We start from the raw sequence: 59,734 nt of genomic DNA on the forward strand, positions 1-59,734 counted from the left end.
TCAAAATTTGCCTGACACTAAAAATCTGACTTCAAGATCTCTTCAGTATTTCTGGTTTTCTGCACCCACCACAATCACTGAGGACTTGGCTCCAAATGTAGGAGAGCAGATAAATGAAGTATCAGCCAGCAATGCTTCACATCAGGTGTGTCAGGTAAGGAAGAACAAAAGGGAGGAAATCAGAATTTTTTCATACATGTTACAAGGTGCTTTTCAAGCTAATTCTAAAGGGAAAAAGTGTCAGTAAAAAAGACAGCAGATTTTCCTACAGATGTACACATTTGTATTTACTTGATAAGCTAGGTAGGGTCTTTCTAAAACATTAAAGACATTTTTTGCTCTCAGTGTTCGCATAATGATGTAGAAACATATGCCAGGAATAGTCTCAAGGGAGGAAAAAGAAACAGTGAACTAGGAAACCAGGCTCCTGTTAGGGCAGATAATTAGAATATCTGAAGAGTGACAAAATTCCAGCACCAAAACAGCTTCAGTTCACATCATGAAGGAGGTTCCAGGGAGATGGAATATAACAAAGACCTAATAAAATTTCTACTAGTTTCTGTCAAAATTTTTGCAAAGAGCCATGCACTATGAACTTTGCTTCACAACCATAATCCCTACCTTTCTAGTCTACCCCACTTATTTAGTTTGTGCCTCCACTACTTTATTATCTTTGCTTCAGAATTTACAAGTAGCCATTGTCTGCCACCAGGAGCACATGAAGTTTTAGGTGCAGCAGAACTAAACCACACACAAGAACCAGATCCAGATCAGGATCAGAGCTGGCTCTAGATGGGTGGAGGGGTGTGTGTGTCAACACTGCAGCCTGAGACCACTCATTCAAGTCTCCTGTATTTTGCACGTGAAGATCTCTGGGTACAATAACCATCAGGACTTATTCTCCCTTCAGGACAGGAGAAGCCTGCTACTGCAGATCTCTTTTTTACACTTGATTTTGTAAGGGAAGGGGGAGGAGGAGGCATCTGGCAGCAAGGAGCAGAAAAGCAGGAAAGAACAGGGTATGTGTTTTGCTCTGCTCCATCAAGTAGCCCTGCCCTGGTCCATTTGTTGTGCAATTTAAAATTGCCTGTCAGCAACATTATTTATGGCACAGGCTGAGTCTCAGAATCAGGAAGCCAAATCCAGCTTCCCTGATGTCATTCTCCACCCAGGCTACTAGATTTTTAGCCTTATTTCTTAAGAGACTTATTTCTACATGACTTTTGCAGCCTATCTGTACAGGAATCTGTGTCTCTTCTTTTCTCAAGAACTTTGCAATGCAATTCTCCCATTTCAATCAGATTTAGCGGAAACGCACGGGGCTCAAAATTGTTCAGTTCCCAAACATTTGATTGAACCATTTGTCCACACAGAAAAACAAGAGCCAGAGTAGCATCTGTTCCTCAAGGGAATGCAGACAGACCTCAGCCTTTGGTCAGTCTGGAAGTGGCCATCTGACCCATCCCCACGTGCACATTAGCTGGCTGGCTGGCATGCAGCACATGCCAGCCAGACACAGCTTGTGCTGCCCAGAACAGTGGAGAGGGGTGTCCATATTGTAGTGGTGGGAAGCATGGGGGATGTGAGAGGAACTGAAGGCATGGGGCAGAAGGCATGTTCATGAAGACACAAAGAAGAATTGGGATGATTCACCAAGAGGCATAGAGCCTAGGGGGAGCAAATCTGTGGTGAGACACCTCCATCCCTCAGAGAGCACAATAGCCATTGCAGGTCTCCTGGGCTCCGCACGACCTTGCTCACATCTGGCTGAAGTATGAGACAAGTGGCAATACCTCGAGGGCAGAACTGAGCAGGCTTCATGACATTTTTTGTGTTTCAAGCACCGGAGATAAACCAGATGATGTATGAATTCAGAGATCATAGTTTAAGAAGATTTAGGAAACAGAACTTTTGACTTCATAAAAAAAAGACATAGAATAGAAAGGCTCCAGGGATATGTTAATAGCAGTGATGATTGCATTCTTAATAATAAAGCAAGGGGCTCTGATTTAATCTATGGAATGACCAGACACAGAAGGAATTCAAGTGGAATTTTCTGCTTGCAGAGCAGTGGAGAGAGCATGCAGGAAAAACAGTAAAGGAAGAAAAAAGTGTGGTATGCAAAAGGTACTGTAGAATTTACTTAGAGAGTCAGAGAGGGGCACACTTAATTAGAAAGGACTCCTAGCTTACTTCTGTCCCAAAATGTCTCTCATTTGCTATTAGCAGCTCAGCAGGCTTGGTATGATACAATTACTCATTAGGTAAAGGAATTTCAAACCTTTCCCCTAAGAGAAAGCTAAGCTTGTCACTCAAACTCAATCCTGCAACTTTTGATGAGTCTGAGCAATAATTAAACAAGGATCACAGAGCTGGGCTTTATTTTTGTTTTGTTGTGAGTGCTCAGGGTTTGAAATGGAGAGTTTGCTCCTGGTCATACGTGCTGTATTACACTGTAGCTATCCTGCACACACCAACCTCTTGTCTGCTCCATTGGGCTGAAACAGGCTAGTCTTATCTGCCTAAACTTATTTCCCTCATGAAATGCATCAAGTAGAGCCTCTCCTTTTCTAACAAAATCATTAGCTGAGAGTGAAATAACCATATTTTATAATTCTGGACAGAGGGGAAGATGAGGACAATGAGTTTACATAGGTTTGTGGTCATGTCTGCATGAAAGATTAATCTTTTTTATCATCATATTGGTTTTGCTGTAGCTTTTGTGGTTTAAGGGTACTATTTTTTTATTAAACTGAAGGACTTAATTAGAAAAATGGGCAAAGTTTTAGCTTTGTGTCTTTTTTTTTCAACTATGGCAGCTAGGCTAATAAAAGATATTTCCTCCCTCTACAAACCTTACCTTTCGATTAAATCTCCACAAAATAAATACCGCACTGATTTACGGCACATTCAACGTTATCCCTGTGTGCCACTCTTTTCAATAACTAATGAATAAAAATATCAAGTTAATGTACATCAAAGGCATTTAGAATAAAATCTTCAAATTAAACAGGAACATATGTAGCTCACATATCTTTATTTGAATAAAGTATATGGAAAAACTAACAAAGCTTACTGTTTCAGCTGATCTGTTTTCCTCAGAAAACTTTGCTGAGTAAGACACTGAAATGTTAAACTTTGTTTCTCTTTCCATTTCTGTTGCTTAAGGAATTTTCTACAATACTGTGGAGTGTGTGTGTTGGGAAAATAAAACCACTTTAACATTTTTTTGTAAGTCACTTTGATTCTCTTTTGTTATGCCAGAGATTTACTGTTTCTTTTGACATCATAGCAGCTGGTTTTGCAAGGACTGCTTGGGACTGCAGCAAAGGAATCTTACTTGCTTCCATCTGCCTGTATAGAATAAAAAGCTGACAGACACCAAGTATTTTGATGATTGTTTGGTGGATAACAAGGAACTAGCAAAATCTTACAAAATTCTCGTGAAGAGACTGAACAAATAAAAAAGAAGCAGAAAAGTTATCCAGAAAAAACACCACTTAGTTTGTGACCAAACCAAAGACCAGCATCTCAGGTTTTGTTGGGAGGCCACCGTCTGGGATCAGGTGCTCCTATGGGATATAGTCTGCACGCCAAATTTTCCCCCCAAGACTTGTCTGTGGGACTGTCTTTGCTTTCCTCGCTGGAAATACCACTCAACCCATCCAAGGACTGAACTTACCACAGCTGCTTTTTTCAAAGATCCTTTAGAGTGCAGGAGGACTATTTCCCCTAAGAAAGCAGGTTATTTGTCAGCAGGCAAGTCACTCCTCTGCAAACACCTGCCCTTTTACAGCAGGGCTACTTTTGTGCAACTCTGTGTTTTCAGATGATTTCCACAGAAATTTCCATCAAGAGATTCCCCAGACACTGGACTAATAATGTCCTTTGCTCAGCATAATGAAATCCAAGCCCGAGCCAGGAGAACAGGTACTTTCAATCTCTAAATGCTCCTTTTTGTACAACTACTTATAGAGGCATTAGATTAAAGTTCCTTGGACTTCCCTGCAAGGTTGCTCTAGCTAAAGAGACACACTAAAAAAAAAAAAAGAAAAAGCAGATCCTAGTTTTTAGAAAACCAGCTCAAAAGCTTTCAGAAAAAATGTATTACCTCCATGATCTAAACAGACAGAAAGCAAGCACATTCAGAAAATATGATGAGGGAAGCACTGAAGCAGGTGGTCTTAAACTTGGAGATACAGAAAATGTGACAATGAGCAGAAATACCTTTATTTCTGGCACATTAGGCAATGTGAATTTTCCTGTATTGACTAACCAGAAAGGAGCTAAAATTAAGTACGAGCTGGGTTTACTAAGCAGTTATTGCTGTATTACAGCCAATAATCCAGGGAAAGTAGAGCAGGCCACGTCTCTGCAAATACTCTGGGTTACTTGAAGAAGAAACTAGACAGTGAATGTCTCTGTTCTTCTCCAATTTAGATTTGAATCACAGAATCAACTAGATTGGAAAAGACCTCTGAGATCACCGAGTCCAGCCTATGACCTAACACTACCTTGTCAACTAGACCATGGCACTAAGTACTTGTTACATTATCAGATAGGAGAAGGTGTTTACTTTGAATAGGCACTTGACGGTGGGGTAAATTCCTCTAGTCCTTCCTCAGATTTGTTGTGCTTGGTGTTTTGCCTGTGTAGGATTAAATAAAATTTAAAAAAGCAACATAATGCACCATATACCAAGTGCTTTCAAGGAATAAAAAGCATCTACCTTATTGTGATCATATTGGCCATATGCAGGCACTGCAGTGTGTTATCATCATCGGGAAAGCATTTAGAAGCAGGATGGTGAACAAAACACATTGTTTTATGAAAGAAACCAGAAGGCCTAGACGAGGCTGAGAGGTGCTGGCCTGTATAATGGCATTGGGTCAAAACTCCTCAATCCTTGTCAAGACAGACTGCTCCTTCACAGGTGGGAGCATAGCACCGTCTCTCACCAGTGGGTAATATCACTATTGCAGCCCAATACTGTTCAGTTCCATGCTGCCACCTTGACTCAAAGCATTTTATAAGGGCTAGAAAAGGTAGGGGATCTCATGAACACTTCTCCCAGTCCCAGGATTTTCAGAGTAGTCTCTCTCCATAGGCTGCCCCATCTTTGCCATACCAACATGACCAGCACAGCTTGCTTTGGCTTGTACAGGTTAGCTGCAGCTCGTGATATGAATAATCCTGCCAGTGAAACTACAAGATGATTTATAAAGAACATTCAAGAGAAACTCTTGATTTTGTGGGGACATCTTGCAAAATCTACAGTGACAAACAGAGCCACATAACTAGTTTCCTAATAGAATTGCTTCTGGTTTCATATGCAAATAGGATTTTCATATAAGTACAAAATGGGAGCTGTCTGGCAATAAATTTCTTTCATTTTACCTTCAGTTTCTTGGCCACTTGGAACACAATGAATAAGAAATGTAAGAGTAAGACCTTAGAGAAAAAGTTGACATGTAAGAAATAGAAAAATTATGTGCTAAGGATATAGACTTGGTATTTCTGGCAAATGTCCACATTTAAGTGGGCTTTTCACATGATATGGATAAATGTTGTGAGTTGTTGACAAAATTCAATTTTTCTGTTTTGTCCACAACATGAAAAATCCCTTTCCTATTTCTACAGTAAATCCAAACACCAAGGCTTGCAAATGCTATTTAACTGCAATCAAACATAAGTTGAGTAAAGGTTACTGGTTTGTTTTTCTTTTTTTGTGCAAAAAGTAACTGCTTTAAGTGTGCATAACACAGTGAATACAACTTCTTGGCTGCTTCCACATGTAAGACTCTTGCTATACATTTCTGTTTAATATTGACCAGTGTTGAAACAAGTAGATTATAAACCTTTATTCTCTCAACTGCTTCCTGCTCTTACAACAGTTATAAGTCAAGATGCATAAGAGATAAGAGAGCATTTCATATGACTATTTCAGTCTTAGATAATGTTTGCTGGATTGCCAGAAGAGGATCTTTCTGATGAGGTTACACATGTGAAGATTTTTCTGCTACAGAAAATCAACACGTACTGGTTGCTCACAGCTTTTGGGCAGAAGTAAAAGCATTTTGTTGAAGAAGTTTCTGTCAAAATGTCTCTATACTTATTTCTCTAAACAAAAAAAAAGGAAATTTCATCTATTAACTCTGAAGCTAAAACAGGAAGGAAGCTCTTCCTTCAGCTGAAAGGAAGGGAGAGAGAACTTCCCCATATAAAATTAAAAGCAGGAATGAATAAAGACAGTAGCTATCAGCAAAATTCGGCATGTATCTTTCATGTCTAAAACCACTTCCGTTCCTCAAGAAAACTGGAAGTGAATTTTGGACACAATCTGACAATTAAAGCAACTATTTTCTAATGCTTCTATGTCACAGGGCAGGAGTTTTTATTATAATTTCTTTGGCAGTTGTTCCATTCTCAATTACATGGGAGTGTGTACACTTCTTCAGTGACAAAAGACCGTGTATCTGTTTGCATATGTGAGAACTGAAGCCTGACTTAGACCCCACAATACTTGTCATGTGTAGCAAGAACAGAGATTAGCTGTGATTTCTATAGAGTAAATCTGTTGTTAACACAATGACCTGCAAGAAAAGTAGGGAGCCTCTGCAACTTACTTACATAATAGCATCTCTCTTATTAATCCACTGTGCCCTTTCATATGCAGCTCTTTTAACATAAACATTTCAGGTAGATGGGGAATTGTGGTCTATTTTTTTTGTCATTAATGTTACCATAAATTATGGAATGGATTTGATCTTATCAAGGTCTCAAGTCATGGAAATTTACACCTGCAAGAAACCATTGCAATAAATGATTAAACTACTAATAGGAAATCATAGATACCATGAGATGGCAACAAAGGACTGTGGCAAAGTTTATTAAATGATTTTATTGAAACAGTGAGATCTGAGTGCCCTATAGTTCCACAGTACTATGACAGCTATAGGGATCACTTGTCCATTTGAAGCTTCCAAATTTCTAACATGAGAAAACATTTCAGTGATATTGTTAATATTTTGGAGATATGCAGGCTAAAAGAAAGGGTTTTCTCTTATACCCTTGTACTCTGGGTGACTTACGCAGCTCTTACCTAAACCCCAGATACTTGGTACCTTGGGGATGCTTGTCCTAGTTGCTTATCTGTATGGTTCCAGTAGGATATAGATAACAGCTTTCAGTTGCAGTGTATTGCCTCTGCTGGTGGCTAGAAGCAATGCCTAAACATTATAGTCTCAGGCCCTTTTCCTTAACTAAGGGTTTTGCTTCATTTTTGTTTGATGTGCTAAAGATTCTTAGATGGAAATATCTTCCTAGGAGATCTCAGAGCGACAAATTTCTGCTGGGAAAGTTTTCATTAATAAGTGCCTGGGTTTTCAGTACTACCAATGATCACTTAGAGAAATCATGCATAGAAATATCTAAACTTTTACTCCCTCTTGGAGCCATTGACACTTAGCGCAGTTAGAGCTGGAGAGGAATCTATAACAAAAAAAATTATATGCAAATGCTGTCAATGACTGCCTTAAATGTACTTAGCTGTTGGGTTAGGTGACTCATGTTATGACTGAAGGAAATGGTGGATAATGGCACAATGTAAGCTCCCATCAACCATAGTTTGGATGAGGCTGAAAAATTTGTATTTACTTAATCTGAAAACACAAAATGTTTTTACCTCTCTTTCAGTTTTATATCCTTCTACCATAGGACTGACAAAAATCAGAAACGCATCTTTGTTTCCCAGTTATCTTAATTGCATCAGATTGCATTTAATGTCCCAATTAATGTCCCAATGAGACACAATTTGTCTGAGAAATACTTTATATAGGATGAACAAGGCACATAGTCTGACCACAGTTACGACTATATTCCATGAGAATGACAACATCACTTCAGACCTAATCAAGCCATAACAAAGCAACTGTCCTCTTGCAGAACACAAAACAACAAAGTTTTCGGAAAAAGTCTCAATTTCATGTGTCCTTATCTGTTCAGCCAGGCACAATACTCCTTCCCAGACTGAAGAAATAGATAGTAAATGGCAATTATTGTATTTTCATTTTGGAAAAATTCATCTGGTTTAATCTCTTATGTATGGATATATGTACCTGCCCCCAATATTCCAGACAAAGCTTAATGGAATAATGATGCCACCTTAGCTATTAATAGAATGACTTCAGCTGATAAGTCAAGCTTAACCTACTTTTTTCTGACAAGGTCTTCAAGTTTACTTCTGTTTAAACAAGGATAGAAAGCTTCTCACTGATGTTTATTAAGTATAAACCCTTATTTTTCTGTAATGACAGTGAAAAGAAATAAATAGTTCAGAGGTGATAAATGAACATTTTAAAGTGTCCTTTGCAGAATAAGTGACCCCTGTCTGGTTTGTTTCCTCAGATGTAGTGAAAATATCCAATGCACTTAATAACAGGAAGCAATCCAGCATCAAATTTCTTGGTCGCGAGTGAGCAAGAAATATTATTTTATGCATTTATAGGTAAAAGATTGGGTATTATTCAGTCTTGAAGATGTAATAATGGAAGGATCTGCATTACTATCAGGAAGCTATGGGTTGCAATTCTATATAGTAAACTTAATTAAATTGATCCTGAAGAAACCTAAACTCTAAATGTTAGTCGAGGTCAGATGCACACAAGGCTTGTAAGAAAGCAACCCTGTTTTACTTACTAAATTAAATGTACTGTCCAGACACTTTGTTTTCTACCAGCTTTTCTAAGACTCTTTCTCAGCTATATCCTTCTCCCTCAGACAGTGACAGCTAAGGAGACAATTAAGCCCTTAATGGAGGAATGTCACCGAGGCACGAGAGGACAGGAGCCCTTTCATTTGGTAATGCATAACAGTGGCCGGCAGAACACAGTTCCCCTGGAGCTATGGCTCTTAAAAAACTGCAGATGAGTTCCTGTGCAGCTCCTACAGCTGTTCCTCATCTCTCTTGGTCTCATCACCCAATTAGTGAGAGATTTTGTGGTGAGTATCATGATGTGCTACATCACTCCATGCTTCACCATGTGTGTTTTAGCTTGCACCCATGCACATATCCTCAGTGCCAGTCCCCTGGTTGTGTGGGCTGTGTAGGTTGTGCAGGCATGTCAGGGTTGGGTGGATAGGGCAGATAGCTGGCTGATGCACATCAGTGCCTAACATCAGTGTGGAAACAGAGCACATCCTGGACCCAGGGACTGGAAGGGAAAATATCTCTGATAACTTACATATTGTCTGAGCATCCTTGACTGCAATGAAAGCATTACTTATCAATCTGAAAAGACTCCATAATGACCCAGTTCTCTTTCAGCCACAGCTCTGAACTGTCAGACTGATGCTTATCTGTCCTGACTTGTAATAGCAACCAGCCTGGTGGGGTGGCATTGAGGAGCATGGGGGACCAGCTTTCAGCTCTGGTGGTATGGGGAGGAGGGCAGAGGAGGAGATGTCTGTGCAATCAACCACAGGCGACTCAGCTCCTGGGAGAAGCTTGCTGGAGGCAGTTTCTAACATCTGGTTTAAGAAACAGCTGTGATTTGCTGATCCACATAATTGAGATGCTTCCCTGGAATTAACTGTCTCCAGAGGAAACTCAGCATCTGAGCAAATAAGATAAGCAGGAAGGATGTGGTATTGAGATACATGGAAGTCGGGTCTCCCATTTCTTTGTCTGTGTGCTAAACATCTTTCTTGGGTACCTTGCTTCTTCACAGGGGATTTATAACAGGCAATGTCAGTGCTGCAGCCTCCTCGGATCACCATGTGGAAGTCAGTAGCTCCTGACTAATCCTGTGTCTCTGGTTATGGTATTCGAGCTGACAGACATGCATCCATCTCTCTGTCAGTGCAGAGTTCTTGCCCAGGAAGCATTTGAAATCCTGTCCTGTTTCTGTCTTCGAAACCCAAGATCTCCTTTTGTACTCTATTCCAGTCCAACAGTGCCAGGATATTATATTTAGGCTAATTTTTTGTTACTTTGACCTCTTTGCACTACCCCTCACTATTCTGTTCTCTCCTCAGTTGTCAGCCCTTATGGTGCCAGCCCAGCATTTCTCTCCACATTCCTATATCAAATGCTCAACTTCTCTTGGTAAACCTGTTCTTGAAAAAGCCTGTTCATCCTGTCCACTAATCAATATCTATTTTCTATGAAACTCCATGAGAAAGATTTTTATATGTATTCCTAATAAATGGCTCTCCCATCCCAAATGTTGCTTTGAGTAGAGAGGTGGAAAGGAGAGACAAAGGAGGCAGAAATCAGGAGAAAAGCAAGAAATTATAATGGAAATATTTTACATTCCACCAACTGCATGAAACTGTGCCTATCATTTCACAATTAAGAATGGGATTCAGTTGCTTTTCTCCAGAGTGTTGTGAAATGACTGGCATAGTTCTTGCAGTTTAGAGAAAGCTAAGACATTTCTAAAATATATCATATAGCAAAGGCAGCTAAATTTTTTGCCAAGATAATTTCCTGTGGCAGTTAATTTCTTGTTAAAAAGCAAACACATCCCTTCTAATTGTCTTGAGTCCATGCCTCTCACATAGATGAAAACTGTTTTTTAACTGTATGTGCCAAAGTTATAACTTTTCAGAAAAATTCAACCATTAAAAATAATATAATTGAAAACAAATGCAAACAAAGCACAACTCACAAACAAGCAGAGGAGAAAAGTGCCTGTTTTATGAAAACAGGTTATTATCTCAGCCAGAAGCAAATTTTCCAGGTTGTCTCTCTCAAACACACCCAGTTTTGCTATCTGACTAGCTACCACATTTTACGCTCACATGGACATACTTAGTGCTTCATGTTTTCTACTGCTTTCTTCCTCAGTCACACGCGATGTTTATGAACGTGGTCTCCTCTTCTTGCCAGTGCACGAGGCTGAGCCAGATCTTGGGCTCTCACTTGTGCTCTACATGGGATCCCAACCCTTCCAGAGATTTGAGGTGATGCACCTTCAACTTCTGCTAGGGCCGGGGCAGGCAGCTGCAGGAGACAATCCTGAGAACCCGTTAACTCTGGGGTCAGACTTGTGCTTGAGTATGAACTGGATTGTCCACACTGCCTTCAAGAATCTTCAAGCTCTGGCTGATGTCTGAAGCGAGATAGTAGGCTGAGAACCAGAAAAGCCTAGGAATAAGGGAGGAACTGGCCTTTTCCTTCAGCCAGTGTAGAAGCCAGGCTTTTGAGGCACAATTAACAAATTAAAGTCCTAATTTTGGTGTGCCAGAATAAATGTAGCCAAAGACAATCTGCTCCCAGATTCACAAATTTGAGGTGGTTAGCAAATATGAAAATGAGAGTCTTTGTTATCATGCCTGGCTAACCATCTACCTCCCTAATTCAATATACCCACTTTGAGAAAACAGAACCTAATCCTCATACACTTCAAAATTTCTGGTCTCATGCGGGAATTTTTAATTGCCAGGTAGAAAAAATTTATATGTCAAGTTATGCCTCATAAAGTCATGAGTTTTTATATTCCACAAATGGAAGGTGCAGAAGACAAATCTAACCACAAAGACATAAAACTATGATATGCAAATCTTCCTCATTGTGACTATGCATAAAGACAATAATAATGCCAAGCTGTTGAAGTGTGTTATTGCAGCTTGTACAAAGGGAAATATTCCTTATTTCTCAACTAGCATTCCTAAATACCTTATTATTTAAATGGGGTTATTTTAGTGGCAGACACATAACTTCTTTATAAACACCTCTCAAGACAATACTGATTTACATTTATATGCAAAGATGAATCTATTTCTGACTAATTCTGTATTGCTACATAAAGAAGAACAGGAAAATCACAGCTTAGTATTTAAAAAAAAGCCTAACATTTAAACTGGGATCACCTCTCTGCTGTGAGAGACATAGGCATTTTAGACTGTGGCCTTTAGGGGGAAAGTGCACAGTTAATTGCTACCAGCACTCTGACATGTCTTAGGTCTAAAGCTAAGAGCTTTCATAGTGAAACTTGCAGGAGATCTGGCTTAAAACTGCAGAAAAATATTACTGCTATAAACTAGATTCTTAGGGTTATACCAGCTGTGCTTCTGGCCCGAGCATGAGTATTTTTTTAATTTAAAATCCAGCCAATACTTATGTAAATTATGTGGACTGATCTCAGTTTTGTTTTGGGAAATGGACAAACTGTGGTGAAACAGCTTTTCTCCCATGGCTGAAGCCTGGAGGGCCCTATAGCCTGCCCTAAGTTTTTCCCCTACAAGTAATGCTTTTAAATGCTTTTAACTTCAGCAGATCTTCCATAGAGAAAGTTGAGAAGAATATCTCCTACTGATATCTATAGCTAATTGAACATTCACTCAATTTCTGTGAGGATGCTATTACTAGCCCTTTCTGAATAGCTCTGCTGGTGGTCATCTAGGTATATGTATTTGTTGCAAGCTGAGCTGCATTCTTTTTGGACTCCTGTTGACTCAGCAAAGTCTGTACATTTAGTTGAAGCCTTTTTCATGCAGAGTGAAGTCAATATGAATATTTCCAGGGGCTCAGATGGGCTTTAATGGGCCCTAGCCCAGGACAAGAGTTTACAGTGTTGGGAGCCAGAAAAAACTGAGTGAGATCATCTGGTCCAATCTCTAGTCAATCACAGGATATGCAAGTTTTATCCAGATATGCCAGTATTGAAATAACTTTTTTTTTTTTCCTTAGGAATTAGAAAGCATGTGCCATGGAAAGAGGAAATGGAGGTCCCTTCCTCATGGTGTGCTGGTGCCCTGGCTGCTGGGACCTGCTTAGGAGAGATGTTCCCAGATGATTCTAACTCCATTGCCAGGCATTGAGTCACAGCTGACTGTGCAGCATAGCACCTACTTCCTTCCCAAATCCTGAATGAAGCTCAGAATTGTCAAACTATGGCATGAAATTTAATCGATGTTGTTTCCCATCAAACTCATGAACAAAGGTGGTAAGCAGAAGTCAGGCTGACACACTTTAGAGCCAGAAAAGACTGCAAATACCAGACAGCCTAATCGTCTCATGATATGTGTGCATGTATAGTACAATATCAAAAAGAAATATAGTTGTACTAGGTTAAATCAAAAATAGATCCAGACCAGTAGTAGTTCTAAAAGGAGCAGGTGCTTACAAGAAATACAAAAAGCAGGGCAATACAAAATCATCTGTCTCATAATCAGTGGTTTAGGAATTTTTTGAACTGGAGGTTGGACCTGGATGAGTATACTGAAATAAACTGGTGGAACTGCGTAATCACTTTTTTTTAATCCCTGGATCAATCCTCCTTTTTCTTTCAATGTATTTAATGTTGTTATAAGAACTGTGTGAGGGTAAATCCACTTCCTTCTCATAAGCTGTCTCAGTATTTTCCTCGCAGCTATGAGGAAATGTCTCATTCAAGGCTGGATTTTTCCAACTCTAACTTCCTAGTGCTAGATCTTATCATGCCTTTGTCAGCACGCTTGAAACTGAGGATGGAAAACAGATTTTTCCCCTTCCCCTCCTCTGTTGCACTGTATCCATTTTTAAGTAACAGCCATGCAGATTTTTAGAATCCTGATCCACAGGACCATTTGATCTCATGATTTACTTAAGTACATAAGTAATCCCATTGACTTCCATGGGACTACTCTCAGGTTAAAAGTTAAATGCATGGTTAAGTGTTTTGCTTGAATAGTATTTAAGTTCTTTCTAATTTCTCATTTACTTTCATTCATTGCTCATGATACTTGATCTGTACAATGTGTTGGAAGCATAGCATTTCAAGTAAATTGTTCAGCATGGGATCACATAGGTTACAACATAGCAATTTCCATTGCAGCTTTTGTCTGGCACAGAAGAAATTCTGACTGATGGATACCAAGGGCTTTTTTGATGTCATTTTCTCTGAGGAACTAATGCTCTTCATTCCTGCTAATTCCCTCTGCTGCCTAGTTTATTTGTTCAGCAGTGCCCTAAACAAGAAAGGTTTCCTTCAAACAATAGGCTGCTTTGCACTCTCTGTGTGTGTGGTTTACTGAATCCAGACCTAGAGAAAATGTACTGGTCTTCAGCTGGTATGAATCAGAGCTGTCTGTAGAGACAAGGGAACTTTGCTTATTTACATCAGCTAATGATCTGACCTGTTGTCTACTTTGTTAATATATAAATGCATGTATGTGTGCAGTTAAACATGTAAGACCTGGGCAGAGGAACAGGCTTTCCACCATCTGCTCTTGGGATATGAGATATAATATTAGAGGCACAAGGGCAAAAGGCTGAAATGAAAGCTCATTTCTTCCTGAGGTCAGGTATGGAAATACATAATGTGGCATTGTCTCTCAGTATCAATAGCAAATTACTTTTGAATAATGTTTGTGATTTAATTACATCTGTACCAGGGACCTTTGAAAGCTCTCTATCACTTATGGTGTTTCAAATGAACTTGCATTATTTATGAATTTTTAGTATTAGTCACTGGGCCATTCCTGTGTCCTACATATACGTGACCAGGGATTCTGGCTCCTTTTGCAGATGACGCAAAGAGTTTCAGATCAGCCAAGCTAGGAAGTGAAGTACTGCCCAGCTCATGGTTCCAATTATTTTCTGAAGGCTTCTATATCTGGTCTGTTCACCAGATGCAGAGCCAAAGCCCTTCTGTAAGGTGCTCAGAATATACAGTGAGACTACTGCTTAACATCCAGTATTACCCCAATACTCCAGAGTTTTGTCAATGTTCTAGAATAAAACCTTTTTGCATTAAATTTTCTATTACTAATTTGCATATACAGACTATATTGTATACAACAGAGATCCAATTCTTAAAGAGACTAAACAAAATTCAACTTGAATGAACAAATCACTATGTTTTTCTGCCTAATTTCCAATTGGAGATGAGGTAAATATTTTTACATCTTCAAATTTTTTAAAGTAAAAAAATAGCCTTGATTTGCATAGGAGGCAACTTAGTTTTCCACAGCTCAGGAAAGGCAGGGCTCCACTGCCTTAAGAGCAAAGAGGTCATTGTTCCAACAATTTCTGGAATAACATTTTGATGCAATTGCTGAGTCAGACAAGCAAAGCCTGAAAGAAAGACAGTGAAGCTTCTCACTTTAGTATTTTTATGAGAAAAAAAATTACCTCCCAGCTAAATGCATAAATAAGAGCCTACCCCAAATATCCTTCCAGCAGGTGAATTTTCATGGACTTCTTGGTCTGGAGACAGCCTTCTCTCCATTGTGCTAAATAGCCACAATGAGCCTATCTTCTAGCATTTTTTTTTACATAATTTGTCTGCAGGAACAGAACAAAAAACATCAGCATAAAGAATCACTACAAACCACTGTCCAGAAAGTAGGATGTGTGATACTGTGCTGGACAGTAATTACTATGTAGCTGACCCACAGCCTAAGTGAAAAACTAGCATGACATTGAAGTGTTAAGAGTTTAATCCTAAGTAAATTACTGTGCTCCCTAGGGGTTTGCCATCATCTTTTACGAGTTTAACATTTTGATTCAAGTTTTCAAAAAGATGATGATTTAGATGTGGTAGCTGCCATCTCAGCTGACTGCAGATTGGGCTAGAAAATGGTAGGCAGGATTTTTTTACAGCTCGAAATAATTTCTGTATCGGTTGTGCTTTAAGTATGAATGATCAGACCCTGCCAACTTCCATGCATGATAGATGTTGCATAAATCCATATTTAGCAGGCTTTCCAAGTATTCCATTTTGATCTGTGTCATACAAATTACAGAATCACTGAATCACAGAATGGTTGGGGTTTGAAGGAGTCTTCAAAGATCATCTAGTTGAACCTCTCTGCCACAATAAGGTGTCCCTAGAGCCTTCTCCAGGCTGAACAATCCAACTCTCTCAGCCTGTCCTCAGAGGAGAGGTGTTCCACTCCTCTAATAATTTTTGTGGTCCTCCTCTGGATCTGCTCTAACAGGTCCACAACTTCTTTTTGTACTTTTTCTACTGGAGTGCCCAAATCTGAATAAACATGAAAACCACAGAACTGTTGTGGATGGCAGGCACCTCTTCATATCATCTAGTTAACCCCCCCTGCTCAAAGAGTGTCAGCTAGACCAGGTTTCTCAGGACCATGTCCAGTCAGGTTTTGCGTAGTTCCATATATGTAGACTCCACAACCTCTCTGGGCAACCAATGTGTGACCCTACTGACAGTAACAAAGTATTTTCCTGTGTTCAGATGGAATCTCATGTATTTTGTGCCCACTGCCTCTTGTCACTGGGAACAACTAAACAGAGCCTTCTACTCTCATGTTCGTTCCCTCCCATCATATATACATACACATTGATAAGATTTTACTGAGCCAGGCTCATGAGTCCCATCTCTTTTGACCTCTCCTCATATAAAAGCTGTTCCAGTCCCTTAGGTATCTTTAGAGCCCTGTGCTAGACTTACTGCATCATGCCCATGTCTCTTTTACTAGGGAGCCCAAAAGTGGACCCAGAACTTTAGGTGTGGCTTCACCAGTGCCGAGTCGCAAGGAATGATCACTTCACTTGACCCAATGGCTATCTTCTTAATGCAGCTCAGGATGCCAGTGGCAAACACAAACAAACCAAGTGCTGCTGAAAACTGCATATCACATCTATGAGGTTCATTCAGCGTTAGAGAAGTACACTTAGGTTAGTCTGCTGTGTTCACTTTCTTGTCAGGGGAGAAAAACACTCATCCAACCCTGGGGTCAAGGTTTACAGTAGGACAGTTAAATTTCAGCTTAGTCTGCAGGTCTTCTTTGGCTACAAAGAAAACCTAGATCACCTGCTAGCTGAGGTACACATACTCACTGTGCACACTCAAATCCGGACTGATGAATTCCACAATTCTTTTCTTAGTGCTTAGTATTTCACAGTACCTGCAAATGTGTTAAGCAACTTGTAGTGTGGCAAATCCCCTAGTCTTTCCCAGAATGGCTTCATACCAAGGCAGAAGGAAATGAGAGAAATAAGAAAGGATTTCAAGGGTTATATAGTTGTCCGGTTCCACCACGTGTGCATCTTCACGGGCTTCCTACATTATTGTTGTTAGCAATAATTAATTAGCTGTTGGTAGAGGATATGGATTCAGATTAATATATTTCCAATTGGAAACACTGTTCTTGTAAGAGCCTTCTCTGACATTTTGTACTTTATGGTCTTTCCTATCTCACCTTCATTTTCCTTTTTGCCTTTTTTGTCTTGTTTGCTCTGAACTCAATTTTTCTTTTTTTTATTCTCCTCCCAGGTTTCAGATCTCTGTAACTAATGTTGTTTTTTCACAGTGCTTTAAAAGCTTTAAGTATGAGGCAGATGCATGGGACAGGGTACCAGTTATATAAAAGGACAGCTGTAAAAACATGTGCAATGGCAATTAAGCAAGAACTCTTAAGAAACATGAAGTCATTAATTCTAATTGCAACATGGGTCTTCTTAGAAATTGTCCTCAATATTTGGAATGGAGAAAAAGTCAGCTTCAGGCAGCATTTCAGCTTTACTTTCTCCACTTCCGTGCTACTACAAGCAAGGGGACAGCGTGTGTCTGATTATCAGCTATATTGAGGAAGCTTTATGTTCAAACCTACTTCTTTGGGCTTGCTGTCCCATAGGCAGTGGAGCAGGTTCCACTTTAAACACAATAGAAACAAGAGATCAAGTTACCAGGGAGAGGATTATTCCCCAACAAAGCAATTTCCAGTTTCTTCATCGAATATTATAAAGTCTCTATCCTGAATGCCATCAATTCCTTTTCATGAAAGCAGCAGATTAGGGCAGTTAGCAGCATCTTCAAGAGTGGTTCAGAACCTCACAAACTGATAATTCAGACATCTCAATTTCATTAAACTCCAGTTGTTTCCAGTAATCAGCTACTCTTTTAACTAGGTGATACAGAGCTGAATGACGAAGAAATGCTTAAGAAAACCAGACGAACACACACAAGAAACCCTGTTCCTTTCAGTTGCAGGCTGAAAGCTAATATATTACATGTCTGCATGCAATAAAAATTTTTTGTTTTAATGTTCCTAGGGAAGCTTGAAACTAAATCCTTCCAAAACATCTGGTTCAAAACTTCAACATTTTAATATTAAATGCTTCCTGAAATATGTTTGTGTAACTGTACCATGCAGGTTTGCTTCATAGCTTTATAATAGTTTCTAACTCATTTTGTTATCCTTACATTGACTTTGATATCTCCTGCTGATAACACAACATAACGCAACATCAGTAATAGTGCTACTCCAAGTTCAATAGTTAGCTGATATCCTAAGCACGAATTCTGAAGACAACTGTGTAATTTTAGGTTTCAGCTTTGTATTGTCTTTAATTTAACTCTAAGGTTTTAATTCTTCGTTCCCTAAAACCAATTAAATTTCTTTGTGTTACAATTTTGTTTCCCCACATATAGTGTTCAGCATCACAATAGGTCCCTTCCACTATGCCTCTGGATAAGGTGCGAAAAAAATTTGCATGGCCCTGTGAATAACAGTTGCCACATTACTGCTGGGACCAGTATTCAGAACTTCATGTCAAAGCCCTGGAGGGCTTGGAAAAAAAAATTTCAGCAGTGAAGTGAAAGATTATTTTCCACACCCAATATTTATGCTTAGTGTCCATGGATAGACAAGCAAAAAGAGATCAGAAAAGGCTCATACATTTTAAAGCCTGCTAAGCCTTGTGAAGATGGTCTCACTGACTCCAAAAGCTGTAGCTTAATAGTTCCAACTAAAGCCACATTAAATCTTAGTGTCACGCTCTAAGTTACGTGCTCTAAGAAATCACAGGCTGATTTCTGCCTTCTGCCTGCTAAGCACAGTGCAGAGTCCTGACCTGGCATTGTTTGACCCTCCTCCAGACAGAGTGATTGTGTCAGCCTGACTCTGAGCTTCAGGGCTCATGAACTCTGGGATCCTGTCATGCTAACACAGCTGTGCTACTCTGGGGGCCTGAGCTGGTATTTTTGCAAGATGTGTAACTTAGACTAACTGTAGCTATTCAACTTAATGTAGCCTCAGCTCCTTCATTTGAGGCCTTCCAGCACAACTGAGAGCATCTCTCCCTCCAGGCTAAGGAGGGAGCCTTGGTTCCTAACTTCATCTAGTCAAGTAGAGCTCAAAGGCAGACCGCTTGAAATACAGGAGAAAGTAGAAAACACTCAGTGGCTCCTGAAGTACTGGAAAGGATTAAAACTGAACCCAACCAGAACAAAAAACCTTTACAAACAAAAGTTCAATTCTGTAGACTTAAACCCCATACTAAGTGCTAGCAAAGCTTTGTGCATGCTTTAGATTAGCCATGTAATTACACCATAAACCCCCACTAAGATTTAATTTCAATTGAAAGCAGTGGAACTAATAGTGCGCTTCCAAATAAAGCTAATTATGATTTTGTAGAACTGGGGACTATTTAATACAACTATCAAGAGATTTAATGTCAATATGTAGCACTTTACATTACTCATAGAGTCCATAAATATGTACAGGTATTTTCAGCCTGATCACTACATGACTGGCCTAGCTCAGAAAGAAATGTGTAGGAAATGCGTAGCATAGTAGGAAACAACTCTTCCAAACAGCAAATAATTGTGTAAATATATAATTGGAACAAAATCCTACAGCCAATGTATAACACAGGAAATTCCATTTCAGCATATTTCTTGATGCTTAATCCTGCCAGGTGGAATGGATCAACAAAGAGGGAGAAGTCACAGTACATGGTGAAAAAATGTTACACATTCATGGAGGTCATCCAACAGGACCTAAGGAAAATCCACAAAGCAGCTACAACTCTCATTGCTCAAGTTCAGCTAGGCTCAAGCTCAATGTCTATATATCTTGTTACAGTTATTTACTTTTCAATTTATCAGTATCTTGCAAAAAGCTTTTTTTTAACTGAAATGCTTTTCCAAGCTATTTCCCCATTTTTTTTTTCAATATATACATATTAATTTCAGCTGAAATACAGTAGTAGTGAAATAACAGTTGGGGTGGGACATAAGACACTTTCTATAATTTGCTTACAATACCTTCTTCAGACTGTCTCCAGCACAATTCAGTATTAGAAGAGTACCTTATTAATTTCAACAGCATCAGTGGGCACTGAATCATCTGCTTGTATTACAGTGTGAAAAATTGAACGTCAGCACAATGTCATGACATGGCATACTATAGCTGATCGAAGCACTCAAATTCAGAGGAAAATAAAATATTAGGAGGAAACTGTTGAACATGGAAGCTGAGATGTAGAATGGAGATCTCCACAATAGGTCACTGCAAATCAGATTTGGAATGTTAAAAGAAAAGAGAGTGGATATTTGATATGAAACCTGAAGATATTATTTGTGAGATTTTTGTTTAATTAAATTCAAAATGGAAATGAGAGAGGAAAAGATATTCAGAGTAAGCATAACTAACAACTGCCTTTCAGGAACAGAGTGTTTGGTTCTTAAGTGCACTTCAAAGATTAAGTTAAGCTCAAGATTAACTTTAACAGACATATTGGCTCAATCAGTTTTGTCCTCAGGTTCCTTTGACCTCCTCTTTCATTCATTAGACATTTATGAAATAAACACAACAGCAAAGAACTAGGATTTTATGGTTTTGGATAAAGAAATAGATATACACAGTAATGCCTATTTTCATGTGGTTACATAACGGTTATAGTAAGTGTGAGGAGTAACATCCACAACGATGCAAGACACTTTGCAATGTTCAAAATCAAGTGAATTGAGAAAAGGAGCCCAACACACACCAGGACTCCATGTCTCAGCATTAGCTTAAGGACTTGCTTTGCAAGGTGCAAGCATATGCTTGAACAGAGACCCCCACAGAGACCCTGAGAAGGTGAACAACTCTGAAAATAAGCAGTGGGATCTGTGCCAGAGGCATCCTCCAGCCTCTCCCTGCTGGGGCAGGAGTGCTGCTCTCTCAGCCTGCAGGGCTGAAGCTGCCTGCTTTCTCACATACTCCTGTGAACTATGAGTGATGTGTTGAAACTGCCCTTTTTGCTCTGGATTGAGTAAAGCTTTCTCTATATAGAGTCAAGTTGAGAAAGTCCAGCAGTAACTTTTGCTAGTAAATGAATAAAATGATAATAATGAATAAATAAATAAAAAGATAAATGTCAAAAATTAGTGGACAAACCCTTGCAGTGAAAGATTAAAATCTTTGTTAGGATTCATTAAACGTGTAGGCTAATAACACACATTTCACAAATGTTTGTAATAGATGGTCTTCCTTCTCTGTTTTCACTGTCTCCTGAGCCAAGCATGAGGCTCAGAGAGAGAAAGAAACTGCCCCTTCCACTTCAGCCCAAGACCCAGCAATGCTTAATAGTCTGGCCAGGAGATTGTAAAGTCTGCAAGGGTGTCTGCATGGTATTTCCATAAAACAGAACTTGAAAGGTTTTGGGTAGTGATGAGCCTTGGTCAAGGAGTTAGCAGCATTTCAATGAGACAGCAATTCATATAGATTACAACAAAACACATATTCCCTTCCATTCATCATTTTCAGAAAATAAGAATGGAGCTATCTTAATTTTTAATGCAAATTGAGAACTTGCAGTTCCCATTAGAGCTAACAGGTTCCTCACTCTTCCTGATAGCATGTTTAAAACCAAACTCCTCAACTCTCTTGTCTCAGCAGCATTAATCATGCTTGATCTTAACCACCAATCATCAATTGCCTTTCATGAATTATGAGGTAAACAAAAAAGAATGGGGTGCTTTCAAACTCCTGTTACAGGCATCCACTTTCCCCATCTCCTCTCTGACTACAAGGGAGTAATATTGATGAATATGACAATGTGAGATATGACTTGCTAACAATATTTGCCCATATTTTATATCAAGAATCTACTAGTATTTAAATATCTCATTTCAAAGTATACAAAACTTTGTAAAGGTCAGATGTATTCTGTACAGATCTCAGATATATTTCGCAGATACAGCTGAATAGCTGAAGAAAATAACATTAACAGGCCAAACCCCCAAAACATTGGCAAGTATAATGATGTACAAAATGCCAAAAATTTCTTATCTCATTTCAGAATCTACTCATATGCCAGACTGCATCTGGATTCCTGATTTTTTTTTCAACTCCTATACCTTCAGAAGATATACAAAGAAGGCTCTTACGTAATTCAGTGGTTTTTATAGCAAACTAAAACTATGCGGAAGAGATTAAACATTGGAAGCTATTTTTAACCAAACTAATGGTATCAATTTCACTAATATCATAAGCTGCAGGTGTCTCCTAAGGTAAAATGTAAGACGATGGAAGAGCTAGTAAGACAAAAGGCCACTGACTACAGAAAAACAGCAGTTCCAAATTACATTAAATTAGGCAATTCTGCCCAACACTCCCCCTGGTGGTTTTGCCCACGGAGATGAGCTTGAAGTCCTACACGCGAAAAATCCTCCAGCCTAACGACAAAACGTCCCGTTAATAGGATTAAGTACCTCTCATCAGATAAGTAGAACATGGCAAAATCCCTGACACTCCCAGAAATTAGATCAGAGCACAGCCCAGCCCCTTCCTGACGCAGGGAGCAATTTTGCAGAAGAGGTGTTTCAGTATTAATGGTAAATATACTGGGTTTTTTACTTTTCTTTGGTAATGGGTTTTTGTATTTCTTTGCAAAGTCACTTGGTCTTTCGCTATAAATGTAAAGGTACAATATGCAAGTAACTATAGAAGTAAATCCAGGCTATAAACAAATCCAGGCTTTTAATTTACATATGCACTTGTGGCTGATAATTGCATCTCCAGTAAGGCTATATTGGCTAACAAGAAGGCACTTAAATACTGTGTTCATTTAATCAGATGAGAACTATGAAGTGCAGTTGCATGATTTCTAAAAAATAAACCTTTCTCCTCTGCTTTTAGGAGGGAAATAAAGCAAATGACATTTCTTTCCCTTATTTTGTTAGAATTTCTTTCAGCTGCTGATCTGTTTGTTTACAAAACTGATCTAATTGCCAATTTCTTGGCACATCTATTATTACATCTCAAATAATAAGTCTTGTTTTGAAGGACAATGAAAGGAATCGCATGTTTGGACATAAGGAAGGAAATAACATTCCAGAAATTTCCCTTTTTAAAATTGACAATACTGTTTTAGCATGGATGCATTTATGCTATAAACTAAGGACACAGTGTGAAATCAGTAACTAGTGTTTTTCACAAGTTAGAAAAGGGACAGACTGAGCTGCATGAGCTTTTGGTTTTATATATGTATGTCCTGATTCTGTTAACCACTGTGCAAACCCAGTGGAATTCATCTAATTAATCTAAATAGATAATTACAAATGAGGTCAAGCTTCTTACTCATGTGTTTTCACTAAGAGTAGCATTTAGATGCATGCTATAGATCTTAGAAACCATAGTCAAAGACAAAAATAATGGGAACTTGTATAACGCTTGCATGTAGGCATTTGAACATCGTGACAATGTTTACATTTAACTGCACTGACCTGCTTTTTTAATAGAACATGAAGTCCTCTTGGATATTTATAATATATATGCTATGGCTGAATGGTCATCAGTGTGCACCAACAAAGCAGGAGGAAATGAATCTCCGGGAAAACCTGAAGCGTACGTATGCTTTTCTTTCTGGGGTGTGCTGGAGGGCCCTGGGCCCCAGTTGGCTAGTGCATTTTGACTTCCACACTCACTGGCTTCAAGACGTTCCACTTTCATGTATGGAGCTTAGAAACCATAATAAAGCTGACTGCTTTATGGGGACATAAGAACAAGCAGGATGAGAAAGTAAAGGGATTAACAGATAAGCAGCCCCTTGCAAAAAAAAAAAAAAAGTATTTACAGGACATTTACAGGTTATTTGGTCCCTCATAGATCATTAAAATATAAACTGAACTCAAAATTCAACAGATTTTGAACTATTTTGTTTGCTTAAATAATCCTTGAAAATGTTCACAATTATACACTTTGCTGAAAGGTGGCTTCTACAAATAATTTAAATAAAATTACTTAATTTAGAAAATAGCAGTTATTCTGCATATACACATCTCTAAGCATGGCTTTATTTTGTTGATAGAAACTCCAAGAGGATCAACCATTAAATATTTTTTTGTTTCAGTCTATATTAGTCATATTTCTGTAACAAACAAACAAAAAAAGTTAGATGTGAGCAAGAAAGATATAAAGGAAGAAATGACTGACATGTGCTTTTGGTATTCTCAGGGTGATGGGATTTTTACTTGTTTTATATAGCTCCAGTGCTATTCAGGGTATTTCTACAAAGGGAACAAATACAGATAAAGGGTAGGCAATCATGCATAGCTTCAAGGTGCAACATGTGGGCCAGCCCAAGCTTTCACCAAAAATGAGCATGACTTCACCGGAAGTCTAGAAAACAGGTTGAAGGCACCTGTAATCTACATTTTCAATATGTAAAGGGAATCTATCACAGGCTGCTATCAGATCAAAGATAAATATATAGATTATGTCATTAGAAAACTGATGGGTAATCCTTGGAGATATCCAAAACCCAGGATGAGGTTTTGGAGCAACTAGAGCAACCTGCTCTAGTTGATGCTGCTTTAAGCAGGGGGGCTGGACTCAATGACCTCCAAAGCTGCCTCCCAGCCTCAACTGTTCTGGGATTCAGTAATCAGCAGTGGTACAGTCAAATATATAGCTTGAGTTACATGCAGCTGATCCTTGCAAAGGCTCTGGGCCATATTCTTATCTGATGGAAAATGTCTTGGCTCAGTGTTATTCAGCATTCACTATCTCAAGATTTGGCTCTGCCACTGTAGGGAAATATAGAGCTGTTTCATTCTCCTTCATCAGCAGTGCATGACAATTTGCAATAGTGTTAAAATCTGATTAAGTCACTGTATAATTTGGCTTTTTTTAGAATTATCTGAAGTTGGAGAGAAGTATGTAGATGAAGAGGTAAAGAAAGCTTTGATTGGTATTAAGCAGATGAAAATTATGATGGAAAGAAATGAAGATAAGCACATAGATCTGATGAAAACCTTGAAGAAGAGCAGTGAAGAAAAACAGGTAATATAAGTGCATCTGGGGCTTTTTTTTGTTTGTGTTTTTGTTAGCTTGCAGCTATTTTTAATCAAAGATGAGGCAGGTTGTACAAGGATTTAGCCTCACTCCTGGAAGTAGTACAGCATGCCATTGTGCTCAGGCCAATAAGCAACACAGATGAGATCCCTTTTTCTCTCCCCTTTTCTGGAGAGAATGTAAATCACATTGTATGTACACTTTAAGCAGCATATGCCTCTTATGTGATCATAGGGTTGATAGAAAATCTGCTTCTGCCCCTTTGTCTTACTATCAGAAGAAAATCACACTCACTGCTCATTTCTAAAAATGCACCACTTCACTGAATTCACCCCAAGGCAACAGCAGGCAACTGTGTGACAGTGTTTTGTGTGGAAGGTCCAGCAGCTCTGCCCGTCATGTCTCTGAATACCTGAGGTCACAAGATGTTTCCCAGCTTGCTTGGCAAACTTCAGACCTTGAGGAAAAAATCAAAGCCACAAATGATAACATGCTCTAGAAAAAGTACAGTGAATCAGGGAAATTTCCAATGTCGTAGTGCAATGCCTAGGCTCAGAGCCGTGTGCTCAGATGATCTGAATAAACAGAGATTATCGTATAGTAAAAAAATTACAAAGATCCTAGCTTTTGGTTTCAATGAAGTTGAAGGAAAATTCCCTCTTGGCCTGACACCTGATAGTTAGTTTAAACTATTTGTACTAGCAAGCCAAAAAGTACCTGACAGCTTTCTAGCATCTTTAGGAACACCACTGCACTCTCACAATCAACACTCTTGTTAGCTCTTACTTGATGATTTCATTTATACAGAGCCTACATTGACAGTGAGAGTTCATAAAACACTGAATAAATGCATTAGAAAGATCAGAAAATAACTAAACATAGATTACGAAGATCACAGTTGCTGTCTCCATCAAGCACGTTCTGATAGAAGTTTTCTTTTCTATGAGCCTCTTCCCTACTGAAATGCTGCCAAAATGAATAAGCCCAACCAATTAAAGGTTTGTTTCATACTTAGGAACAACTTGGAACACTGTTTGGAAACCTAAACTATTAAAATATGTTGCAACTGCAGAGAGAAATTAATGATGTGCAATCTACTTCAATAGGAAGAAATTTTCTGTCTTTCCATTGCCAAGTCTATTCCAAAAATACTGTTTCTGATCTGCTCAGCTTTGTTCTCCACCTGATGAGGAAGGATCCAATAAATAGAAGCAGCATTGTAAAATGCATCTCGTTTCCCTTCATTATGGAAGGAGTGCCTCACACAAGAGCAGGAAGAAAATCCCTCTCTACAGTCTTTTGATTAGTATACTCCCAAACAGCAGAAACACTATACTTTCATATATTTCTGCATTAGAGAAAGACTTTATGTATGGCAAGGACCCAGCCTCATGGAATATTAATCCCTTAAAGAAGAGAGAAAGGCACTGTTAGTGGAACAGACGAATACTCTTCAGATGACATGAAAAAAATTATACAAGTTGAGCACACGACCACATGGGACGTTGAATTCTTCTTGCACAGAAAGATGTGTGGCTTTTTTCATTCCATTAGAGATCCTGGTAGACTGTAGAGATCCATTTGTTTCTGTAGGCTGTGCCTCCTGAGAGAATGACATCGGAAAAATCCTATAAGAAGAAGGTTTTCAATTTTCAGTTCCCTCCATACGTGACTGCAGCTGAGAAGATAACTTACCCTAATGGTTAGGCATTAGCAAAAATAAGGACCCCAAAATAGTCAAAATGAGTGATCAACACTAGGATAAGTACTTGGAACACTAATCTGAAAATTACCCTCAACTGAATCTTTCTCTTACTTAGCAAGCCTTGCGACTTATGGATGAAGTAAAGGCAAGATTGGAGGAAGAAGAAAGACAATGTCAAGTAGCCTTGAAAAATTTATGGGATGAGTGTGAATCTTGTTTAGAAAGTACCTGCATGAGATATTACACAACTTGCAAGCATGGTGTGTCAACCTTTAAAAGAAAGGTAGGAAGAAACTTTGTATCCAGAGAATACTTTTGAATTCACCTAAGAGTTTTATTTTATTTTCTCAACACCTAAATCTGTAGTTATATTGGGTTACTAATATTAATTTGATTTGGAGAGTATCGAAATGCGAAGTTATATGACAGGGATTATACGTGATTATATTCATTGGACGTTGAGCCAAAATGAGTTCAGTTGCACCCTGGCGAGATTCCATGGACACTGATTATTCCCCTGACTCCAACTGACTCATTACAGATATGCAATGTTTCCTCTCACAGTAGGACTTGCATTAGGATAGTCAATACCTATTTGTAAAAACCACCACATAGATTCTTTATGGTCCATCTGAAAATCGACCAAGATAAAAGTGTAGACATAGTTAGCAAAATTCCATTGGGAAAAAAAAATCTCCTACTTACACAACATCATTCTTTCCTATACTTATTTTAAATCAACTCTTGAAGTAACAAAAAAGCTCTAAAATGCTTAACTATTTTTTTTTAATAAAGGAACCTGTCATTAAAGGAGATTCCCCTACTTCTACCAGAAATAAAATATGCTTTCCTGGCTGGTAAATTATTATTATTACTACAAGATTTAATAAAATTGCAATCACTTTTTTTCTTTTTGTTTGGGCACATGCTTTAAGTGTAGCTTAACAAAAAATACTGCAATTACTGCAACTGAAATGTTAGCCAGATTACCTAGCTTTCACACCCCATGTGTTGAAAAATACAATAACTTAAAAATTAAACATACTGTGTTTCAGACAAGCTTTGGAGCAGAAGTGTATAACATTTGTGTATATTCTTAAACTAATTCAGGTTAAAATGTGGGAGATATTAAATTTAAGACTATCGGCGATACTTTTAGCTTTTTAGATACCACTCATGGATACCTCAAATGTATCTCTTGGACTTTCAAGAGGCCGTGGATGCTGAAATTATTGCAGTAAAAGTTATATACCACCTTGTCACTGTCTTTGACCCTCTTGGTAACTTCCTCAGTGAGCTATATGCCTTATTTGAAGCATTCAAAGTAAGAAAAATGCGATATGACCTAAATAATTAAAACAAAAAAAGGACAAAGAGGATAGCTGTGGGTGAGGACACACAGGCAGAGGGGGCAACACTGGCTTAGGCTGTTCCTGCAGTGCCGTTTCACAGTCCACCTTCCCTCTGAGCTGCACTAGCGGTCAGATTGAGATGATGATGTGATTTATTTTTTTTAAATGTATGTATATATCTGTCTATATCTATCTATAAGAATATCTGTCTATATCTATGTGTATGTGTTTAGCAGGGTGCTTCTTGATGCTTGCCTGTTTCCTAATCCCATGGAATGTGGCTCCAAAAAACACTCCATTGGCTCAGGGAAAAGTACTGTCTTAAAGCAGAGAGGGGAGCCAGTGGCTGAGACCAGTGGCTGAGGAACTGGGAACCCTGTATAGCAGAGTTGACACTCAGACTCTTCCATCATCAAACCATGGACTGAGAGTCACTGCTCTCTTGATTTTGCTGGGTTTCAGTTTGCAAAAGGATGTAAGGACTTGCCCATTGGCGAGAGTGGGCAGGCTTTTCACAAATCATGGCAAGAACAATCACCTTCTGTTCCCTACACTGCACATAAGTACACAGAAATGCATCTCACATCTTTCCAAGATAAAGTCCAAATTGTTTGTTGGAAGAAATCTGAATGCTGATACTTTGAGCCTCCACAGATTAAAGGGCAACTGGTAACCTTTTTACTCCAGATCTGATTTGGAGTAAAATTAATGCTAATGATTTAGATTGAATGTACTTCCCCTCTTTAGGGTCTAGTGTCTTAAATTACTTCAGAGAATACGCTGTGTTTGCAGTTATTAAGATGTAATTGTTTCTACGGGTGTTTGAAAAAGAAAAATTAGAACCTGAGAGAAGACAAACTGGTAACTTGTCAGGCAGCTGATCTGTCTCCTTCTCATACACAGGTTGAAGATTTTTTGAGGAAAATACCTCCCCTCATTTTCACTTTTCATGAGGATCAAGGAAAAGACATCCAGTTTAATGAAAAGTCTGAGAAAGAAGATACCCAGCTAGTAAAAATGGAAGATTTATTTAGCCAACTATTATCAGATGTGGGCTCAATATTTGACAGAAGTTTCATTTTTTTCAAGCACATGCAAAAAGAATTTGACCAGTCTTTTCAGACGTATTTCATGTCTGATCTAGACTTGAATGAGTCCCCCAGCATGGCAGCTTTACCTGAGGACACCACCAGAAATGACGGCTCACAAAAAGGCTGGGCTATGCCTGGCTTTTTACAGATAGTTTTTGATTTCAGTAGGACCGTGTTTGAAGGTGTCAGTGAGGTGATTACTGATGTATTTGATGAATACAGAGACTATAGAAGAGATTTGCCAGAACAAACCAAAGGCAAGTGTTAGAAAATGAAAACCAACTGCACCGTCAAAGACATCAAACATTTTGGGATTGCTAAACTATGGTTAATGATTCAGCTTCCATTATTTTAGTGTGAGATACTGTAAGGAAGCTCTGGAGGTTTTCTTGGTTAAAGAGACATGGGGTAAAGATAACTCTTATCAGTTAAATGAACAAGTCACCTAGAAATCTCAGAGAAATATTGCAGGGAGACTTGTGGATCCTACACAGCCTGATTTTCATGGCACTTCTCAAACCATTTGCAAGAGTTCCTCAGGAGCCCCTGCATTCAGGACAGATGCAAGGCTGACTGACACATTTAATCTCAGCGTTTGTCAGGATATGATTTGTATCATCTCTTATTGACAGGTCACCAATTCTAAAAAATTAGAGTAATACCATGAGATGTCAAGACATATCCCTGCCCTTGCCAAATGATGTTAAGTTCAGCTTGACAGCTGCAAGTTCCAGTCTACTGCAGCAATGTAATGTCCCAATCAAATACCGGTCAAATAAAGACCAGCCATCAGGTTTTTCATTGACCAGAAAATTCTGGGCATACCAGTGGTGATAACTCTCAGTGAAGGGAAAGAAACATGGCCAAGTTTTAGAATACAAATAAGCTTTATATTTTACTTGTGAAAAAGTAGAGTAAACATCATTTAAATACGTGTTGGTGCCTGTCTATAGGGAGATCGCAGTGAGCACATGCCATAACCCTGAGTGGCAGGTGACATAACCGTTATACGATCATCAGGAAATATAAAGTTAAGTGATTCTTCAACAGAGTTTCAAAATTTTTTTTCTGTATCAGGAGCCATGTCACCTCAGAAATAAGTTTTGGTACTGTGCTCTCATCTAGCTGTATGTGATTATGAAACATCTTGACTTCTAAGGGTCAAAAAGATCTTATCAGAACGCAGATGTTGTAGAAACAAATAATGTGTAATAATATTAGTAATTTTTGGTTATTAGTGGGGAATACACTACAATGTCTTTGTTAGGGAATATACTACAGTGGCATGAATTCTTTGAAAGAACTCAGACTAGGTAATGAATATGTATTTATCAAGACTCTTAAGCTTAATGGCAGTCTAAAAATACTACGACTTCATTGCAGATCCTGACAGAAGTGGCATGTTCTCAAAAATTGTGCCAGGGCACCAGAGACCTCAGTGCAGGGAGCTTCGGGAGAACTCCTCTGGATGCCCACAGTTTCATGAGAGATGTCAGAAATGCCAAGACAATCTTTTGCATGGTAAAGAGCTATTTTTCTTGTTTTTCTTCTGTAATGCATTGATTCCTGGTTTGTAGATTTTGAGGCTGTCATTTTCTACTGCACTGTCTTCATAGTTTTGGAATTAATATTCAATCACTGAGTTTTTACTGTAACTACAGGGACAATCACCATTCCTCAGTCCAGATGATTTCTATTAGCTTTCCCCACTGTCTCCACAGAGTGTCACTATAACTCAGTTGTTAACATACCGCTGGTGGTCCAAAGAGATGTTCCAAGTCTATAACAAAACACCGATATATTTGGTTGGAGCTGACCATCCTGCAAAGACACAAGATGTCAGTCAGCAATCGATCCTCCCTGGGTGCAGCAGTGCTGAGCAGAAAGTGAGGAGAAGCTCAAACTCCTGACACTTGCTTCTCCTGCTGACAATCAGGTGTAACATCAGATAACACTCAGCTCCTCACAAGGAAAGCAAGAGCTTGTAATTACTCTTTGTTGAATGATGTTAGCAAACAGGGCTGACAAAAAGGGGATTTCATGTCAGTATGTAAGGAGATGGCAGAGCCCTGGTATGTGTCCTCCATGGGCACCTCAAAAAAATTCAGGCTGCATCATCTAGAACTCCCACTGCAGCATAACACATCTGTATTTCTATAATTATTTAGGTCTTAAAAGCTAGAAAACGTGCTTAAACTCAAATGTTTTCAGAATATCTCCAGTGTGGCAAATATTAATGATACACTGACACATTTTGAAAAGAATATCAGATCACTAAAAATATTTTTTTTATCTACACCTGTGTATTACAGATACCAGTTTGTATCTGTGATTACTTTATTATCAGCCTAAAGGTGTCCCTTGACAATATTATTGCACAGAAAACAAATTGAATTTTTCTGGAGTAATTTTTGTATAGGTTTAATAAAATGTTCTTGTTTAATATCCATATTCCTGTAAAAAAAACCCCAGGAATCTTCAGTTCTGAATTCATTGAAGATGATGTCTAGTTATTGTTAGATAAATATTAGGTCTTAATATTCAACAGGAATACTAACATACATTACAGGCTTTCTTGTAATAACCTGTGATAAAAAGTCATAGAATAGTTTGGTTGGGTAGGGACCTTTACAGGTCATCTAGTCTGAGCCCCCTGCAATGAGCAGGAACATACTTATCTAGATCAGGTTGCTCAGAGCCCCATCCAATCTGACCTTGAATGTTTCCAGAGATGGGACATCTATCATCTCTCTAGGCAATTTGTTTCCATGTTTTACCACCCTCATTGTAAAAAAAGCCTTCTTTATATCTAGTCTAAATACATCCTCTTTCAGTTTAAAGTCATTACCCCTTGTCCTCAGGCCCTGATAAGAAGTTTGTCCTTATTCAGGTACTGAAGGCCACAAATTTTCTTCAAAGGCCACAGTAAGTCTCCCTGGAATCTTCTCTTCTCTAAGCTGAATAACCCCAAGTCTCTCAGTCTCTCCTCTTAAGAGAAGTGCTCCAGCCCTCTGATCATCTTTGTGTCCCTCCTCTGGACTCACTCCAACAGGTCCATATCTTTCTGTGCTGAGGACTCCAGACCTGCATGCAGTACTCCAGAGGTCTCACGAGAGTGGAGTGATCTGCTGACCATGATTCTTTTGTTGCAGCCCAGGATACAGTTGGGTTTCTGGGAAGAAGCGCGCGTTGCTGGCTCATGTCCAGCCTCTCATCCACCAGCACCTCCAAGTCCTTCTTGGCAGGGCTGCTCTCAATCCCCTCATTCCCCAGTCTGTGTTGATACTGGGGGTTGCATCAACCCAGTTGCGGCACCTTGCACTTGGACGTGTTGAACCTCATGAGGCTCCCATGGGCCGACTTCTCCAGCTCCTCCAGGTCCCTCGGGATGACATCCTGTCCTTCAGGCATGTCAACAGCACCATTCAGCTTGGTGTCATCCGTAAACTTGCTGAGGGTGCACTCGATCTCACTGTTGATGTAATTTATGAAGACACTAAACAGTACTGGTCCCAACATGGGCCCCCAAGGGACATCACTAGTCACTGATCTCTATCTGGACACTGTGCTGTTGACCATTCCCCTCTGGGTCTGACCAACCAGACAATTCTTCATCCACCAAGCAGTCCACCCATCAAATACATCTTTCTCCAATTTAGGGAGAAGAATTTTGTGGGGGACCACGTAAAAGGCTTTACAGAAGTCCAGATAAATGACATCTCTAACCCTTTCCTTGTCCACTGATGTAGTCACTCCATCATAGGAGCCCACCAGGTTGGTCATGCAGGACTTGCACTTAGTGAAGTTGTGCTGGCTGTCCCAAATTACCTCCCTGTTCTCCATGTGCCTTAGCAGAGCTTCTAGGAGAATCTCTCCTATGATCTTCCCAGGCACAGAGATGAGGCTGACAGGGTGGCAGTTCCCAGGGTACTCCTTACTACCCTTTTTTAAAATAGTGCAATATTTCCCTTTTGCAAGTCACTAGAGACTTCACCTGTCTGCCAGGACTTCTCAAATATCATGGAGAGTGGTTTGGCTACTACATCACTCAATTCCCTCAGGACTCATCAACTCCAACAGTCTTACATACATATATTCAGTTTCCTCATGTGGTCTCAAAACCGACCTTCTCTTCCAGAGGGAGGAACTTTGCTCCCCCAGTCCCTGCCTTGCAGTTTATATACCTGGGATAGATTGACAATGGAATATGAGCAATTAAAAAAAACCCATAATGTATAAGGAGATTCTGATGTTGCTGTATGCAAAATCTACCAAATCTATTTAGCATAAGAGAAAATCTATAGCCATGAAATACAATATAAACCTTAAATTACTTGGTAAGTCGTTGTAATATAATAAATGGGATAATAAATCCTTTTAGTCACTGTGAGCCTAAACTAAATCTATCAAGAAAGGTAAGCAAGAATTATTCTTTTTTTCAGCATTACTTAAAGACCAACCCAAACCACGCCTGTTTGCTAGACTTTTTTACAGTTTTCATTACTTCAGATAGAAGAGACAAAGTACAAAACATAATACTGTATTTTCTAACAGATTGCCCAAACGTTCCTGAGCTGCACATAAAATTTGATGAAGCCTTTAAGCTGGTTAACCTCTCAGGGGAGCAGTATGAGCAGATTCTCCAGGTGGTTCGGCATCACACAGAAGACACTTCCTACTTGTTGACCAAAATGAAAGAAAGATTTGGGTGGGTGTCTGAGTTATCCAACATGACCATCGGACCAGAAAGCATTTTCAATATAGTTAAGGTAAGGGTTGTCTTCTGAAGGGAGTTATTGCTGCCTTTGACCTGCACTTTGCTCATATTTACTTTCTTGGGGGTTTGGGATGTTTGCACATGTGTAATGTCTGGTTGTACAACACAACATTCCTATTCATCTTGAATTTGTGTATGCTTGATAATCCTTTGATGAGCTGAAACTCCTGAGGTTAGAAACTATTTTCTTCTAAATCCTTTCAGCCTGATGCATGGCTGACAGGCTAACCTGAATCACTGTCTGATAAGAGTAAATTGACACTAGTAGCTTTGACTGGCCTCAGATTACCTTCACAGATAAATTGCACTGCAGTCAGTAACACATCTTCATTGGATCGATGAATATCTAGCTGTCTATGTTGGTACCTATATATTCCAAAGTTCAAAGAAGGCAAATGTTAGACAGATTCTTGCAGTGGAAGCTGCATATGTTTGACAGCATCTGTCAATATTCCAATAAGTACATCATGACTAATTGTATCTCACACACCAGAATACATCCAAGGTAAATTCAATCAATTTTCCTGGGCAAGGGAGGAATTCTCCTTTCCTACTCAGAAATACAATGTACTACTATTATGACAAAAACTATACAAAATCATGGTGCAAACCACAAAAAATAAAGCACAAAATAGGTACAAGGGGACAGGCACACTTTCTCAACTCAGTCTGAGCTATCTGTTTGAGGAAAATAAAGTCTGGTTTAGAAAAACACAAAGGAATACATAACTTCAACCACACAAAAGTTGTACTGAAATTAGTGGGACAACTTACAAGTTTTCATTAGGAGAAGTTCTTTATAGATGGAGTTCATGGTATAAATATTAACATGCTTTAATATGGTCTTGTATTGCCATGTCAGCTCTTTCTGCCACCTACAATAAGCTTTGGCATTAATTCAGACACCCACTGTCTTTTCAGAAGAAAGCAATTTAAAGAAAGTAGAGAGGTCTAAATTATTCCTCTATTTAATTTTCCCTTATTAAAGACAGTGGGCACAGTAGGTATAAACAAAACTGAAAGTACTCAGTAGTTTGTAGTGTCTAAAGTACTGATTTCTTCTAGGTGGTACCTGGGGATCCCTCCAGTAAAAATGAAACTGTGGTAGATGTGAATATTCTGACTTCTCCTACTTTCACCATTAAAGTTCCTCCCAATTTAGACCCAGAGAGTGCTGAATTCATTGAATATGTAGCTGGGAAAGCACTGCAACTGTATAAGCAGAATTTCTAAGTGGTAAGTTCATTCTTTGTCCTTTCATGGAAAACAAAATTCTTCCTAACAGGTGTTTACATTGCAATAAACTTTACTTGGAACAGAATTCAGTCATGGTATATACAAGACAGAAATGACATATTGATTAAGACAAACAGAAGCGTTATGGAAAACAGAAACAAACACTCAATGTTCTAGCCTGCAAACACAGACACAATGATATTAAATGATTTGTCTTATTTAACTGTGAAACCTTCGATCTTTAAGTAACATCTGGGATGAGGTAATGTGATGATAAATATTTCTTTAGAAAAGAATTGCCTCACAACCACAGTCCGCTGTCTTGGCATCAAAAACCATGTCTTTGTGTTTATTCATCATGAATGAACTGGAATTGCCCCTCTTCATTATGTTTTTTATTTTCAGTGGTGTTTAAGAGCATGCTTGTATTATTTTTCATGATAAAGGACTGCAAAGTGAGAACCACTACCAGGACTTGAAAGATCTGTCTTATCATAACGTTTCTCCATTAGCAGCACTCTGCTCAGATTAGCAGTGTAAACAGAATCTGCAGTTCAACTTGCAGGAACATGCACAGAAAGATCCTTCTCACAGGCTTCTAACCATTTTTGTAGAAGTCTCCCTCCATGTTTAAGGGATTTCCAGATGAGGAAGGAAGAACCAGTTAGGCAGGCAGGCAGGGATTAAAAAATGCTACATATTCTCTAACCCAACAGGGAATCTCCAGGAAAGATGGGGTGGCATCATGCTGCTTGTAAGCCACCCTTCCCTGGGTTTCCCTTCCCAGGGGGCCCTGGGATGCACAGGTTTAGTGACCTCTTACAAGTGGATTTACCAGGGGACAGAGCTGCAAGACTCATGAGACCTTTAGGCAAATCACTATGTTTTCCCCCCAGTCCTCTGAATAGGATGAGATTTGGACACAGCTCCTTTTTAGGTCATTGGGTGTCTGAAATCCTCAACTCAGCAATTGAAGCATGACCTGAACACAAAGAGAAGTCCGAGGAGGCATGTAAAAAGCATTCAACATTAACAAAGTAGATGAAGAAAATTTCAGTATTTTGTGTTAACTCTGGTTATTCTCTTGAGGTTAGACGTACAATTTTTAAAGAGATGAAAGAAATCATTCCCACCAGAGAGGCTGAGGTGGGTTGCAGAATTTGGGCATAATACAATAAGCCTCACTATGAACTTTGTTTAGGTAAATATTGGTGAAATGATGAGTATATTATATTTAAAATACAAACATTTCTAATATTTACAAACGTATCAAATAAAACGTTCAAACAGTTTCTGTACAAACTTTCTTCAAAATTCCCTGTAATTGATATGCACTTATTAACAATACATACTCTTTCAGATCATGGAACAGTAATCTTCAAGGCCTAATAATGAGAATAATTATTTCCTTAATCTGATTATGATTTTTAGCCTGAATTTTAGTCTGATTTTTCTGTGCAACATATCTTGTGTAGCCATTTCATACCTGAGAAAAGTAAGTGGCTTTGATTTCCAAATCACACTACCGTTTTACCTTCAGTTTGCACAAGATTACACGTTCACATGAAAATGTGGTGATAAAAAAACGAGTTAAAAGTCTACAAGAAAATGGAAAGACCTATAAGAATGAAAAAGAGGGAAAAAAAACATTTCTCTTTGGTTTTTATGTCATTTATGTTTCTATAGTAGGACACTGACACATTCCACATATACTAATTTTTCTAACATATTTTTCTCAATCCAAAACCAAAATGTATAATTTCTTTTTTTTTTCCTCCTAGGAAAGAAGATGTGTGAAATCTTTCTTCCTTGACCACTATGGTTGAAATACCCCTATGCTCAACATACAGCTAATTGTTAAATTATTATGGTTAAAATAGTTGCATCTAAATAAAATTTTGCTTAGTAAATACTGTGACATATGAGCTATCAACCAAAGACTGTAGAAATCTTTTAAATCAAAACCAAAACAAATCCATTTTAATATTCATTTATTTAAATAAAATCTTATTTATGTTGTAAATTAGGTAATCTTTGATAATGAGCTATGGGTCTGGTTATCCAAATATTTAAGAAAATAATCAGCTGTAAGCATACAAGTAATTTCTATTTGCATGCTTGAATTCAAGCACATTCTTAATCATTTTCAAGATTGGTCCCTACAGATGTTGCACATTCAGCTAAGTTTGAATCAACCAGATTTCCATATGAATGTAGCATATTATTTTGTGATGAAAATGTTCCATTTCTTCTTTCAGTTGCTTTTGATGTTTATTGTGTACATTAAATGACTTTTCTGAATATGCAGTACTGTTTTCTGTAGTAAGTTTTCTGCTTTTGGCATTTCTTACTTGTAGTTTGCCTCTGGAGTTTATTTTTTAATTAACTAACAGCCTTTATCAGTAAAGAAGTTCATTTTTTCCAAAATTATACACATTAGCTTTCAATGGTATTTGTAAATTATAATAAAGGTTAAGAACTGATATATCACTCAGCTAGAAGCAGAGCTCTAGGTGATTTAGTTTCATTTGCTGTGCTCAGTATTTCTAAGCATTGTTTGCATACAGATATATGCACCATTTTTGACTGTATCCCTGCTAAATAAATGGTATTAATTTCAAAGTGTACAAAACCATCTATATTAGATATGAATATAGAAAAATATCCACACCCTAGTTATACTTTATGTTTTCCTTTACTTCTATACATACAAGGAAGTATACAAATTTATACAAGAAAAAGGTCATTTAATTGTTTTAAATTGTGGGAAAGATGATTTTCTGCCTGCTGCAAGGAAAAGTAGCATTTTCTAATCCACAGTCCTCTGTTTTCCCTAACTTCCATCTTATATACCTGTATTACAGGCTCCTAATCGTGAGAGATTAGCAGTCATAACTCCTGTAATCACACCAGTGGTCAGAAAGCCGGGCTTTATCTGAGAGATAAGTGACTCTTACAAAATGCTTGACTTCTAAGAGATACTAAAAAAGAAATATTCAGAGAAGAGTCAGTTTGTTCTGACTAGCAGAGATTACACCTAGAAAATTTTCAGAGGACACCACATTGGGAACAGTTGTCATCAGACACAAGTCAGGATGCAAAATGACACAGACACAGGAGAAGCTGAGATCAACAAGATGAGACTCAATAAAAGTTAGTGCTGCGTACTACCTTCAGTGAGAAAGCAAATGTGTCAGTACAATACACAGCAGAAAGCTGATGACAAGGTATGGCATGAAAGGATCTTGGTTTCAAAGAATCACAGAATCAATAAGGTGGGAAAAGACCTCTGAGATCATCGAGTCCAACCCATGACCAAACACCACCATATCAACTAGACCATGGTCATGTACAGTCTTTCCTTAAATATCATCTCTCTGGGAAGTCCTTTCCAAAGTCTAATCAGCCTTTCTGTGAAGAAATTCTTCCTGATGTCCAACCTAAACTCCCATGGCACAGCTTAAAACTGTGCCCTCTTGCCCTAGTTGCCTGGGAGAAGAGGCTGACCCCCACTTTGATACAACCTCCTTTCAGGTAGCTGTAAAATGATAAGGTCACTCCTGAGCCTCCTCCAGGCTAAATAACACTGGCTCTCTCAGCTGCTCCTTGTAGGACTTGTGCTTGAGACCCTTCACCAGCTTCATTACCCTTACCTGCACTCACTCCAGCACCTCAGTGTCCTTCAGAAGCTCAGGTCAAGGTAACACTGCTGCAATGTGGAAGACGAGCTGTGCCTGGGGCATGGCACTGCAAGGGCACCACACCAAAGACACAGGAGGCTGACACCAGGTTGCACCCAAAGCTTTGGTGGTTTGGGATATCCCTCCAGCTGCGGGGATCCAATACAAATGTGTGTGGCCTGCCAGGCCCAGCTGAAGGCTTTGGTCTTGTTTAGCTCTGAAACGGGATCCCTGAGGGCTGCAGAGAGAGGGAGGTAGATGAAAAATGCCAACAGCACTTTCCAGCACTCAATGAGCCCAGAGAGCAGTTACTTTGCCACCGGGGCAGGTCTAAGTAAAGTCACAGAATCACAGAATCAATTAGGTTGGAAAAGACCTCTGAGATCATCGAGTGCAACCCGTGACCAAACACCACCGTGTCAACTAGACCATGGCACTAAGTGCCGCGTCCAGTCCTCCCTTGCTGCACCACCTCCCTGGGCAGCCCATTCTGATATCTCCTCACCCGTTCTGGGAAGAAATTCTACCTCATGTCCAATCTAAACAAGTTGGTATAGTTTGGAGCACTGACCCGGGTCAGGTGCTCGGGACAGCCTCTCCCTCAGGGGGAACGGAGACCGCGCCCGTGGGGGCTGCGGCGCTGAGGAACCCCGGGCGCGCAGAGGTGAAGAGAAAGGGAAGACAAGAAGCAGGATGCAGCGGGGCCGCTCCGCCCCTCGGCGCCGCTTGGCGGGAAAGCCGGGCTTTGGCGGGCTCGGAGGAGCAGCGGCGGGCGGGAGCAGGACCGCCGTGCAGCCGGAGCCCAGCCCGTCCCGCAGGGAGCCTCTCGCTCGACATGCCCGCCGAAGGGGAGCCGCTGAGCGCCCCCGCCGCCGGCCCGGGGCTCGGCGAGTCGCAGTACCTGCAACAGGTACGGCACATCCTACAGCACGGCCACCGGAGGGAGGATCGCACCGGCACTGGCACCCTCTCCGTGTTCGGCATGCAGGCGCGGTACAGCCTGAGAGGTGGGCACCGCCGGCACCCGCAGCCCCTGTCCCGGCTCCCTGCCCCTGCTCCCTCTCCCTGCACTTTGCTCCCCGTCTCCGGCCTCCTGCCCCTGTCCCCCGCTCCCTGGGCCCTTACCCCCATGCCCCTGCTCCCTGGCCCCTGTCCCTATCCCCTGCTCCCTTGCCCCGGCCCGCCGGGGTGGGTGTTGGGAGGTGTCACACGCCATCTTGTACCCCGGGACTGACCCGCTCCCGCCCGCCGAGAGATCTTGAGTACGAGAATTACACATCCTCTCCCAGCTCCTTGCTGCATATCCAGACCTCTGAATATCAAATGGTGGCGTTGAGAAAAGCCTAAGTCTGTTCACCTTTGGCGAATGGCTGTCTCCTCTGACACTCTCAAACTCGCTTCCAGATCAGTTTCCACTGCTAACAACGAAGAGGGTGTTCTGGAAGGGAGTGCTGGAGGAGCTGCTGTGGTTCATCAAGGTTTGGTGTTTGGATGTCTCTTGTGTGTGCTCTGCCTGAGAGTGGGATAAATGGAATGAACTATTGTGGATTAAGGGATTTGGGGTAACTACAGGTACTTCTCTTCCTATGAGAGAAGTGCAACCACCTAATATTTTGACCACACATGGAAGGCCATTATCTTCAAGACATTCAGCCTTTTAGTGCAGACTGTTGCTAACAGTGCACTCAGAAGAGTTTTTCTTCTATTTCTTTTTAAGGGATATAGTCTGAAATAGTGAGGGCTTTGCTTTTGCTGATTTGACTATACTCCAGAGTTATAAAGCCTCATACAGTGTCTTAGTGTTTGAATTCGAAATAATAATATGAAATAGATAGTAGTAAATTTAATGATCTGCTTTTTAATATTGAAATAGCTGTTATTGATTTGAACAGAAACAAGCAGTGCAGAACCACAGGTCAAGTGAGATCGATGTAAACACTAGGCTTTTTAGCAAAAAAATGAGATCTAATAGAGCTGATAGCTGTAGGTAGAATAATAAAATTCAACTATAGATAATGCGTTACATTGTAAGTGTTCCTTTATATGTTGTGATATTGTGCAGGTATGGGAAAGTCTATCTAACCATTTGCTACATAGCAGGACTCAAATACACATTCATTTTTAAAAGCTTTGGGTGTTTTTTTTCAAATGTAAAAGACTAGACACTCCCCAAACCAGCATAACTTCTGTGTTGAATTTTTTAATGTGCCGATTTGGACATGTTGCAGGATTCAGCACCATTTCTCTGGGTCATTTTCACATTTTTGTCATTTAAACAAAAGGATTTTTAATACCTTAAGCTCATTATAGGTGGCTTGGCAAAGACAATGCCTTTGTTAGTCTGTTTTCATCCATCTGTAAAGTAACATCTTGTTCTCTGCAAATGTGCTTATGAAATGACATACCACAGTTGACCTTGAGGCTGTATTGTTTGTGCATTCACAAAGTTAGGAGAATCCTGTGTTAAACAACAGTAGCATGGCTGTTCCTCAAACTTCATCCCAGTATGTTGCTCTCAAGTTTTATTCTCTGTCCATGTGCAAGAACCTCATCCAGTACATTAATTAGACTGTTCATCCTTTGTAAGTGGAGAAATACTGTAGACTAGAAAAGCTTAATGCAGCTGTTTCAGATAACGTCCTCAGTGTTGAAATTAGGAGGCACAATTCTTACTGCCTGTGTTTTGTAGGGTTCTACAAATGCCAAAGAGCTCTCTGCAAAAGGTGTGAAGATTTGGGATGCTAATGGGTCACGTGAGTTCCTGGATAAGCAGGGTTTCAGCACCAGAGAGGAGGGGGATTTGGGACCAGTGTATGGTTTCCAGTGGAGGCACTTTGGAGCAGAATACAAAGATATGCACACAGGTAATCACGTACAAGTACAGTCTTGTTCGCTTAGTGAGACAACTGTGATACATCACTTCCAAAACTCTGAGTTTTGTTAAGGGACCAAGTGTGAACTGATAGCCAGAATAAATAGTGTTTGAGAGAGTTAATTTAGCTTTTTTTTTTTTTTTCTTACTTAATCTAATTATCCTGAAAGATGTGGCTTTGTGTATTGTAGTTTGACATTTGTAGAACTGATGGATCAGAAGGAATACACTGTTATTCTTTTATCTAGACCAGATATGGTCACTGATAGCTGGAAGGATGTGTGCCTGTTGCAGTGCAGAAGCCCAAGCTAGCTCCATTTGATAGCAGTGGAACACAGGCTGCCATCTCTGTGTATCAACGTGGGGTACCAATTTCTGTGATACTGTTGTTCTGCAAAGAACTGGCAGTGCACTACATTCATTGGAGACAGGGGAAGAGAAAGATTTTTCTGTTCTGCATCTGGAACGAAGTAGGATGTATCTATAGCTGATGATGCTGTGGACAGAACAGCTGTAACAAGTTATGATGTGATGCAATATTTATTGGTATTATTTTCTGTGGAACGGGTTCATTAAACTTACTCTGAAGTGTGTTGCTGGCTCTTTTCTAAGTCACTGAAGGAGAAGATGTAGAAAACATTTTGAGGGCTGCCCCTATCTAGTGTGATTTTAAACTCGGATTAACAACATGGGTTAGTTATCTTGGTGGGTTTTTTTTGTCAATACAGCCTCAAAATTAGTTACAGATATTAGACTTGGTATTGGCATGTTGACCACTAGTTTTATGCTAACACAAATGCTGCAAATTGTGAACTGACACATCTGAAAACTTAGTGAAAAATTTCAGGATTCCTGAATTTAGTAGGTCTGAGGCAAAACATAGGGTGGAAAAAATGAACAAGATAAATTCCCATGGGTTTCATTACAAACAGATTTCCTTAAGTTGCATTACTAATGGATAGGTAATTAGTGTCAGGAACTAACATAACCATTTGACAAGGCTTCTGGCACGGTATTGCTGGCAGAAGAATTCCCTGAGCTACTAATTGTGTCACGGAAGGATCACAATATTCTGAGTTGGAAGGGACCCACAAGGATCATCGAGTCCAACTCTTAAGTGAATGGCCCATATGGGGATCGTGTATTACTACCTTGCTTGCCAGCTTGGGTCTCCCTGTAGCCTAATTTGATGTTGCTGCAATAAATTATTAGAAAAAAGTAATTACTGGTCATGCTGATTCACTGGAATGAGTCAGAACAATGATTAACAGCTAATGACTCTTTTATTCTGAAATCCATTCTGATGGTCAGTTAATATCAGTAAATTTCTTATATAACTGGAATTGAGCCTAAAATTCAGCCTGAGAATTGGGTGAAATTGGGTGAAATGTATTATCCTGTGCTATACATGATTAAAGTTCCCTTCTGGCTTTAAATGCTGTGGAAATTTAGTTTTCATACATGACCTTATGAGTGCTAGATGGTTGTGTTTATTCATCTGTCAAAAACTTTGTGGTTTTGAGTATGTAAAGAGTGCTGGTATCCCTCAATACTGGTCTGGGCATAATTTTATTTTTTTTTTAATAAGAAGGAGCACTGTAACATGCAAGTTTAACATCTAGAAAGGCATTTTAATCCAGAAGTGCAATAAACGATTTAGTTTAAATACTGTGAATGACAAGGTGGTAATATGTTGTCCATTCCAGTACAGCTCTTTTCCTATTTAGGTAACAAGTCATCATGAAAGATAAAATACCATTCTTTGTTCAACTATTTTTTTGTATTGCAAGTTTTGTTTCTTGGGATTTAGCGATTATGCAGACTTCTTAGTTGGTCTTTAAAAATGTCAAGTTGTTAAGAATGGAATAAAGTGTTCTAAATAAGAATGGTCCTATTTCAGTGGGTGCTAAAGGTAGTCAAAGCACACAAAAGAGATGGGGGGCACATGTCAAAATACCACCATGAAAATTTCACAAGCTTTAGAGCACCCTAAGAAACACCAAGAATAGCCTATATTTAGAGTGTGCCAACTAATTAATATCACTTTCAAAGTTGCAATAAAGTTTTCAGAGGTTGTAATTTCAATATTACTTTTCAGTGGGATGTGGGCTGGGTGTTAAAAAAAATATCATGACTCAAATCTGTCTGGTTTAGATCTTATTTGGTATCTTTCTCCAGATTACTCCAACCAAGGAATTGATCAGCTGCAAAAAGTGATTGAAACGATCAAAACCAATCCAGATGACAGAAGAATCATTATGTGTGCTTGGAATCCAAAAGGTATTGAATAGCAGAGTTTAAATGAATGCAGTTGCACATTACCGTGCTTTATGCTAAAGTATGTTCTATTCCTGTGTCCACAGTCCTATTTGGTGTCCTTATTTACTTTTTATAAAAACTATCAAGAATACAATAAAAATGACCAGGGGTTATAAGTTTGATTCTCTTTCTACCTAAGTCTTATGCTCAGACCTCAAAAATATTGAACCATTTCTTCAGAGTGTTTCTTTCCATGTTAAACTTAACAAAACCCTTAAAACTAGAGAACAAAAGTATTATTTGTGTTGTAATCATCTTTTTGAACCTAGGTTGTCTACTCATCCATGTATGGCTACTTCTAAACAAGAGCTAGTGCAAGAGAACGTTTAACTTCACCAGTGGTGATCTGTGCTCCAAAAAATCCACTGGTGTATGAAAGGACTGCAACGTGCTGTTACTGTTATTTATAAGGTTAAGCATTCTCAGATATCAGAAGATATCTGGTTAAAGTTTTTCCTGCCAAGCTGCAGTTATGCTATCTGCACTTTTTAAGTGTGGATAAACACTCAAAAGATCTTTTGTTTTCTGATGTTTTTTAATTGATCATTGCTTTTATATCTCAAGAAGCAGCAAAGGCACATTGCAATGGGAAGGGAGTAAGATGAAGCAGTTGGAAGTCACTTTAGGGTACATGCTTAATTTTACTCTTAATGTCTTCCTTTGGGGAAATCAACTGTCTCACCAAGGTGAGTAGCAGTAAACTGCTGTGCAGCATTATGGCATAAATCTGTTATGTGGAATATCTGTTTATGACTTTCTGGTCATGCAGCCCAGGAGACAGCTTGTCATGACCCAGACTTAATTGCTTGGGCAGCAGGTGCTTATAAACAAGAGAAACAAGCAACAGAATGACAATGCTGTTAGCTCTCTACTGTATCCCATTACATGCTTATTTAGGTTTTGCATCTTTTACATTTATAACACACTAATGCTGCTACTGTTTTTTCCTGTACTGCAATTCCTAGATATTTCTCTGATGGCTTTGCCTCCATGCCATGCTCTTTGCCAGTTCTATGTTCTGAATGGTGAATTGTCTTGCCAACTCTATCAGAGGTCTGGAGATATGGGACTAGGAGTGCCTTTCAATATTGCCAGCTACTCACTGCTCACATACATGATTGCCCATGTCACAGGGCTAAAGGTAGGTTATTTTGTCATTTTATTTAATCTTGTCTGAGAAATGAAGGACTGAAAGATGGGACTCTTCATGTCATGAAAATGTCCAAGAAAAAATGGAATGAACATACTGTTAGAAATCTTGCTGAAATATGTGTAAAAAAGGGCCCTGCGAATTTGATGTGAATTGCCTCTGGTTTATGTGGGCAGTTAGGATCAGAAATGTAAGAATTCTTAAATTAAGGTTAAACAGACAGAAGATCCTCCAGGTCATGACCGTGTCAAAACTGGCCTGTTCACTAGTCTGCTTCTTAGAAATCTGAACAGAGCACTTGTCCTTATGGGATAGTAAGATACAAGTGATTAAATTTTGTAGGATGTGTTTACTGGAAGCAAACAGTAGCTTGGAAGTTGCTGTTAAGGTTTTAATTTGGATATTCTGCCCACCTAACTTCCAGCTGTAATTTCAGCTAGGTATTTCTGTGATTTCCTACTGTAGATGATTATGTAGAGTGGTAGTATGTGCTCAAATATCTCCTGCCCTGACTTCAGAGATACATTTTTTAATTTGACAGAGAAATTAAAAATGCTCAGCAATCTTGTACATGTGAAAACCCCTTTTCTTTAGGGCATGTAAAAATTATACTAGTAAGGCCATTTGTGCTTGATCCTCCTGCTACCAGTAACATGAAGGAGAACTTAAAATAAGGAAATAGGGAAGAATCAGACTTTACAGCAATTGCAAACAAAGAAATTAGTCCAAGGTACTAGTCCATATTAGTCCAAGGTAAAGTCCATAAGGCAGCTGTTGTCTCTCAGCCATTTTGTCTCATGGCTTTGGTGGTTTTCAGTATAATATATCCCGGGGCTTATCTACATTGGTCAGAGGCCAGTAAAATAGTTGATAAACCTGAGTTAAATTAGGTTGCTCAGGGGCTGCGAAATCACAGAACTTGCAATCTTGCAAACATATCTGGATGCTTGATAAGTGCTTTGGGGTTTAGACTGTGACTGACACCTCCACTGCTGCAAAGTACAGTGTAGCTGGTCTGAAACGAGCTTTGGCAAGTCATACTTATTAGAAGTAAAGTGTAAAAGCTGGATGTCACTGCCCTGTCTGTTTTTATCTTAGTGAACAGATCAGTAGTGTTCCATTCAATACCAAAGCTATTATCCTAGCAGGATTTCAAAGATAAATTTTTTTTGTAAGCTAGTGGAAATTTCAATATGTTTTTCATTAATTATGCAGTAGTCAGGGAAGCTAGTGTCCTTCAAAGTTTTCCAGGATGTCTTGGCAATACAATCCAGTACAAAAACTGCAGTTCCACACTAGATGTCAGGTGCTATGAATCAATACTGTAAGCATTGTAATGTTTTGCTTTCTTGAAACCTGACTGAAAACCACATGTATTCTTCATTTTTTCAGCCTGGAGAGTTCATACACACTTTAGGAGATGCTCACATATATCTGAATCATGTGGAATCTCTTAAAGTTCAAGTAAGTACTTACTCTGTATTCTTGTATTGTTTTATCTTCCACAATGCTTGTTCAATGCAGAATTATCTTGATAGTATAAATATCTGTTTGCAAATATTAACTTGTGTGGCTTTTCTTCTCATTTCTACCCTAATAATTGTAATACACTAATAAATGTAGTATTCAACTCAGGTTGCAAACAGAAATACAATACAAGCATGATTGAAATGCACATTAGTGTACTACTTTAGAACCAAGTTGGAGATCCAGAATTGGTACTCCTGCTTTTGGCTAAATCATGCCAAAACCTTAGAAAATCATTCTGCCTAATCCAGATAAACAAAAAACAAAATGTCTTTGTAGTATAGCAGAAGATAACTTACCAGTTGACAGAGTTAATCAATATTACTATTTGGTTATGTTTTCTTCAGTAAGTAATTTGTTGCAGGAGAAAATCAGAATTCTATTTAATTTGACTTAGCTTGGGTTGACTGTCCTCACCACTCATATGGTTCAAAACCATTCAGAGAACTAGTTAATGATTTGGACCCAAATGGTCCTGTGAGAAACTGCAGCACATTTGATGCACATCTGGGTCAGAGTTTCCAATATAGTTTCCTCTGGAAGGAATATGATCTGTAACCACCAGAATCGCTTCACCCACTGGAATTGCTTGCAGTGCATTTGGATGATCAAGGAATTCACTTGAAAATTATGCTACTGTCCCTATGAAAATACTAAAGTAGATTCCACCTAACAATATTAAAATTTTCTTCCCTTTTTTTTCTTAGTATAAGTCTTCTTGATGGGGAGGGAAAGTCTACATAGTATAATCTGAATTGACATTGAGAACACAAAATCTCTCAAGTATTAAGCTTTATACAGTAAGCTTCCTTTTATTTCAGCTTCAGAGGGAGCCAAGACCTTTCCCCAAACTCAGAATTCTTCGTAAGGTTGAAGACATCAGTGACTTTAAGGCAGAAGACTTTCAGATTGAAGATTATAATCCTCATCCACCTATTAAAATGGAAATGGCTGTTTAATGCTATAAACCAGCATTAAATATTTACATGGAAATGTACCTAAGATACTTAGTTTCTCTAAAATGATGGGGCTTTTATGTACTTCAAAAGATACCTGCTTTAGTATTAAAAAGAAATAGCTAGTAGCAGACCAGAACTGCCTTCAGTACTAACCTGTAGTTGTACAGAACAGATGATTATGCCTGAGGTACTGTGCAGACATTAACTCATCTCTAAGTTGTTAGTGAGCTACTTTTCTACATGCTTCAGTGGCCACTTCTATTACCATTCAGTTACTGTGAGCACTTGCTTATGTGCTTGATATAAAGAGAATTCCTTCAGGGTTGGAGAATTGGTTAAATATGTTCTAAAGTGTATGTGTCTAATAAAGCTTTTTTAAAAAAACCTCTGGAACGTGTGATGCATATTTAATTTTGCTGTGTTTGTTTATGTTTAGTAGTAAAAAAGAGCTGAAAAGCAAAGGATCTTGGAGGGTGAGATCTAGCAAAGAAAAACACTTGAACTTCCCATGGTCTTTATAGATGAACCATCAGGAAGACAAAAGGTCTTAACAGAACCTTGCCTGAAATGCAGTGTCTGCATAACATTTCTGTAGCAGCAATTTTTTTTATTCCTCAAGCCTACATGAATGATTATTTTGATATAAATCAAACAGAGCTGTAGTTAAACAGAAGTAATCAGATAGCATTAGTAATCAGCTGTCTGTCAGCATTTAAAACCAGATCCCACAAAAATGTGGACTAATTTTGCAGCCTGAAGCATTAAAAGTTAGAGATTGTAGTATTTGTTTATTGGAGTATTTGGAGTTTATTAATTTAATCTTAGGGGAATTCAGCTTTTATCTCTCCTTATCCTTGCAACTTTTGCATTAACTTCAGTTCTTATAAAATTCCTCATCAGGAATTTAATTGTGAATAGATTTATGATTATAATTCAGACATAGAATATTCAATACATATTTGAACACATGGAGAAATGCATAGTAATTTATTAAATTTTAAAGTCAGTAAACTTGAAAATATTGGAAAAGTGTATGATTTCAGATAATTCTAAGAAATTGATAATTAGCGTGCTTTAATTACATTTAGTCAGTTATGTCACGTGCTCCTCCTAATAAATTCCATCTCGGCTCCACTAGTCTTATATTTTAAAGTCACCTAGTTCAGATAGTCCAGGTGTCTTCTACATTTATGATACATCCCAGCTGTAGGTTGTCAGCCACTTCTTACCATGTGCATACTTTTGTAAGTTAAAGGTTCTTGAGTGTTTTTACAGTCCTCTGCAGTACAAAAACCCCAGTTTAAGTTGCAAATTCACTTAACAGTTCTGCCTACACTTACCAAGTTAAGTTTCTTTTGCTGGAAACCACTTTATGTAACACTGCAGATAAGGTGGAATCTGCAGGACATTTTAGCAAGTGAGGATGTGAAATAAAATGTTGGCCTCAGGGCTTGACTAGTGGGAATTAGCAGTCTCAGTGAAGTTATCCAGGACAGGAATACCTAGCCAAGAGAAGAATTCAGAATGGGAATAATTTATTTCCTTTCATAAATTACAGAGGAGTTAGGTGTATGGACGTACATAGCATGCCCTAACAGACCAATATATATCGCTCTGGAAGAGCTACTACTTTTTAGTATAAGAATTAACTACAAATTCATTGTTTTCCTTTGTCAGCACAATTTACTGCCAATAGCAGTTATTGAAGTGAAGCTTGTACCTTGAAGACCAAGAAGGTTTACGGTGCTCAAAAGATGAGAAAGATGTAAAAAGCAGCCTTCACACAGCACACTTTAATGTGAATAAAAGTGATAATACATTTTAAAATTCATAGGTATGAGACTTCTATGAGATTCCATGCAAAAAAAATGAATATTCAAAGAATTTGAATATATAGGCTTGGGAGGTACTCGAGGAATTTTGATTTGCAGAATGTGAACACCGTTCACTGCTGCAAAGATGACTATTATGACTGCAGGCCATATTCAGAGCAGTATTTTAGACAAAACATGGGACATTGCTAGATCATTTTGGGAAACTGTGAAAGGGACCCGTAGGCCTACTGAGAGAAGGGGTTGTTCTTGGACTTATTTCCTGATGAATAAGCTGTCCCAGAAGCTCCCAGTTCCTCACTCTCCCCTGCTGATGACTTAGGGTTCTACAGGTGGAATTAGAAGTCAGTTCCTTACCAGCTCTACACATCTGTAGTATTTCTGAGTCTTTGCCATTTGCCTTGTTGACTGCTACACTCATTCTGCCTCACCATTTGGACTTGAAGAGTTTCCCCTCTTCTGTAATTTCTCCTCCAGATGCATCTTTGTATAATTTCTCTTCTTTCCAAGGGCAATTCAATAACTTGGAGGTAGCAATGAAATTTCTTACCACTTTGGTCAAATACCAACTTCTACTTTCTACTGCCTTAGACAAGCTTTCTTTACCCATATTATTTCTGACATGTTTTGATATGTTGCAAAATTGGTTTACTGTGATACCACAAAGAATATTAGTTATCTGATTATGACAGATGAAAGGTCAGAAAAGAAAGAACAGCTTCTGAATTTTGAGACAAACATCTGTCTGATCAACCATCAAAATCAACAGTCTGTTAATGAGCCTGGCTTGGTGAGTTTTCCACCACAGTGACTGGTGTCTGAATATGGAATGCAGCCCAAGTTTCAAGTGCCTTTATCAAAACCACAAATGGTTCACTTTCACCTGCTTGAAGTCTAACCTGCACCTCTGCCTTCCCTTTGTAGACCACAGGAAGGTGGGCTTGTGGAGTAGCAACACAAATTTATGCTGTGACCATCATGTAGCAATATATTTTTTTAAGAAAACAAAGAACAATCACTGTAACCAGTTGCTACTGCATTTTTTTTTGTATAACTAACCTGTTTTCAAGCCTTTTAAATACTTAGGTATGTCCATACTAGAGATGACAGTGCCATACCAAGACATCCAAAGCCCTTTGGTCAGCCCCACAGCATGACATGAAACAAAGAATTTTACAGCAGTGCATGCAAGCTTATGCTCATAAATCACAGGCATGATAGCTGAAGAAACTAATCAGAGTGGCTTGAAGGGTGGGGAGAGGAAGATTTTCTCATTGCTGCTGCATTTTGAAGAGCCTTACTTTGGAACTGTTTGGCCATCAGCAGCACAGACAAGTTTTCATTCACTCTTCCCAGACTGCAACTGTCAGTTTGGAGATAACTCAAGGCCTTGGCGTGTAGAAGCTGTTTAAATATCACTCTGTTGTGGCAGTGTAAAGGAAAAAAATGAAAAGTTAAGACCTGAAGTCTCCCAAATTAACATATTCCAAGAGCTGCTGGCAACTCATATAAAAACATTTGTACAGTGTCCCTCCTGTGTGTGTCTCTATAAATCCAAATTATTTTAATTACTCAATTTAAATGACAGATCACATAAGAATTTGGTTGAAGTGAACTTCAGGGATGTTGCCAGTATTAAAAATCAGCTTATACTTGTAATGTTAGGAGCACTACACCTGACACAATGAAGTGAGGTACAGTGAAAAAAAAAATCAATGTGTGCCAAAGGGCATAGTCATCCTGGAATGAGTTTGGAAATTACTGCCCCTTAACTGGATGTCGAATCGCGTAAGTGAAAGTGAAGTGAAAGCGCCGAGTCAAAATGGCTGTTCCATTCTAGGCCAGGGACATGGGTTTAATGTGCACAAAGGCACCCTGAGTTTGTAGTGAAACGATTATGTAATGCTCACACAAAGTGATCTGGCAGCTCTGCCAGATAATTGCCTCACAGATTGCCTCAAAATCTTTTTAACGTTTGGGCTCCTTTAGGAGCCAACACACACCCCTTTGGTCACCTAACTGTGTCCACAGACAGGAACTTGGGGTACTCTGGGGATAGGATTCAGCATGCTCAGGACTGCACAGCTTTGGGATGTTCTTGCCTTGGTGAATGAGCAGCTATTCCCGTTTTGAGACAGATAAAGTGAATATAGCAGTGATTCTGCTGTAGGAAATCATTCCTCCTGGAGACTACTCCAGCCAGATGAGAGATGAACTTGTAGAGGAGATACACTTGGATGAGAGTCAGGATTCAATTTCTAGCTGTGCTAGAGATTTCCTGTCTGGAACTTGCTTAAGCTGTTCAGTCAGTTAAGGCCTCATATTAATTTCCCATGTTTCTAGTACAGATAATTGTATTCCATTTATTCAATGGAGAGTTCTGTATATAAATACATTAAATGCTTATGTGGTTCTTGGATGTTATGGTGAAAAGAAGAGAAAGGTTATACAAGCCGTCAAGTAAAGCCAGTATTCAGGACCAGCCTTTAATTTGTAAAGCAAGGCTATACTAACGGGTAATTCAAACCCATCCTAATAGACATTCATTATAAAACACCCCCCTCTGCAAATTAGGTGTCCTATCTACTGGTAGACAACAGCTGAGAGCGAGAAGTACAATTAAATATGTTGATAGCAGGGCTTGGCATGAGAAACCGGCAGAGAAATTATGGTAATGCCATCACTGTTGTTTCCAATTGCTGCAGAGAACCGAGAATTTGTTAATTTACATTGTTTGGCTCTGTAGATTTGGTGTCATTACTCAGAAAAAGGATGGATGCAAATAAAAAACAATTTACTTTAGGCTGGAGTCTGGTATTCTAAAAGGTACCAGGCTGCCTACTGACACCTTGCTATTTATGATATATCCAAGGGTTGATTCTGGTCTTTGGACTCATTAAAAATATTTCATGCAAAATGTATTTAATTATAGCTGATGGCAGTGACTTAAGTACTAATACCAGCAATGAGTTTCCTTGGGGCAAAGAACAGGTTTCAACCTTTTAAAATAGCTGCGTATGTACCAGACAAATTCCTCCTTAGGACAGGCAGGGCACTGAGTGCACTGACAGACCTCGCCATGACCAGTCTCACCTGCGGCTCGCTCCCTCTGTCCATGGACCTTAGTTTCTGCCAGGGTTGAATAGCAGGTTGTATTGGGTCTGGCTGAACTGGAGTTCATTTCCCCACAGTAGCCCTCACAGTGCTGTGCTTTGCATTGGTAGCTAGAAGGGAGTTGATAGAGAACACACCAGTGTTTTGGATACTGCTGAGCAGGACAGGCACAGCATCAGCACTGTAACATTCCTTCCTCAGTCGAGGGCAAGGTCCTGGGAGGGGACACAAGTAGGCCAGCTGACCCAAACTGACCAAAGGGATATTCTGTACTGTATGACGTCAGCTCAGATGTAAAAGCTGAGGCAAGGAGCAGGAAGGTGGGCATTCATTGTCTCCAATGGCTGCCTGCTTAGGAACCATCACAGTGCTGAAGCCCTGCTTCTCGGGAGCAACCGACCATTGCTGCTCATGGGAAGTAGAGAATAAACCGTGTTATCTTTCGCTTTGCTTTTGCGTGCAAGCTTTCACCTGGCTTCTGCTTCAATAAACTGCCTTATCCGTACCCACAAGTTATTTTCCACCTTACTCTCTCACCTGTCCGGTTGGGAAGGGGAGTGATAGAGTGGATGGGTGGGTACCTGGCATCCAGCCAAGGTCAACCCACCACACGGGTGTACGTCATTCCAGCTCTGCTACAACTGTGGATGTGCCTGGCCATGGACCAACACCCCAGCCTGGCTGGACACACACTGGGCCACGTCTGACCATAGTTCCCCTCACTGCCTGGCCTCTACCCATACCCATCCTTATCCCCAGGGAGATGCCCAGTGCCTGGGGCTGGGGCTACCCCACTGTCCCCCATCGCCCCCGCTCCTGAATGGAGGGATGAGCCTGGCTGGGAGGCCTCTGCCCTGCTGTCCCCATGGGGATCCCTGGCAGTTCCTGGTCCCTGGAAGCAGCTGGCCTCTGTGGCATCCTGCCTGCCAGGTATCTCAGGCTGCCTCAAGCCCTAAGCCAGCACTGCGGAGCTAGGCCCAGTTTAATAGGGAACGCAAAAGCCACATACTCAAGGAAAATGAAACAAAGAATTAATTCACTGCTTCCCATGGGCAAGCAGGTGTTAAGCCATCTCCAGGAGAGCAGGGCCCCACCACACTTAACAGTTACTTGGGAAGATAAACACCATCACTCCAAATGTTCCCCCCCCTTCCTCCTTCTTCTGCCCACTTTATATACTGAGCAGGATGTCATATGGTGTGGAATATCCCTTTGGTCAGTTTGGATCACCTGTCCTGGCTATGTCTCCTCTCAACCTCCCACGCAACCCCAACCTTCCTACCACAGTGGCAGTACAAGAAGCAGAAAAGGCCTTGGCTCTGTGTAAGCCCTGCTCAGCAATAACAAAAACATCTCTATATTATCGACACTGTGTTCAGCACAAATCCAAAACACAGCTCCATACTAGCCACTGGGAAGAAAATTAACTCTGCCTTAGCCAAAACCAGCACACCCTCCTACAGCACTGGCCGCTGCCTAAACCCCTCACAGGGGGACTTTGAGACTCTTCAGAGGCCATCTGAGAATCCCCTCTTTGACCCCCACCCAAAAGCTTGCCAGGCCTCTGGGGGTACTCAGGGTCTGCCTGAGCCCCCCACCTGGCTCCAACAATCCCTGCCGTGCCCCTTTCCCATTTCTGTCTCCCTGCCCTGGCTCTGTGACCCCTGAAATGCCCCCTACATCCCATAGCAATTAAATCACTCTTCAGCAAGTCTCATCAGAGCCCAGTTTTCTGTTGGGTGGGAGGACACATCCGTCTGGGGAGTAGCTCCTGCCAGGGCACTGAGGGTGGGACTGGCCCTGCTGGCCCTGTCCAGCCTCACTGGCAGCCTTCCCCCATCACACCTCCCCTCAGACCCATCTCAGCTCAGGACATGGCCCCCAGTCCCTGCCTGAGCTACCCCCAGGTGCAAGCATCTTCTATCATATCGTACCTGCACCAAGCCATGGACCTCACTATCTGGACCCTGAAGCACAGACTGACTGTTCACCTTGCCCTGGGTCTGACTTCATCCCCATGGACAGGCTGGCAGTCGCTGGGCTGTGTCTGGCCCTGGTCCCTTTCCTCAGAGTGGTCTTCTCACAATGGCCTCCTCTGGTAACCTTGGCAGTTGACTGTGGCTGTTGCTCTCAGACCTGCCCTGCCAGCTGTGCTGTGGGCTCGTGGCTCCCCAGCCCTCCCTGCACCCCTGACAGTGCCCCTGGTGCCATTGAGAGGTGGGTGACTTGCAGTTTGCTAATAGCATTGTTCTCTGGGATTTTGATATTTACAGTTGAGTTGGGACAGCACAAATAGAGCTAATACAAGAAGAGGAGCCTGAAACCTCTCCACTCTAAAACGTAGTCCTTCACATAGCCACTGCAAGGTCATGTCTACATATGCACTACTGTGCTAAGCAAAACTGTCACTGGAGCATCAAACCCACAGAGCAAAATGAAAATGGGAGCTGGATAATTATCCTTGGGCTACAGGGGATATCAGCTTCAGCAACCCTGCAGTTCTCCACAGACCACACTGTTGAGCCTACACCAGCCTGCACAGATGTTATCTAAGCTATCTCATGGAGCTTCAGTGTTCTTCACAGAGCAAACAGCATGGACTTAGTCTTTGTACCTTGCTTTTCTGCCTTTCATATGGACAATCACAATCACAGATGCATTCTTTTGAATTTCTCACTGAGGTAAGAATATGAAATTTCAGCAATTACCTTCATAATAATAATTTAAAAGATCAGATATTTCCAGGTTGTTCACAGAAACTGCCTGTGAGAAGAATGAACCAGGTAGATAAGGTGGAGTGAGGCAACCTTGGTAGGGAATAACTGAAGTAGAGATCAAGTGATTTTCAACTCATTTGAGGAATGTAAAGGAGTTCTGGCACCTGCTCTAAAGGTCATGCAGCAGATGCATTAAACAAATAGTAATTAGGAAAAAGCCCAAAGCACTTATACATCATCATGGCTAGGCTTCGCGAACGAAGATTTGGGAAGGCACTATCCACATTTGCTGCAGGCACGCTGGTGGCTTATGAGGCCAATACGTGACAGACATATCCGATTGCAAAAGGCGCAGCAGAAAGACTCCTTAGATGGTGTATTTTGCAAGATACGGTTCTTTCTGCGTTGCCTTTTTTCCTCGAGAGTGATCCTGCGTGAGTTCTCAAAGGAGACAGCTGCGTTATAGATGGTGTGTCTCCAGGCCTCCCGATTGGAGGCCAGAGTAGACCAGTTATGGTGATCAATATGGCCAAGGCTGAGATGTTGTTTCAGGGAGTCCTTGAATCTTTTCTTCGGGGCTCCTCTCATGCGGCAGCCAGTGGCAAGTTCACCATAGAGCAGGATCACTTATACATACACTTACATGTTTTGTCATTGCTGCACCAGTTCCTAGAAGTGCTAAGGCCTGCAAGGAAATAAACATTCAAGGCTTGCTTCTGGTTTTTTTTTTTAATTCCCAGTGGAGCTACTTGGTAGCACAAAAGATGGAATAACAGTTGATGCAGCATACTGTTTTCTACTTATTTTATAGAAAATGTAACATATGTGATAAAACTTTTTATTGATTTTTTTCTGCTTTCTCTGCTCTAAAAGCAATGTAAAGAATTATATAACAGGGTGTTCAGAGCAATAAAGCAATTCATACACTGTACATCTGGGGTTATAACAGTGCTGCTATGTATAGTGTGTTTGGAGCACAAATTCTGAACCAAATTTCCAGTTTCACCGGAAACCACACATTTAAAAAAGTCCATTTCCTTTTGGTACTAAATGTCAGCTGCCTTCCTCGTGTAGGCATTACAATATATTTAAGTATTGTTTTAAGAAAGAAACTATTTTTTTAAACTTAAGGGAATACAGGTGGAGAATATGTATCAAGATCATATAGCAAATACATTTAATGCTATTCTGAATCACTAGTTCAATCTGAACTCTGAATATGTAAAGGAACAGTATCAACATTACACTACAGTACTGACTGGAGTCACTACAGTATTATTGAAATAAAATATTAAATTTTCAAGCTTTGAAATGGTTGCATATCCCATCTGGAAATGCATATCCTCATCTGGAAAAGTTGGCTTCTTAGTCCATGAGGGTTCACACTCAGCTGGTTTAGTGACCCACTCTATTGCTTCCTTTACTTCCCGTTTTTGCTTTGCATTCAACGTCTGGGGATAAGGAAAATAAGAATCAAATACAGTGAAGGATTCTACTGACTTTTTTCCTGCAAAATTTATATGAAGTGGTAGAAACTCAGGAAACAGAAAGCAAGTGAAAAGTTGGAATTGCCATTCTGTCTGCACTGTGCTTTTGGCCACACTTGTGCAGAGTTGCAATGACTGTATCAATATCCAGACTCAGTTTGAACCAATCAGATCAGGACCTGTAGGAAGTACAGTGTAAGGGTCTAATAAAGCTATCATGATCCAAGATATGGGGGTAAAAACTGGAGTGATGTATTGAACACGCGAGTGCTATTTAAGGGTCTTGGGGGCTTACATGCTAATGAGGAGGCAGGGTTATTCCAAACAGAGGTTTCCACAATCTATTAGCATTTCCAGTAACAGGGGTGACATGAGGGGAAAAATGATTTTATATTTCTTGGATACAGTACTTACATTTTGGGGGAAAAGGGTTGATATTTCCAGTAAGCAGGATTACATTGGGGAAGAGTGATCAGCTTTACCAGAAAGAAGGATTTACACAGGGAGGGAGAAAACAATGGGATATCTGATAGCATTATGCAAAGTCTCTCTACAACCTGCTGGGTTTGATCAGGACAATGGATCATTTCTGGTCTTTTAGATGGTGGGTTTTTTCCCCAGCCTCTGTGGCCCAAGGTTTCCTGTTTAATCCTAGCAGTTCCTTTTCTGTTGGTATCCAAATTTCGGACTGAAACAGTACAGCACAGTATTCTGTGCGAATGAGTATATCTTGACAGCATATACTTGAGTAAAGCACCCTAAAACATGGTCATGGCTGCCTGAAATTTTCAGCAGAAAAGCTTCTTGACAAAAAAATGAAGTACCTTAAATAAGATGAGTTTCTGAAGCAGCATTTCTCTCCCACACAAGGGAGAAGTTTTCTTCCTATTAAAAAAAAAAATATGAAAATTACACGATAGTTCCTCTGCAGGCTCTTATGGTCCTTGCCATTCTGTATTCACAGAGTTCTTGGTTCTGCATTCCATGGCATTTCACACTCCGTGAAAGCTTCTTGCTGTGCTGCAGAGGGTCAGCGCAGCAGCTGTGGCAGGTCAGTGAACACATGAGGCAAAGAATCCGGCCATAGTAGTCAACAAAGTAATAGTTCCAAATAAAAACATGTGACTTCCATCTAATTATTCCTTTTCATCCAAATATTTTAGTTTGAATAACGTATTTTCCAACTTATTTTTGACCACATATTGGTGAAAAATACTAATAAGCTCTGGAAGCTTCCTTGGATATAAAAGGCAATTAAAATCTTCTACCAGACAATTGTGGTAGTGGGTTTCCCCTGCACACTCAAATTTTTGGCAGAGAAATACGTGATATAATTCTTACTAATACACCTACTTTGGTCATATCCAATACTGCTCTTTGTTGAATTATATCAACATTTGTTGCCATCATTATTCAGGATTTGAAGAAGGAAGAAAAAATATTTGTTAATAAAAGCTTATAATGAGAGATATTTCATCTAATGGTTTTAAATAAAAGTAACATAGTATAGTAGCAAAAAGTTATATCCACAGTTATTTCATTTGGGTCAGTCATTTCACATATAAATCTGCATCTGTAAATATAATCCTGTAGATATGCACCCACCTTTACTTTGAACCCATATGCATACTTGGAACAAGATGTGGATCACTTCTGAATGATTAATGCGGCAGTAAACTGGAATCCATAAACTAGAATTTACAATTTTAACATCACTGCCTTACAGAAAGAACTTTCTTATTACTTCTCCTCTCTTGTGAATAAGCTTCATCCTATTCTGAAAATAAAACAGCAATGGTTTTTCATAAATCAATGGAAACACGTTTATCCTCATTTGTGATCAGCCCTCAGCATTGCCACATTATTACTGTTTTCCTGCAATGCAGAATTATGCAGTAGGAGAAAGGAGGAATGTCTGGGAGAGATACAGAAGCAAAGTCATCAGTGCCCGTATCATAGACCTGAAAGAGTTAGACTAGGCCTAGTTCAACTGTTCAAAGCACAAAACACAGAAGAATAACAACACTAAATATATTGTGCAGCCTCAAGGCCTATGTGTGTAACTGCAAGCAAAGTTACATCAATTAATTATATGCCTCTAAATAACTCTACCACACTGCATTTCAGATAATATTAATTTACAAATAATTAGAATAAGCTTTTTATTTCTTCCTCAGAAGTAGCTAGGAAAAAAAATCAGAAAATGAGATCAGTTGTATCCATAACATCCAGCTGAACCAAACCCGTCAACCCAGCCAACTACAGCATATGACAAATTTTTCTTATCTAGGTATGAACATCCCCTCAACTGGCAACACTATCTGTAGGTAAACCAAGGTGTATATTTTCCAAAAGAAACATCTCAGCTATATTAACTTAATCTGACACCAATAAGCTGTCACAGAAAGTCAAGCACAAACACTCTCTGGAAATAAGGATGCTGTTTACAAGGGAAGCCAAGGGTCCTCTACAGCTGACAGTTTCAGAGTATCCCTCAAAGTGTAGGCAACCAGAAGTTCTAGAATAATCCAGCATTTCTTAAATTTTGAGGTTCATGTTGCCTCTGTAGGAGATATCCTCATTTCTCATCCATGGAGTTACTGCAGGTTAAGGCACTGTGTTTCTCAACATAGCTATCTCGCATTGGCCTTTTGAGCCATCAGCGTGCTTGTAGCAAGTGTGGATAGAATCCTTCTCAAACGTTCGTTTGCGAAGCCTAGCCACAAAGCACAAATTTTATGTGTTTCTTTAACTCTGTTAATGATCAGACTTTTGGTTAATTCACATCGCTCTCCTGAGAATCCCTCCTTGCTTAAGCCAACACAGCTGCACCCATGCAAACTCACTGTTACACACAATATACCAATAAAGAGACTTCCTTTTCCCCTTACTT

At 39.6% G+C, this 59,734-nt stretch overlaps 2 protein-coding genes across 2 annotated transcripts; both read left to right on the forward strand.

The window, feature by feature from the left end:
* The first annotated feature begins 22,462 nt into the window (after positions 1-22,462).
* Positions 22,463-37,486, forward strand: CLUL1 (clusterin like 1). The gene is made up of 9 exons (XM_032680490.1): positions 22,463-22,562; positions 23,465-23,574; positions 24,863-25,011; positions 26,844-27,011; positions 28,984-29,428; positions 30,555-30,692; positions 33,726-33,940; positions 35,014-35,184; positions 36,966-37,486. Exons 2-8 carry the CDS (start codon positions 23,472-23,474, stop codon positions 35,179-35,181), a joined length of 1,386 nt encoding a protein of 461 aa, XP_032536381.1. The 5' UTR covers positions 22,463-22,562; positions 23,465-23,471; the 3' UTR covers positions 35,182-35,184; positions 36,966-37,486.
* A 2,123-nt stretch (positions 37,487-39,609) lies between these two features.
* Positions 39,610-48,075, forward strand: TYMS (thymidylate synthetase). The gene is made up of 7 exons (XM_032703702.1): positions 39,610-39,871; positions 40,269-40,342; positions 41,554-41,728; positions 43,915-44,016; positions 45,021-45,196; positions 46,598-46,669; positions 47,554-48,075. The coding sequence occupies exons 1-7, from the start codon at positions 39,700-39,702 to the stop codon at positions 47,689-47,691; spliced, it is 909 nt and encodes a 302-aa protein (XP_032559593.1). The 5' UTR covers positions 39,610-39,699; the 3' UTR covers positions 47,692-48,075.
* The last annotated feature ends 11,659 nt before the right edge of the window (positions 48,076-59,734 follow it).

Source organism: Chiroxiphia lanceolata, chromosome 1 (assembly GCF_009829145.1).
Source record: "Chiroxiphia lanceolata isolate bChiLan1 chromosome 1, bChiLan1.pri, whole genome shotgun sequence".
Lineage (NCBI taxonomy): Eukaryota > Metazoa > Chordata > Aves > Passeriformes > Pipridae > Chiroxiphia > Chiroxiphia lanceolata.

Bases quoted from the DNA above. Each gene is read 5' to 3' on its own strand.
- CLUL1 (XM_032680490.1), top strand. From the start codon at position 23,472: ATGAAGTCCTCTTGGATATTTATAATATATATGCTATGGCTGAATGGT. The intron at 25,012-26,843 runs GTAATATAAGTG...TCTCTTACTTAG, and splicing joins AGAGCAGTGAAGAAAAACAG to CAAGCCTTGCGACTTATGGA. The intron at 30,693-33,725 runs GTAAAGAGCTAT...ATTTTCTAACAG, and splicing joins CCAAGACAATCTTTTGCATG to ATTGCCCAAACGTTCCTGAG.
- TYMS (XM_032703702.1), top strand. From the start codon at position 39,700: ATGCCCGCCGAAGGGGAGCCGCTGAGCGCCCCCGCCGCCGGCCCGGGG. The intron at 39,872-40,268 runs GTGGGCACCGCC...ACTCGCTTCCAG, and splicing joins GGCGCGGTACAGCCTGAGAG to ATCAGTTTCCACTGCTAACA. The intron at 41,729-43,914 runs GTAATCACGTAC...ATCTTTCTCCAG, and splicing joins ATACAAAGATATGCACACAG to ATTACTCCAACCAAGGAATT.